General features: G+C 53.1%; 9 protein-coding genes; 5 read left to right on the top strand and 4 right to left on the bottom strand.

Moving 5' to 3' along the window:
- Nucleotides 1-28,891: 28,891 nt before the first annotated feature.
- CHC_T00005314001 (hypothetical protein) lies at nt 28,892-30,760 on the bottom strand. The gene has a single exon (XM_005716852.1). The coding sequence runs from the start codon at nt 30,758-30,760 to the stop codon at nt 28,892-28,894; it is 1,869 nt and encodes a 622-aa protein (XP_005716909.1).
- Nucleotides 30,761-33,014: 2,254 nt separating this feature from the next.
- CHC_T00005313001 (hypothetical protein) lies at nt 33,015-35,800 on the top strand. XM_005716851.1 is given in 2 exon segments: nt 33,015-35,591; nt 35,592-35,800. The coding sequence occupies 1 exon segment, from the start codon at nt 33,015-33,017 to the stop codon at nt 35,589-35,591; it is 2,577 nt and encodes an 858-aa protein (XP_005716908.1). The 3' UTR covers nt 35,592-35,800.
- Nucleotides 35,801-40,111: 4,311 nt separating this feature from the next.
- CHC_T00009137001 (GTP-binding protein of Obg family) lies at nt 40,112-41,445 on the top strand. XM_005716850.1 is given in 2 exon segments: nt 40,112-41,308; nt 41,309-41,445. 1 exon segment carries the CDS (start codon nt 40,112-40,114, stop codon nt 41,306-41,308), a length of 1,197 nt encoding a protein of 398 aa, XP_005716907.1. The 3' UTR covers nt 41,309-41,445.
- An 858-nt stretch (nt 41,446-42,303) lies between these two features.
- Nucleotides 42,304-43,373, top strand: CHC_T00010284001 (5'-3' exoribonuclease). Its single transcript, XM_005716849.1, has 4 exons — nt 42,304-42,357; nt 42,430-42,696; nt 42,757-43,108; nt 43,237-43,373. The coding sequence occupies exons 1-4, from the start codon at nt 42,304-42,306 to the stop codon at nt 43,371-43,373; spliced, it is 810 nt and encodes a 269-aa protein (XP_005716906.1).
- A 2,303-nt stretch (nt 43,374-45,676) lies between these two features.
- CHC_T00005311001 (hypothetical protein) lies at nt 45,677-46,328 on the bottom strand. XM_005716848.1 is given in 2 exon segments: nt 45,677-45,698; nt 45,699-46,328. 1 exon segment carries the CDS (start codon nt 46,326-46,328, stop codon nt 45,699-45,701), a length of 630 nt encoding a protein of 209 aa, XP_005716905.1. The 3' UTR covers nt 45,677-45,698.
- A 49-nt stretch (nt 46,329-46,377) lies between these two features.
- On the top strand, nt 46,378-47,866 carry CHC_T00005310001 (hypothetical protein). The gene is made up of 3 exons (XM_005716847.1): nt 46,378-46,492; nt 46,571-47,627; nt 47,791-47,866. Exons 1-3 carry the CDS (start codon nt 46,378-46,380, stop codon nt 47,864-47,866), a joined length of 1,248 nt encoding a protein of 415 aa, XP_005716904.1.
- A 27-nt stretch (nt 47,867-47,893) lies between these two features.
- On the bottom strand, nt 47,894-49,042 carry CHC_T00005309001 (hypothetical protein). The gene has a single exon (XM_005716846.1). It carries the CDS (start codon nt 49,040-49,042, stop codon nt 47,894-47,896), a length of 1,149 nt encoding a protein of 382 aa, XP_005716903.1.
- Nucleotides 49,043-49,067: 25 nt separating this feature from the next.
- Nucleotides 49,068-49,253, top strand: CHC_T00005308001 (hypothetical protein). Its single transcript, XM_005716845.1, has one exon. The coding sequence runs from the start codon at nt 49,068-49,070 to the stop codon at nt 49,251-49,253; it is 186 nt and encodes a 61-aa protein (XP_005716902.1).
- A 7,284-nt stretch (nt 49,254-56,537) lies between these two features.
- On the bottom strand, nt 56,538-57,470 carry CHC_T00005307001 (hypothetical protein). The gene has a single exon (XM_005716844.1). The coding sequence runs from the start codon at nt 57,468-57,470 to the stop codon at nt 56,538-56,540; it is 933 nt and encodes a 310-aa protein (XP_005716901.1).
- Between the last annotated feature and the right edge of the window lie 12,224 nt (nt 57,471-69,694).

Here is a 69,694-nt window from a genome sequence, read left to right as displayed (position 1 = left end):
GTTCGTGCGTGGGTTATCCACTGCGACCCGGGCCGCAGTGGCAGAGACGGTACAACGGTTGCCCGGACAACAGAAGACCGAACTCTCCACGATTCGCCGTATCGCCACGGCCGAGCGTACAACCTACCGCGCCCGTCGCGGGTTGCCGCTGCCGGACCCGAAGCCGGCAGCGAAGGAATTCCGAACGCCAAGGTCGCACGGAACGAGTTCGCCGGCGACCGCCCTCCACATTGGAGAAGATGAGTGGCAGGCCGACCCTGTCCTCATTACGCGAGGCTTCGACCGGGCAGGAGGCCGACCCCCTACGCCAGCTTCCACAGGTTCGACCGGAAGCTTCGCAACGGCGTTCGCGCACACCCCGAGGGCCACGGGTGGTCCGAACCACAACATGGCCGAGCTGGATATCTCCCGTCGAGAAGGAGACCGCGGGCTGTCTAACGTGCCTCGACTCACCGATGAGGAGGCACGCCACGCGGCGACTTTCGCGTCGACCGTTGGCAGCGCGTACATTTGTTGGCTGTGCCGGACGTACGGCCACGCCATGTACGCGTGCCCGTTCCTGTCGCCTGAACAACGTCAGTTCACGCCGTACAGGAACTACCGCTATCAGATGGAGACGCGCCCCGGAATGCGCAATCTCATCCACCAGTCTACGCGGGCAGACCGAGGCCCGCGTCGAGGTGACCCGAGCCGATCGGGTGGGGGCGTCCGTTTTGCCCCTCGTGAAGGCGGGTACCGATACCCGGGGACCGATCAAAGGGATCGACGTGACCCTCGTCGGATGGATACGCGATATACCCGTCGAGATGGGCGAGGCGACCGGGGCCGACCCCCGTTGCCCCAAGGGGTACAGAACGCCATCATGTACCTCCAAGATTGGGCTGGGGAAACATACCCCCAGCCCACGGAAGGAGGCGGAGGAGAGACCGTTCCCTCTGCCCCCCGAATATTGCAACGGCCGGACGTTGCAATGCAAGGCCCCAAAGTATCCGATTACTTCGTGGAAGATGCCCAGTCGGGGTGAGGAAACCGTCCCCATCCGCGCGGCCAGGGGCCCGTCGACGCGCTAGCTAACGATATCCAGGCGAATAGCACTGACAGCTCGGGTAGTTCGAAAAACCCGTAAAGACGGTTACGTTCGCGCAGTCGCGTGAACCGTCTTGTCACACCAACCTAGACCCGCCCCTATTTGTCCCCGGCGGGGGAGGGGAATGTTTACCGATATTATTCCCCTCAACCCCGCACAAGCACACCGAGACAACCGTGAGCCCGGCGCACATGGAGGACGGCACTGTGGCAACCGTGAGCCAAATGCCTAACAAGAAGCGCATCGAACGCGCCAGCGGCCCGACCCAGGAGGACCCGGGGCCGCCAGAAGAATTCAAGCCGCGTACGAACGCGACTTGTCGCGGGGACGCGGCCGACCGAAGGGCGCCCCGCGACCAAGGCCGAGGGACGCGGAAGAGAAGTCGAAACCGCCGCCGCCGGCCCAGGCGGAACGATCTCGCCGAACCGGGCACGCCAAAGGTGGTCGACGGCGTCATTTGTCTTATGACGTCGAAGATTTACAACGTCCTCGGCTCGATAGCCACGGAGGGGAATGCCTTCAAGCCCCGCACGATCGCCGTTGACACGTGCTCGGGGTACAATCTGGTGAGGAAGGCCGACCTTCCTCCCGATTGGGCGCGGTACGTCATCCGCGACGCGCCACTGCCACGATTGGCAGGCGCGAATAGCAACCCGCTTAAGCTCTCGGCTGTCGTACGTCTGGCCGTGCGGTTGAGGAACACGACGTTCCGAATTCCGTTCGTCGTGGCGGACCAGCTCGCCGTGCCGGTCCTCCTTGGTACGGCCTTCATCGATACACACGTACGAAGTATCGACATTGAAGCTCAACGGTTGGAGCTCCGCCAAGGTGGCTCCGTTGCCATCGTCGACGGGAAAGGGGAGCCGACTCCCCCAACCAGGCGGCACGGACGTCAGACAAGCCGGGCTGACGCACGCGACGAAGCCCCGCAGGCGATCCGAATCGCCCGCTGGGTTACCATCCCCGCGAGGTCGCAGGCCCGTGTGCGCGTTACCACGACGGGGAGGGGCCTCGTGTTTATAGAACCGAAGCCGTTACTCCAACACCAACATGGAGTGAGGCTGACGAAAGGCGTCGTCGAGGTCCTGCCGAACCAGACCTTCGACGTCATCGTCGCGAACTTTTCGCGACAGGAAAGGGGGCTTCCGAAGCACACCGTCGTGGAATACGCGAAGCGCAACCCCCTCGCGATCTTGACGCCCGAACGTCGCATCGCCGAGGGGATCGCGCACGCGCTACACCTCACCGACTTGGCCGATCAAGTCGGAACGGCAGGAGCTGGTCGACGAGGCTCCGCCCAGGGGGCAACCGTTGAGAAGAGAGGAGCCGGTACGGACGGCCGACCGGAGAAGTGCCCTCCGCCGGAAGGGGGCAGTGCACCCGCCTCTAAAAAGGATCCCGAAAATCCGCCGGAGGATTGGGAAAAAGAAATCGACTTGTCATACATCGATGATGACAAGTTCCGGGGCCACGTGCTCGAGATGCTCCGTAAGCACTCGAGCCTGTGGAGCGGGGCGTTCGGAACGATCCGAGCGACCGAACACCGCATTCCCCTCGAACCGGGTACGAAGCCGATACGTTCAATGCCCTACCGAAAGGGGCCGGCTATGCGTGAGATTGTCGCCAAAGGAAGTCAACAAAATGTTGAACGCAGGGGTATCGAACCCGCAAGCACCGAGTGGGCGTCTCCCGTGGTGCTCGTACCGAAGAAAGACGGCTCTCTTCGGTTCTGCGTGGACTACCGGCGTCTCAACGCGAAGACCGCAGCGGATTCGTATCCGCTGCCCCGGATGGACGACTGCATCGATTCGCTCGGAGATGCAGCCGTCTTCACGACGTTGGACTGCAATTCCGGTTATTGGCAGATCCCCGTCGCTCCGGAAGACCGGGACAAGACCACGTTCACTACGCATATGGGAACGTTTCGCCATTTGCGTATGCCGTTCGGGCTAAAAGGGGCACCGGCCACCTTCCAACGTGCCCTCGACATCATCCTATTTGGCGTCCGATGGCAGATATGCCTCGTCTACCTGGATGATGTCATCGTGTTCTCCCGTACGGACGGAGAACACGCGAAGCATCTCGACACTGTCTTGAGCTTGCTGAGGAGCGCGGGAATCTCCCTCAAGCTCAAGAAGTGTAGCTTCTTCCAACCGAAGGTGCACTCCCTGGGGCACGTCATTTCCCCAGGTAAGCTGAGCGTAGCCGAAGCGGCGGCGGACGCCTTCAAGACGTTCACGTTTCCGAGGACGTTGACGCAGGTGCGCTGGTACCTCGGAGCGTGCAACGTCTACCGCCGCTTCGTGAAGGGGTTCGCGAAGATTGCGCGCCCATTAACGGACATGACGCGCAAGGATGCGGACCCTAACTTCGACGACCCGACCGAGCTGCAACTTCAAGCGTTCGAAGCGTTGAAGAAGCGGATGATTTCCCCGCCGATCCTAGCATTGCCGCGGTACGGTCGGCCGTACATGATCGACACGGATGCTAGTGCCTATCAACTGGGCTGTACGTTGCTCCAGGAACACGAAGGCGCCAACGACTGGCGCCCCGTGGGGTATTGGTCGTACTCACTGTCCGATAGTGAGCGCAACTACAGCGCTACGGAGCGCGAATGCTTTGCCGTAGTATGGGCCGTCCGCACACTACGGCCGTACATCGAAGGTACCAAGTTCATCGTCCGGACGGACCATGATGCCCTCCGATGGCTTATGTCCCTCACGGAGAGTTCCGGAAGGCCTACCCGGTGGCGACTGCGGTTGGCGGAATACGACTTCACCATCCAGTACCGCCCCGGGCGCGTGCACCAGGTGCCCGATGCCCTGTCACGCCTTGTGTCGCCAAGGGTCACCGACGACCCTCGCCCAGTCGTCGAGGTGGATGACGACATTCCCACCTTCGATGCGGGTACGACCGTCCGTGACATGTCGGACGAGCTCGCGGACCACGTCTGTACCGCAAGCTGCGATCACAAGGCCGTCCATGTCTTCGTGACAACAAGGAACCAAGCTGGATCGCCAAGAGGTTCGCGCGTCCGTACGCGCGACGAGCCGAGGGGCGACGACGAGGCCCCCGCTCTTGAAGGACCCACCTCGTTCTGGGAGGAGAACGACGAGTTCCACGCTGTCGACATCGAGCGCGCCGAACAACCCGAAGTTGGCGCGCCCGCCTCCGCGGTCGCCCCTCCGCAGGACAACCTTCCGGCCCCTCTTACGTTAGAGGAGATAGCCGAAGAGCAACGCGTGGATGACTTCTGCCAGACCGTACTGGCACGACAGTCAGAGTCCCGGGACTCCGCGTTCTTCGAGGACCACCACGGGGTGCTCAAACGGAGGCACCCATTCGACCCTGACATCGTGCAGGTCGTGGTGCCTCGGACGCTACGGGCTCGGCTGCTTCAGCTCTGCCACACACCAACGATCGCGGGGCACCCGGGCCAGAACCGTATGTACTTCGCGCTCCGTCGCGAGTACTACTGGCCCCATCTCGCAGCAGATGTCGCAGCTACGGTGCGAGGGTGCCGAACCTGCGCGATGAACCGTGTTAAGTTGCGAAAACACCTCAACCGTTTGAAGTTGTTTCCGGCAACACGGCCGCTTGAGAGCCCCACCATCGACACCTTGGGACCGCCACCCAAGACGAAGGCAGGGAAACGGTTCCTTCTCGTAATTACGGACCGTTTCACCAAGCTGACTCAAGTTGTGGCACTGCGGACCGTAACCGCGTACACGGTCGCCGTCGCGTTCTGCGACGCGTGGGTATTTAAATACGGCGTCCCACGCTCGCTACTGTCGGATAACGGACCGCAGTTTAACGCGAAGTTCTTCCACAGCTCGTGCCGTGTCCTAGGGGTGACGAACTTGTACACGTCGGCGTACCACCCCCAGACGAACGGGCAGGTCGAGCGATACAATCGGACGATCGCTTCGATGTTACGCAATTACGTCGGCGAACATCAGGACGACTGGGACGTGTACGTGGGACCGCTCACGTACGCGCACAACTCCCACGTACATCGTACGACGAGTACCACACCCTTCGAGCTCGTCCTCAGCCGACCCCCGCCGGAGTTCTCTCTACGTAGAGCCGACGGTGACGCGCCCCCGTCCGATAGGGGCAACGCGCGCGCTGAGTTCCTCAAGACGTTGGACGACACAATCCAGAAGGCGTACGGGAGCCTGCGCCGGACGCAGGCTCGGTACAAGCACGACTTCGATAAGCGCGTCAGACGGCTCAACGCACGTATCAAGCCGGGTAATTACGTCTACCTGAACCCCACCGATGGGGCAAAGACGTCTAACAAACTCGCGTCGCCCGCCGTTGGGCCATACCGCGTACTCGCTAACGACCGGCGAACCATCACGATCGATCGTGATGGTGTCACCGAGCGCGTCTCCGCAGACCGCTGCGTGTACGCGCCACCACCGACGGGCGCGCCACGGGCGAGTACGACAGCCCCAAGCTACCTTGCCGACAAGGTCACCGAGGGCACGCAGTATGCCGTGGAACGATTACTCCGGCATCGAGCCATGGAGGACGGAACAATCGAGTTCCTCATCAAGTGGGCGGATTACGACACGCCCACATGGACTGCACGGACTCACGTTCCGGAGGAGTTGGTGTCTCGTTACGCCCAACGCCTCCGGAGACGCACCGGCAGGAACCTCACGTCTGACGTGAACGCGGAAGTTCACGCTTGAGAGGGGGGCCCTCTACCGCTTCGTTACGGTTGACGTGAGGACCGCACAGAAGTCAAGCCGTATTTGACTTCCGAAACCCAAGCACACACGACGTAAAGGCGAGGCAGTACGGACTGCCAGCAAGGATCTCGACCTCGCAGTGACCGACGATACGAAAACGCAGAGCTCGAAGGGGAGTCGAATACCCCTTCCGGAGCTGAAAGGTCGGACACCCCCCCCCCGAACAGGGTCACCGGCCGTTCCGTTAAGTCTGATCATCGCGGCGAGGGGAGGTCCAACGACTGAGGCAACCCCAACGGAATCACGGGAGCCCTTGGAATAATAGTGGAGAGGAGCTGAAAAGCGGGGCGTAGAGACCGAGAGTCACTGTGGCTCGTGAGGATGGGGGTCCCGGATGAGACAACGAGCAGCTCCGCCAACGGTTAATACGCGAAAATTGGGGCAAGGAGAAAACTACACTGTCATACCCCCGACCCGGTCTCGACAGCACTACCGGCGGATGAGGTGTGAAAAAATGAGAAGAAATGGGGACACTTGTCGTACAGTGCGGCAACCCCACGCAGCGCCCCGCTCGCTCGGTGTCAATCCGCCACCACGGGAATGGAAAAATTAACGGAAAATTAATCGAAAAAAAGGGCAACTCACGTGAGCGAACGTACGCACGTCGGCATACGAGACACGCAATGCCCCGCGGGATAATGTACGAATCACCACCGCCGCCTGTTGCGTTTAATGAAGTGACGACGTCATAGTGGTAGAACGCGGTGCGACACCCCGACTCGGCTCGTTGCGCACCGACACCGCGCACAACCCCTGGGCCGATCGCAATACGGGTCAGAAAGCCTGTTCGACACCGGCCTTCTTTCCCCGCTCCGCGCGTGTTGCGCGTCCGCGCCCTCGCCCCGGAAGGGCCAGGGGCGCGAAGAAGGAGACGCGTGTTGCGCATCCGCGCCCTCGCCCCCGAAGGGCGAGGGGCGCGAAGAAGGAGACGCGTGTTAGGCGTCCGCGCCCTCGCCCCGGAAGGGCGAGGGGCGCAAAGAAGGAGACGCGTGTTGCGCGTCCGCGCCCTCGCCCCGGAAGGGCGAGGGGCGCGAGGCATAAGACGAAAACCCCAACGCTGCGCCCTCGCCACCGAATGGCAAGGGGCTCCCGATCGTTCGTCGCCCCTTTCTCCTCCGCGTCTGGGAGAGAAAGAGCGGGGCACCAAGGAACAAGGAACAGGAGGAGGCAAACACGTTGAGCACTGTTTCGAAAAACGAGCCGCGGTGAGCCCGCTGCGCAGGCGGAAAAGAAATGGGTCGCCGGAAGCTATACGCCGGCAGAAGAAAAGGAGGGCAACACGCCTCCGGAGTCCTGAGACAGGGAGGGGGATGAGCGAGTCCGTCCCTCGCCAGGAAAAGTCAGGTAGGAACCCCTGAGGAACAGCACTGTGCGCAAACCGCTGTCGTACAGGGCGCTTGCACGCCGTGTGCAAGAGGAAGAGTTCAGCTCGCCAGTCTACGACCACAAACACGCACCGCGCTCCCCAACCCCGCGCCGCCTCGCGCTCTACGTCTCCGTGCCCCTGTCGGCCCGCCTTGACGACCACGGTGAGCAACCAGGAGAACGCCTCGCGGCACGCGCAGTGCTGTCAGGGCACGCGCGACGAGACGGCCAAGTAGGCCGTGCGCCGTGACGGCGGCCTCGGCTGCACGATCCACCTCCCCGTCATGCCCATCACGGGCAGGACCTGGAGAGCCCTCAAACAACCTGTCGACCCCAGCTTGGCCACGGAGGATACCAACGCGCGGAGGGCGTCGTCGGTGACGATATAGACGGGAAAGCGTACGACTTCTACGAGGGAAATGGTGGGCTGCCAGAGGGATGCTCGCCGCGCACCAGGAAGGAAGGTAAGCAAACGGGGGTGGTCGTAGGGAACCGAGGAGCAGGAGCAGTCCAGATCGGCCAAGGACTCAGGATTGACCCTCTCCACAAGCCGGGGAGGTCCCGCTAAGGAGGAGCGGCGAAGTTTGCCCCGGAAAAATGCGAAACGATCGCTCCCCGAAAACGAACGCCGCAGGGGGGGGGTTAATTGGAAACACCAACACCCCTACACAGTAGTAATTTGGACAGCTGGCCGAGGATGGATGATGCGTCTGCCTCGATGGACTTGTACGAAAGGGGGTACTAGCCAACGAGGGCATGAAGGGTAATGGGAAGAAGAGGACCGACGCAAAGAACACGTAACCAGGGAAGCAATTTTACTGTGACCCGGCGACGAATCATCCCCCCCCCTTTTTCCATTGTCTCGTTGACGGAGGGGTGAGGGGTCCCGCGCGGTTGACGACCAGACCGCGCGGTTAGCTGTTCGCGTCGTTTGAGGGCACGCGGGCCCCTGACCCACGGTTGTTCGGAGGACAGTACCCCGGGTGCCGGGGCAATTCGGCGTCCATGTCCGCCAAGGAGGGCATTGTGACACGAGTCATACTCTCACCGCTCGCCCAGTTTCGGGACGGGCGAGGGTCAGACCCGTACGCGGCGTACGGGTCACGGATGGTAGAGGTAGCAGGGCCGTGAGGAACGCCACCAGCTGGCAGGGGCGCCGACTGAGCCAAACGCAAGCGGTCGCGCTCGCACCGGTAGCGTTCGCGATCGTACACCGCCCGCTCGTAGGCCGCGGCTTGGCGCTCGGACGCCTCGCGCACGGACCCTGGCTCCCGGTTCACCCGCTGCAGTTCCGCAGAGCGCGTTGCCAGGTCGTCACGTAGACCGCGCGCTTCATCACTCCGAGTGAGGAACCATTCAGCCAGGGTATCGACCAACCCGCCTACGGTCCAAGCTCGCCGGCTGGCAACGCCTAACGCTAGCACTACCTTGGGGGCGACCATCAGCTCCTCGTGGGGGAGCACCAGCTCACGTATGCGGCGCCCCCGGGGCGCGCCCTGCCTCACCGCGTCGAGTGGTGGGACGGGGAGGACAGCGTCTGAAGGAACAGGACCACCTGCGGGGTCGTGATCGGCACCCCGCCTCGGTCGAGAGGGGTACAGGGCGACACCAACGGAGTCTCCGCCCACGGCGTCGAGGTCCCGGTAGCGCTTCCGACGTCCACTCAGGTGTTCGGAACCAACCCCTCCCCTCCTTTCCGAGTTACTGACGGCCGGGGGCATGGGACGGGGACGCGCGGCGAAGGCGTCCATGGTTGGTTCGTACGTTAGGAAGGAGCTACGGGCTCCTGTGGTATAGTCCATCCACGAACGATGGTTCAGAGGACTGACCTCTCCGACCCGGCCCATGAGGCTAATGGCATGGCTGAACGTCCACGGGACGTGAGCAGAGCCGACGTCGGATGGATGCAGTGCGACGTCGGGAAGGCCCGACGCGACGCGCCCCACGAACGTGACCGTGGGGACGGGCTGCACGAACGCACGCTTGTTCATACACATCTCCGACATGAAAGCGCAGCACACGGACCACGTCCACTCGCGCTCATAGTTGTACGTGAGCCGCGGGTGGGCTGGGTGCTGTGGATCGGCGCACGCGATGCCAAAATGTTTCAGAATGGGAGGCAGCAAGGGGTGTACCCCCAACGACGGAAAGCTCTCCCGCACGACCAAGGGGAGAGCGGGAAAATCACTAACCGACAACCCGGACGCGAAGGCGGCAGATGGGACGACACGACCGTCCGCCTCGTTCTCTCCCCTGTAGGCGGACCAGTCGTGGTGAGCGAAACCCACGGCGTATAGCCGCATCAAGGAACACGAGGACTTCTGTAGAGCCACGAGGGGCTTGGTGAAGGCGTAGGGGCGGGGCGAGACGTACAGTCCCGCCACCTCTGACAGCACGAAGCGTCGGGGGTCTACCTGCACCGACCCGGCCAGGAGCGCCCCCATACGATCAACGTAGATGACCTCCGCCACGCTGTACGCGAAAGTACGGTCGCCCGGCAGCTCGTCCGGGAGCTGGTAGCCGACCCCGCCGCCTTCGGCCATTAAGCGGTAAAGGGCCGAAGATGCTTTCTCCAGGCCGCCCGTCTCGTACACCTTAAACACGCGGGCGAGATCGGGTCGAAGCCACCCGCACGATATCAACTCCGCCACGGTGATCCCGGAACGGCCCCGGCGTGACCAAGGGTACTGCAGCTCGTCGACAGAGAGCAGTGGGACATCGGAAGACGGAACCCCGAACCACTGCGTGGCTGAGGCCACCTCCCCCTCCCGACCGGAGGAAGAGGGGTGAGGTACGGAGGTACGACGGCCGAAGGATGCACCGTCGGGAACACGAGCCGCCCCCACCGCCGCGGGGGCGGCAGAGCCGCGCGCGACGCCCGGATGCGCAACGGGAAGGACGACGGCCGCTGGGGTCGGCTGGGCAGCCAGACGGAACGCGATGACCGGTTTGGGTGGCCCCACGGGAGGAGCCACCAGCTCCACGGAGACGGTCGTGGAGCGGGAACGGGACTTCTGGAAAGCCGGAGGAGCCGGCGGGGTCGGACAGGTCAGAGCGATGTCGTCCCCTTGCGATCCAGGGGACGCGCTCGATGACCGGACCCCGCGCGGCAAAGGAATCGCGACGACGGAGGCACCCGCCGCCACGGGTTTGCCGCCGCCAGCGGGCGGCGGCGGAGGAGGAAGAGAGGTCGAGTCGGCCATGATAGGACGGCCGATAGCACGGAGCGGAGATGATCGGTCGGGACTGTTGGGGAAGGACTGGGACAGCGCAAAGTGGAGCGGGAGTTTGTCTACCGTCGGCGGTGCTGGTGAGGGTTCAGGGAGCGAAGGACGAGGGCTCTACAAGCCACCTCAGGAAACGGCGGACCACACGCCCGACGTGCGCCAACCATCATTCTGCAGCATACCCTACAACGTACGCACAGTGCGCTTGCCCGGTGTAAGGACCGCCACGTATGCCGCCCCGCCGACGAGGGTCGAGTGCGAAACGCCACCACGCTGGCACGTGGCCCGCATGGTACCCCGAGCTGTGCTCCATCCCAAGAGGCCCGCCGCAAACCGACCCCCTCCTACTTCGAGCACGCGCGCCGCCGTCGACGGCAGGCGCCCCCTTGTCCCACACACAACCCCTCCTGCCCCACCGAAAGGGGATGTACGATCACCCCAGGCGCCGTCTATCAGCGCGGGTAGGATGGGTCGTTGAGAGACGGTCGCTCTCGCGGCTCGGACGAGAACGAGACGCTGCTGAGGTTGCGTCCGTACGGCTCCCCAACGCAAACGAGGAAACGACGAGGATAAGCCGGAGGGGCAGCGACGAGGAACGACGAAAAATGGGTCGTGGCACGCAGGAAAGGCGGAGCCGCGCCACCAGGCCAGCTGGGCCCCTGTCGCGCTCCGGACTGCATCGTCTCGCTTGCCCTAGAGCCACACGCCGACCCCGTGACACGTAATAAGGAATCGCGTGCCGCCTCTGCAGCAATGGCGTGCCTCCACGAAGGGGGGAAGAATGAGACCTCGCACCACAAGCGGAAAATCACGGCTCCCGAGACCGACGCGCGGCGCGAACGCGGGAAAGGAGCGACGAAAAGAAGGTGTCGAAACCCGGCGTACGCGAGCAACCACGGGCAGCGACACGGAAAGCGTGCACGACGGACAAGAAGGACCTCGGGCAATCACGTCGTACCCCCTGGCCCACCCCATCGGATGGGGTGGGACGATCAGAGAATAGCCAACAATAACACGCGTGACGCCCCCATGACAGCCGGGGATGAAGGTAGTGTCAAGCCATGACATGGCCCCATCATCACAAGGCTCTACGAGAGGGCTGGGATGGCGATCGACCTCACGGAAGACGAAATGGGTGAGCTGCGCATTCAAAATCTCACGGAACCCGCTCTCTATGATGCTGGGGCCAAGAGCGTTGTCACTGACGGCGCGCAGTCGGACCTGGAGTACAAGTAACGCATGGAGGACGTCGGGTGCTTCGAGAAGTTGGACGCGTGACACGACGTTATGATGGCCAGGAAAGCCACCATCGCGGAGGGGAGCTGGCGGAGATCGGCGTACCGACGGAGCTCTCGTCGCGCGACCTGCACAACCCCTCGTGCCGCATTGCCTTGCGCCCCGTATCGGATGAGGGGACAAGGGACGCGGGGGAGGAAAAGGACGAAGATTTAATGCGACGGATTGGGAACGCTGGCAAGGGGGACCCAGGGGTAACGACGGACATGCTGGGACACCCCGCAGCACGGGATGATCGCGGGACGGTAAATCAGGAAGGCTGTGACAGCACCTAGGAGGCGCCGGGAAAGCCGTGGAGAAGAGGTTGGCGCAACGCCAGACGCACGCGCACTGCGAGGGGAAAGGCTTGCGAAGAGGAGGATGGTGGTGACAACGAACTAGAGGAGTCGACATCACGGGGAGTGCAGGAGGGCGCAGGTCAGCACGGAGGGACACGAGCGAGTGTGACCGCCGTGGGGACAGGACAGGCGGAAGAGAAGGAACACGATCTAAAAGCCCAGGAGTGAACGTCGACGTTCACTATTGAGAGGGGGGTGATGTGGTATAACCCCAAACGGAAATTCGGAAATTAGATTAGGATTAGATCAGCGACAGTAAGGCACGAGCCTTACAGCTACGCGCGCACACACGTGTCCTCCACGTGTACGGGACACGTACTACACGTGGACTCTCAGCCCCGACGGCTGACAGCGTTACAGTGTCGGTCGACCGGCACTACTGTACAGTTATGATAGACTACAATGTACAATAAATATGAGCGGACCGCCGGCGGTGGAGGACGACAAGCACGGACTTGTCAAGGATCCTCCACCTTGGTCCGCCCGCTTACTTTTAGTTACTTCTGTCCGTTTTACCTAGAAGTAGCACCGCGCGCGGGTTGAGGACGCGCGTAGCACGCCCACGAGTCGGCTCCGCCTCCGCCCGTCGGTACTGGAACGTCACCCAGTACCGCTCCGGGGCGTCGAGTCGTAGAACCGCTCGCGCGTGCGCGCGCCCTTCCCGATCCCGCTCTACCACCGCTACCTCGAGCCCGTGCTCGGTACCGTGGGTGGGCCGTGCTTCTGTCTTCCCGCCGATCGGGGTCTTCCCGAACTGTCGGTACTCACCCCCCTCGTCGTTGGGGGTGATTATACTACACTCGCCGCAGGGGGGCGGGGATGGCATGATACGGTGTTGGTGGGGGATGTGGGCAGGGATGGCGATGGCAATGCCGGAGGTTGGGGGGGAAGGGATGTGGGGCATGGGTAATGAGATAATGTGCGGAGGTGGGGGGGAGGGGGGAGGGCGCGAGGGGTGGCAACTGAGTTGTTGTTCGGATTGTCTGAGGCCCTACAGTAGTCAAGCAAATCATTTGATTATTTTGTTTTCACCCAGTATCCCAGAGATGGTTCGGCTTCCGCGTAGCAAGGGGGATTTTTCAGAGGTGACCAGCCGTTCTCGAGATGACCGCCGTATCTCGCATTCATCGGCTATGTCGGTCGTTGACCTACTGTACAAGGGGGTAGCCCCACAAGTTGAACAAATCAAAGGTTTTAAAAAAATAATATCTTTTAGACGTCCGTTTTGAACAAGATTTGAATTTTCTTGAAGCGTGGAGACAGATTGTCAAGCCTCAAAACCGGTATGGAGAAAAAATGGTCTCAATGCGAAAAGAAGCGAATGTGAATGAACAACAAGTTGCCAGTTCTGAGGCCCCCTAATCTGAACAGCCAATTTATTGGCTACTGCAAAAAACATGCAAATTTTATTTGAATTTCGATCCCCACTGCGGCAACAGTTAACCCATCAACTGATTCACAGCCTCCACACAACGGCGATTGTTTCTTTCTGCTGTCCGACGTTTCGCCACCATGCGGCGCTCCAACATCGGCCGTGGCAGCCTGCCTTCCACTCCATAAACAAGAACCCGAAAATTCATTGCTTTGCGTTCGAAACTTAGTCGCTCTCGCCTTAATCTTTCACAAGCGATGGCTTCGCGCTCTGCTCTGTCGGCCTCCTTTCTTGCTACCTCTGCCTTTCTCGCTTTGTCCACCGCATCCTTTGCCTTGGCTTTTTTTAAAGCTTCTTCGGACGTGAGACATAAGCCAAATGTAGTATCCAGGAACCCGTTCCTTAACACCACGGGCTGCAAACCGATATTCTTCCTCCGCTTCTCCCGCTTAACTTCCAATATTTTCTCAATATCTACTGCCGAGATCAATTCATTTGGGTGGGAAAAAGACCTTGGCCGCGGCACACTGAAGACGTGCGAGAGGTTGGCAGGGTATATGCATGCCTTCGCGAAACCAGAGGCAATGGTGCTTCTCGTAAAAGTCATGCTGTATGCCTGTTTTACAAGCATCAGAAAATCAAACCGGTCGTAGACATTATCTTTCGTGTGACTTGATAGGCTCTCAACAAGATCTCGAAGCTTGTTTTTAAATGCGGCGAACACAGAAACATCCAACGGTTGTGTAATACCGCTAGTGTGCGCCGGCAAAGCTTACAAGATGACTCCAGCATCGTGAAAAAACTGCATTGTCCTGTACCTCATGTGGCTCCTGTAACCGTCAAGCAATAAAAGTATCTTGCCACTGCTCAATCTTATTTTGTTGTCATCCACAAACACACGCGCCCATTCATAAAATTTTGAGAGTCCACGCCTGCAATGTCTTCACGACAAGTGATAACGCTACCGGTTGGGAGACAATCTGCAATTGTCTCCACTCGCTCTCCTGCTGCAGACTTTGTCACACGATAATTAAGCGACTTGCCTTTTACGACAAACAAAGGCCTTCCAACGCAACCACTCGCAAATACTACGGGCATAGTTGTTAACCTTTCAATGTTTCGGAACTCTGGAGAACGCTGAACAGAGCACCCCAATTTACAATATCTTGTTACGTATGCCTTCTTGTGGCTGGATTTCAAACTATCACGGTTGGGGGATATGCCAGTCTCGTCAAGATTGGCAATATGATATGAATCTATCCTGTTGTCTGCGATGAGCTTGTGCACCTCAATTAAATGGGATGTGAGGACATCTGCGTTACCTGCGCTCCCGCGCAACTCCTCCTCCTTCGAACAGCGTCTGAAGCGGATGCGATCGCTATGGCGAGCACGAAAATTGCGGAAGAATTTTTTCCAGGTCTGTTGTTTACGAAGGGTAGTTTTGCTCGGCGATCTGCGGGAAACGACGCGACGAGAATCTCAACGGCATCACCGATATCCTCATTTCTGAGAGGAAAGCCACGGGCAGAGTACCTGTTAACGAGGTCCACAATGACAAACACTGGTTTGGTGGTAACCAGAATTTGGGATACCAAACAGTACCAGGGGCACCCCTTCGGATTCCAGATATTTTTATATGGTTGTAAAGCTTAGAGCAGTAGTAGTGATATGCAGAAAACAGAAGTGGACAAACCAAAATAGTTTAGAAGTTATCGTCCAACATGTACTCTCTAAATCTGGGGGATAGGGGGTTCTGTATAGGCCAAATCAAAAAAATTATCACACAATTTTACTTGGAAATTGCAGTACAATTTATGTTATATAAAAATTTGATACCTGTTCACAATCTGCCGACAGAATTTAATCCTAAATTCTGTCTGGACTTGCTCGAAGTTGGCGATTGTGGCCCACTTCAAGCCTCCCCGACCCACTACGATGACCCGTATCGTCACGTCCACCCCCCCTCGCCGCCAACTCCAAGCTAAACACCAGCATTCCCTTCCTCGCCATCACTACCAACAACCGTCACACCCCCGCCCAGTATCTATTCCACGCCATCCCATCCCTCAGTACCCCGACTATGTCATGCAGTACCCGCCACCAGCCATCCTCTGACGGCATCTTGGTGTTGGTTGGTGGTCGGCGGTGATGGTTGAGAAGGTGGGCGTTGCGGGGGGTGTGTGTCTATTATATAGACTTCGACAAAGTGGATATGACGCTTGGCAGAGCCCGATGTGAAGAAGAGTTCAGCCTTTTGTGCTACTGCCTGCTGCTCATAAACGGCAGAATGTCTGCAATGCGACGATGCACGAATAGTGCGTGATACGACAGCGTGCCACTCTGTGGTGAGCGTAAAACAGATAAGAGTTGATACGGTGAATATGGTTTGCGAAGGCCGACGTGAAGAACAGTACAGCCTTTTACATGAGTACTATGTGTTCTGTACCGACGAGTGAGTAACAATCGCATCATTGAAGAGCGCCATACTGTGCAGGTCCCAGGCGCAGAAGACGCTACCTATATCACGCAGATTGTCCGGGACTGCCTCCTGTCCTTTGAAATTGTAAGGGTACTTCACACTCCTCGACTCAGGTAGAATTGACACACGGAACACAGCAACTAGGCACTCGCCATCTCTCTCAACATCTTTGAGCTCGTGTCCGTGCAGCCTTCTGTAGAACTTCGAAGAATCGCCCGGAGGGAGTTGAAGAGTATCGGTCCCTACCACCTTCCCGGACACCATCAATCGCACGGTACTTCCCGGTTTCACAGCTTCCAGGAACGACGCATTAGATCCCCCGGTTGTAGCTGCGTGTACAGCCATTGAGGGCTCTTCCCCACTATCAGCAATACCGCTTTCAGGTTTTCTCATATCACGTAATAACAGGACATTGTCGGACAAGTTATTAGTATCGCTCGTGATGGAGTTTCTTGTCACGAAGGATGGTACGGAAGAAGGATCTTTACATGACCTCTTCATTGGCGCATTAGTAGCTTCTGATAGACCGCAGTGGTTTTGGGCGATTAAACGAAGCCGTTCATGGGCGAAACGATATCGCTCAGCATCTGCCTCCACTACAGTACACTTTCTGTTTGTCCGAATGCAAGAAATTGCCGTAGAAAGAGTACCACCGTAAATGTCCAGAACATGACCGTTGTCTGGACAGAACGTTGACATAAGCTCAGCTAAGAGATTGGGATTTTTCTCCTCCGTCAGAATGGGTGATCTCGTTCCAGGCTTGAGTAACTTGTTAGAAGTAACTGGTACCCTAGATATTGCTGCAAACTTCCGTTTCTCTGGGGCCTGCAAAACATGGTAGGGGCTCCGTAAATCTACCTTGAACCCATCCGGTCGATGCCCTGGTGTCTTAGCGAACATGCCAAATTCACAGGCGTTCTGAGGGAAGACGTCCCCTCGATATTCTTGCAACGTCTTGGTGTCCTTCATGATGACGTAAGGGTACTGAGGTCCGCTGAAACCCGTTTCCTTAAACGCATTATACCATCTACTAAAGTACTGCATTGATGTGAATATAAACACCTATCCACCGGGTTTCAGTATACTTCGTGATAGTTCTGCGACGGCCTTCATTTCCGTGGTGTCGACGACATTATCATAACCGTTTCCTGCACCTGACCGGCATGATGGCGTACCGTACGGAGGGTCTGTACACAGTAGATCGAACAATGGGCATTTGTCCGTTCTCACGGATCCATAGTATTCCTGCCATTTCATTTGATATGCTTCTATGCCAAGTTCCTTCAGGAAGTCTCTCCTTTTCATCATGAAAACCTCCCTATCGTCCGTGTAATTGACACATGTCTTAAGTCGTTCTGAGGCCTCGCTTTGAGGAGCAGCCGACTTAGCATATGCAGCTGGCGGAGGATCGGCAGTATTCTGTTCAGCTGGATCTTTCTCGTCGGCGGATATATGTGGATCATCGGGTATAGCCGACATTATCTCATTTCCTTCATCAGCAGTACCCTCCAGTGTACCGTTGCCCTCTGTATGAGCAGCGGCCGTGGACGTATTGGGGCCGGAAGCTTGGGTAGCTGGTGTACTGTTTATAGCAGGTGATGGGGCAGGGGTTGTAACATACTTGGCCTTGTACTTCTCTTCCTTGAATGAGGCGATCTGGGGACAAGTTCGGCGATACAGTTCTAGAATAACATCCAGTATTGCTCTGTCGTTTCCCTTGTTAGTGAGCACTGCTATATCGAATTTGGTTGTGCATAGTAAATTCGCTTTCGTTGTCTCCATTTCACTTGGCCACTTATCTGTCTCCAATAGTTCTTCGAATTTTCTTGCTTCCTGCAAAGCAGCCTTGGCCTTCTGAAACTGCTCTCCAACTACTTTGTATGATACAGGTTTGAAGTTGTGCAATCTGCACATGTCACGTACACGATACAATGTATTTACCTGAGCAAGCTCGCCATCTGCACCAGAAGCATTCATGAATGGGATGCAAGACTTAAGTGAGCTGATGTGAATGAAGTTGCGAAATACTCGACAGTCCGTGTTGCTCGTGCTTGGGGATTTGGACGGTCGCACGACACCACTTAGCGTGCATGGTGATGCGATGAGATCGGGATGTTCAGATGTAACAATCTCTCCGATTGTGTTGACTACTCTCTGCGACAGTCGCAGCGCAGTAGTAGCAGTTTGTTTCAAGGTGCTCTCCTTCTGATGAGCACAACCATCGTAAGCACAGGCGATTTGCTTTTCTGTCGGTGTTCGGCCGTTTTTTCCGCTTTCAAACGAGCCGCCTCCTCTCGCAGACCACAAAGAGTATCGTAAAAGGTCGTTTCAATGTAATAACTAGGGGTATGCTTCCTGTTTTGATGGCGCGCAAGTTGCCGCAACACTTGCACGTTATGGCCACCACTCAATATGGTCACACTCCAAGAGAATCCACTCCATTGCGCAGGTAGCTCGTTGATGAGCTCGAGGATAGCAACAAGTCTGTGCATCCCGTCGACCACGCCGTACCATTGCGTCCTTGTGCGACTTTTCTCCCTTGCCTCCGTCTCCGTCAAACACTTCCCCTTGAAATGGTCGATCACATATCGCCGGTAGGTATCCGTCAACGGCATGAGCACTGGCATATCCGATCCCGCAGTGATACCTGGTTCGTGAGGTGCCTCACCCGCTTCGTGATTACCTTCGGCAACGGCATGGCCTCGGAACAGTACCTTCATTCGTTCTACAGCTGAACGAACTATGGCTCTAACATTTGTGAGCGGTATGCAGTCCCTAGGATCAACTGTCGTGTTAGTTGAGCCCTCCAGCACGTCCGCAAACAATGCTTTTGCCACCTCCATCCTGTCGCGCACCTGTGGGGATGGATCATTCCGAGACGCTTGAGCTGACTTCCCTTTCCGCGTCATACCTGATAGTGGGTTCACTTTCGTACAGAACGGGGGTCTGCAGTACGACAGAAATTTTAAATTGGGAAGGAGGGTGGCGAACAGTTTGCCGACAGAAATTACTCTAACTCGAACCAGTAACAATTAACAGGATGGCTTGTTGCTACCGGTGTTCTGGTGCTTGTGAGCACATGGTCAATTCAATGAGATAGGGAAGTCGAGACATACAGTAGCTCCGAATGTGCCATGAACAATTCCGAAAGAAGTACGAAATCCTGCACTTGCTTGTGGAAACTGCAGTAGCCGACCGTGCCGGACCGAATACTTCATTTCTGCCCTGGTGTTATAGCGAACCAAACGAGAATTGCATACTGATACCACACGTTAATATATGCAGGACTAACAATCGAATCAGAGTGATGTCCATGATCTCCGCCTGTTCGATAATTGAACTCCGTCTCCACGCCATCAGTATGTGCAGTACGCAGCAGGAATCTTCTGGACATGTCTGCACGTAGCGTACGTGTCCCCATACCCGCACTTTATCTACTCATTCATAGCCTGAATCTCCCGGATTTACTTTGCGGTTGAGGCTGCAACGGAAAGAACTGTCCGATCATGATTGTGTGCTGTCCGTCAATGGCGATCATGAATCTGTGCTGTGTGGGACAGCAGAAAACGTGTCATGATTTTGAGAACCTAAAACTAAATATCAGTACTGCATAACTGTTCTCTTGAAATGTGGAATGAAAAATCTATATTTGGACATGGTGAACATTGCGTATCAAATTTAGTGCAACATATGATTTGGGTGCAATCTCCCAAATATTTGATTCAGATATGTTTCAAACAGCGCTCTCTCAGATCTGTAAAGCTTCCATTACAGGCTTCTTCATGGTAGCGCAGAGACAGCAGCCAACCATTCATAGCTCGGCGTACCTGCTCAGTGAATATCAGTATTCACGGATAGCTAAACTGGTCATCCAGCAGGCATTATCTGTTCCACAGAACAGTATCGCTGCTGCTCGCGTGGAGCTGCACCCACCATCACCTGAATTCTCGTGCTGCAGTGCTTGTAGTTGATACACGCTCCAGTATATAAAAGGTAAAGAGGGTACCATCCTGGTCTCCGCGATAAAGTTCCTCAACCCATCTCAATCCACAACAACCCATCTGAACTGTTGGGGGCAACAACCCATCTCAGAACCATTCCAATGACTACCACTAGGCGTACGACTCGTGCAAAGCGCTCTATTGCACAAGCGAGTAGCTCGAGGCATGGTGAACCGTTACATACCCCTGAGTCCCGCACTGTGGCTCCCCCACGCGCATCACCGCGTAGTACTGCTCGGGACTCGCAAAGCACCCCACTACGAAGCGGGAAGCGTCGCGTGCAGCTCGCGACGCCAACCACTCTACATACCCCTGAGTCCCGCCCTGTGAATCTCCAACAAACGCCAAGGAGCAGTCGTAAACGAGGTTGTCCGCCAACAGATGCCTCACCCACTGCTCAGAACTCCCAAAGCTCAGGATTGCGAGACGGGAAGCGTCGCGCCCTTTCTGCGACGCCAGCAACTTCACACACACCACTCTCAACGCCGCCAGACACAACGCAACTCTTTAACGTTCCCATCCGACACACTTCACCATGTCTCCCGGATTCTACCATGCGAAATCAACCCAGCCCGACCACAGCGATACGACGATCGCCCCAAAGGCGGTCATCAAGTGTTTCGCTGGATTCCGGTACAGTGCAGCGTAAATTGTGGAGCATCCGCTCATTGGTAATTGCAGCCCGAGGAATAGCTGCGGAACTCGAAGTGGCTCCAGCTACCCCAAATGCAGCAGAATCTTCACCACCCGAACTGCAAGAAGAAGATGCTCTAGCTACGCCAAATGCCGCAGAATATCGAACACTGGAACATGAAGATGAGTTGTCTAAATCTAGTAGTGACGCTGAGTACCGTCCCCCTCCGCCCTCTAACACTCGAACGAAAAATGGACCCCCATCGCAACGAAGTCCGGCCAGTCGCAGTGTTGCGAACAGCGAGACATCACCTTTTAAAAAGAGAGTATACACGTACAAGAGTCGCCGTCGCGGCAAGGGTGTGGAGAGTGTGTTACTTAAACGACGCCGTGCCCACGCTGATGCGTTCCAAAACATGGAGGTGGATAAGTTAAAATATTGTATCCATCGCCGTTGTTTTTACAAAGTTGACGCTCGATACGTCAAGGCTCAAGTGGAACATGTATCTTTGCTGAATAGGGCGGGGAGACGAGCTTATCTGGAGGGCTTGTTAAAAGATAACTCAGGGATGTTTTTCTTCTATGGAAAGGCGGTGTGTTATAAGTTTCTACAGAAGTCCCTGCAGTTTTCTAGGGATTTCCAGGGCTCTGTTAAAGGCACACCGTTTAGCAAGAGGAGGTCTTCCTTGACTTCTACTGTGAGAAACTCAGAAGCTAATCAACGGGACGCGGTCATATGCTTCCTTGAACGTCTTTCAGAAAGCACAGCCGACCATATGCCCGACCGAAACGAACAGCACTTGCCCTATTTCCAAAAAGCCCAGGTCTTCGACATCTTCCTCTCTGAGTTCAGTCGCCTCTATTCGCGCGCCCCACCCACGCGAAGCTATTTTTACGAGACATGGCAAAAGCACGTGCCCAACATCAAGGTGCGGAGGGTGCATAGGTTCACAGTGTGTTCCGAATGCGATCTCATCCGAGACCTGCTCTCCAAAGCCGGTACCGATGAGTCAGCAACTCGGCTACTTCGTGAGCGAAAAACCACTCACAACGATATGGTTGCAGCGGAGCGGCGCGAGTACCAGAAGAAGTGTGATAAAGCAGGACTGTATCCTGCTAAGTATTGATCTATCATTCTGGACGGTGCCGACCAGTCCGCCTTCGGTTTGCCGCATTTCCTCTTCAATACTAAGCACACAAAGGGTCACAGTATCAAAGTTAAGCTAATTGGAGTGCTTGAACATGGTCCCGTGAAACATCTGTCCCTGTTCACTATGACAGATGAATATGAGACAGGCGCGAATCACGTACTAGAAGCTCTTCATCGGACGCTGATGGTAAAGGCTGAGAAGGGCCCACTCCCGGACACCCTGTTCGTGCAGGTAGACAATTGCACTCGCGAAAATAAGAACAGATACTTCTTCGGATACATGGAATCCCTGGTTGCATGGGGGGTGTTTCAAGAAGTCTTTGTGTCGTTTCTACCAATTGGTCATACCCATTCTGACATAGACCAAGCGTTCAGCTGCACTGCTCGCCGGCTCAGGCATCATGAGGCTATAACTCTGGAAGACCTGATCACTGAACTCGGGAAGGCATATAACCCTCCCCCTCACGTTGCTGATCTTCGCCAGATTATAAACTTCTCTGGGCTGTGTGACCAAGAAAGGTGTTTGGAAAAGCCTCAACGGTTTTCCCATTTTCGATATTTCAAGTTTCGCCGTGTGGAGGGGATCCCAGAGTATCGTGGCAATTCTTTTAACACTGCATGTTCCGCGCGGGTTGGGTGTAACGACGATTGGGGCTCTCTCAAGGTTGGGCAGTGCACCGGAGGCTTCCTGAAATTTGCACCTGACCTTGCCAAAACACCACCGACCGAAGCCACATGTCCTAACGATCTTGATAAAATCAACACCCGTCTTGTGTCTGAGGAGACACGAGTGAATGACAGGAGAAAGTTAGCCCAGCTACGGCTTCTACGCGACCGCGTGTATGAATCAAGACTGGAGAGATTCCACTGGAATCTGCGCGACGTATTTGAGATGAAGGGAAAGTATAGAACAGTTACTGATGCGGTTGATGGCTTGCAAGAGGAAATTGAACATGATGAAGTTGAAATCGAGATGGAAGAACAACCCCTGCAAGACCTCGAATACGAATGTAATGACTTCGTAGCGGTACGCGGTTCTTCTTGCTCTATAGAAACCGTCCCGTTCTGGGTCGGGCGTGTCATATCAATTCACAAGGACGATGAAGGCGTAACTACGGATCTCACCATCCATTGGTGGGAAGTGTACAATGGTAAATGTGCCTGGACAGGTAAGTATGCACCCTCTAGGTTACATGACATCAGGAAACCGTGGACAGAGTTTATCAGTGTCGCAACTGTTTTGTCCAGGTTTTCGGAGTTGAAGAAATCGAAAGAGATCAGCGCAGCAGCGGCGAGGCAAATTAGGCAGGCTCTTGGAGTTGCGTGATATGCTGGGTGGCCTCCGCTACTCGGTGGTCAGTTTGACGCAGTCAGATACGGTAGTGAGGGTGCAATGCCCTGGTAAACTTTGGTAAACGTGGGTGCAGCAGTACCAAAGGCCGGTTGCGACGCACCCTGGGTTTGACCAAAGATATTCATATCAGCTGAGCCTACAGCAGTAACTGACAAAAGAGCATCTGACTGCCTCCAGTCTCTCTACTGCAATATATATGCCACAAATGCGCATTACCATAGATATTTCTCCAGCGCACACCCCACCATACTGCAACGTTAGTTGTTTGAGGCCCGACATGTAGTTCGTTGATGTGAGCAAGTAGCGAAGGTTCCTTCGAGGCAGACATAACTTTTATTTCTCTTCAACCTTTCCTAGATCTACGAAATGCACATATTAAGCCGGAACCAATTACCAATATGTATTATCACGAAGCCACACTCCCTTGATGATATTGACCACCTTATCAATTGACTTGGCAGTGGCTGGATGTGCAATCAACGGTACGGCCGATGGGTTCGACGTCACCAGTGAGGGGGGGTTGTCCACCTTCAGCTCCTGATTTTCTGTCAGACGAATATCGGCTGGGAGTTTATCTCCCAATTTGACTTGGGCTTGGAGTTCGCGACGCGGAGGGGGGGGGTGGACGTGACGATACGGGTCATCGTAGTGGGTCGGGGAGGCTTGAAGTGGGCCACAATCGCCAACTTCGAGCAAGTCCAGACAGAATTTAGGATTAAATTCTGTCGGCAGATTGTGAACAGGTATCAAATTTTTATATAACATAAATTGTACTGCAATTTCCAAGTAAAATTGTGTGATAATTTTTTTGATTTGGCCTATACAGAACCCCCTATCCCCCAGATTTAGAGAGTACATGTTGGACGATAACTTCTAAACTATTTTGGTTTGTCCACTTCTGTTTTCTGCATATCACTACTACTGCTCTAAGCTTTACAACCATATAAAAATATCTGGAATCCGAAGGGGTGCCCCTGGTACTGTTTGGTATCCCAAATTCTGGTTACCACCAAACCAGTGTTGACATTTTCTTCGTCAGCGGTGAGGTACGTTCGGCTGATCGGCTTCCTGTCCTTGTGCATTAGGCGGTACTGAAACGTGGATAACGGCATACGCGCAATTAACGAAGCACGACGTCTATCCACACCCTTGTGAACTGCAGCAAGAGCCCTTTGAAAGCATCTCTCGTGCTTCGACATTCGCTTGACACGACCCATTGTGAGTTGACACCCGGTTTCTAACACAGTCTGGAGAGTCTGGGAAGGTCACCAAGGCTTCAATTTGCACTTATATCCCTAATGCCTGTTATGTGCGAAAATCGCACTTAACAACAAAATTGGGACATGACCGTTTCGCCCTTATGTGCGAAAAAGTGGCCCATAGAGCCGTTACGAGGGCTTACTTGGCATCGCTCTGACTCAAAAACGGCTCTGTCAGATCCAGTTGTGCGGCGACACTTTGCCTCGGGCGCCTTTTTCAGTCGCTCATGGCTTTCCACTTTGGCAATTGGACAAAAATTGGGCGACAAAGATGCCTCACAGTGCCGTCTCCCCAATGGCTTCTTCAGGGCATTCGAACACGACTCTTCCAGCCCTTGTCTCCACGATGACCACTCCTGGCAGCCCAGTGGGCGAAGACGGTGCTCCTTTGGCGCGAACATTGGGTGGGGAACACGTTGGAATCTCAGGAGCAAATTTAGTGGAGGAGAATGACAGTCCCAATGGGACACAAAGCTTGCCTCCGCAACGATCAAGAGAGAGGGGTAGAGGTGCGACTGGACAGGCAAGAGGTGCGACTGGACGGGCAAGAGGTGCGACTGGACGGACAAGAGGTGCGACTGGACGGACAAGAGGTGCGACTGGACGGACAAGAGGTGCGACTGGACGGGCAAGGGGTGTGACTGGACGGGCAAGGGGTACGACTGGACGGGCAAGGGGTGCGACTGGACGTGGTAGGGCTAGGGGAAGAGGAAGAGGGCGTGGGAGATCGAGGTCACGGCGTGTGGTTGATGACGCAAGTGAGGGTTGGACAATGAATGCTACAGAGTGTAACAGCGCCATGATGGAAACAGAGTTCCTCCACACAATTATACAGCATCGGGCTAGACTCTTATGCAAAGCTGCTGTGACGAACATGAAGCTCGAAACGAATGCTAAAGGCCTAACTCAAACCAGATGTGGCTTTGTCGTGTTGCTCATGAACGAACTGCTTTGTAAGTTGCTAGGATGGCTAAATGATTATGCCAGAATCCAAACGGCGGCTGGAAAATGCTCGTTAGCACCGTTCACTCTCTCCGACATGTATCGTTACGTGTCTGTTTTGCTACTTTCGCACACCGGAAACTACAGCTTTGAGAAAGCAATCTCTCTGTTGCGCCAAGCTGGCAGTATCCCTCCCTCTCTCAATCGCATTCGATACATTGCGTCGAACATACTGGCGTATCGTCCAACAGGAAGGGGTGCTGAGGGTCAAAGCACATGGTCTGCACAACGTGATCTAACGCAGAACTTGACGGAGTTCGAAGCAATCGCATTTGCGGAAACTCGAAACGTATTTTTAGTTCCTCTACACCTCACGGCAACTCTGGATGACGATCTTTTTGGCACCCGCGCCGTGGACAATCAAGTAAAGATGCTAAGCTCTCCAAAGGCAGACAGGGAAGGACATTCTGCTGACGCTGTAGCAGATGCCCTGTTTCGCGTAATTCTCGCCCTTCGTTTCAGAAGGAGGGGGGAGACGCAGTCTGATTCGGTACGAAAGCTCTTAGTGACTCTGTTGGACGGCAGAGGTGAGGAGTCGTTGACGGGGTGTATCATTACGGCTGACCGGGGTTACGGAAAGGAGGCGTTTATGAGAATAATGATGGAGTTCGGCCTTTGTTCGGTTTTCGTGATGCCCGATAACACCTTGCGATGCCACCCCTTTGTGGCAAAGTCATACCTCACTCCGTACCGAGAGGATCTCGAGCAAGAGGTAGCGATAGAGATTGATCACTCCACCATCGAAGGTGGATTAGATGGTGAAAATGGGATGATCCGGAATTCTGGTGCCGACATACAGGCCAGCACGAACAGCACCGCAGACGCTGCCGCCGCAGTTCTCATGCGTACTGCACCTGTCATTGGAAATGCACTGTCAGAAGAGGGCAGCAATGCCCCAAGTAATGGACAGGAAGAGGATTCTGGAGAGTGGCGGAACGCTGAGGTCACTGCGTATGATCGAAGGCAGGAGTTCATCGTAGATGACAATCCCGAAATGGGTCCGGAAGTTTTCTTCGCTTCAAAGTCCATAACGGGTATCGGAAGACGGAATGGGAACAGCCACGCAACTGCTGTGGCTGTGCGGGAGCATGGAACTGCGAAGTTCGCCAAGGTACTTCGCTTCATGTACACTGTGCCACTGGCTTTGCAGGATAGTCTCAACACTTGGATCGCTGTGCCAAAATCAAACGTCAGACTGTCAAATACCCTTTTTACCGGTGCTGAGCAGGCTGAAGAAGCGACTCAGAAAATGAGAACGGTGGCGGAGGATCGTATAGGTGGTGTGTGCGAGGTTCTGACATTGGGGCAGCGTTGTGCGGACTGGTTTGTGCTGCGACAATTCAGATTAACAGGCACTAACGCCGGCCAATTGCTGATGTCATGCGAGGCGGTTAGGAACAATCTCGGATTGCAGGATGTGACAGGGGGTGATGAAAGGACATTGGGGGAGTGGTTTCGTTTGTTGCACGACGGTTGGTTCAGTTCAAAGGTCTCAACTGAAGCCATGAAGCGGGGTACAATCAATGAGCCTGCGGTTATTAGCGCACTAAAGGGAAAAGAGGAAGTGAAGGCTATTTTTGATGTTGGAATGCTCGCCATGAAAGACGCCCGATACATAGCATGCTCTCCAGACGGGGTCGCTCTTATAGACATAGCTTCCTTTGAGGAGTGGGATGATGTTGCCTCTACAGAGGAGATTGAAGGTCAGAAAATCGTATTAGCTACAGTGGAAATCAAGACAAAGGTGGCTGCAACCACTTTAGGCGCAGCTGTGCAGTTGGCGTCGCCTGACATCGTCAGGTGCAAGGTTGGTGACGACACGTTTAAGAAGTACATCCCGCGTGCACACATGGGACAAATAATTCACCAATCTCTGGTTCTAGATGTGGAGTTTTGCATTTACGTCGCTGCTGGGGAAACGGGAGTGCTCTATGTTGTAATCATAAGAATACCTTGGACAGCACGTGGCCTATTTCAAAGGTCAATTATTGCTCTCGCTAAGCCTCTGGTTGAATGGGCTTTCAGCAATGACACGCAAGCACCTCCTTTCGTACAAGTACAAGTGGCAGACCAGGTGACGCTACAGACGAGACGAAAGTTTTGGCAAATCATTGACAACCACGTCCAGACAAATGGCTGTTTCATACCATTGAAGTTGTTTAAGCACGCCGCACAGAGCTTTTATTCTAAAACCAAAGCGGGAGTAGACGGAGCGACCCAGCAACGCGCCATCATGCGCAGTTCAACATCTCATTTTAAGTGGGAGCAGAAAATCGTTTCGCAAATCATAAAATCGATTGCGGTGAACGCTTTTGTTGCTTGGCGAATGTTTCAAAGGCAGGATCTACTGGAGTCTGATGCGAAGTTCAAGTCTATTGAGAAATACCGCAACTCACTGAACAAAGTTCAGGCTACTGGTGATTTCATGATTGACGTCGCCCAAGAAATGGTCAGCTATGCAGCGAGTATCCAGTTGCAAGCTGGAACTGATAATGGGACGGAAACGAGACAAGAGACAAGCACACAGGAATCTAAAAGGCTTATAAGCCTGGCACATTCTAAAAAGCGCAACAGGCTCGCGTTTTTTAATTCTACCGATGGCATTGCGGTGCGTCTTTTAGTGCGGGACACCATGTTAGACAGGGATTGCTACAGTATTGTGCTTTATGTGGTCAGCACACCACAGGATATCGGGGCCATCGTACCACTTTCAGATGTGACATCTGCTCTGTACATCTCTGTCTGAGAGTAGCGGTTCAATCCACGAAAGTTTTATTGAAGGACAGGATAGTGGCGAGGAAGAATTTGTCAACAATGAAGAAGAAATCACCCCTCAGGCAAGGATGCAGGAAACGGAAAGTGTTCCGCCATCCCGAACTACACGGTCTAATACTAGACTGGCATCAACTCGCGGAATTTCCGAACAAGCAGAGCGAACCTCGGAGCAAAGATCCAAAAGAAGGAAGCGCACATAAGAGCGTGTTAACAAATTAGGGAAGGTGTCACAAAGCCAGCCCTTTGAGTAAACAGGGCCCAGTTATGTGCGTTGTTTCGCACATAAGACCCTTTTTAGGTTGCCTAACCCACCTCCTAGACCTCGACTTTGACGTTCTGTCTCTCCGGGGCTATTTACGGTACCGCCCCCAAAAGTAGTAGAGGAAAGCAGCTACACGTCCACAATGGCTCTATGTTCTCATTTTTCTAGGTTCTTTCATGGTCACTTAGTTATGGGCCGTCAAAGTTAATGTTCGGTTTTTCGCACATTAAAATCTGGCATTAGGGATATGGAGCAGAACACATCGAATTAAGTGTTTTCGAGTACGCAGATATCGAAAAAGCGCGGCAAAATGTTTGATTTGGATTCCCCGCCCAGTTATGGGCCTTTTTTGTCTCCGTCACATCGAATTAAGTGTTTTCGAGTACGCAGATATCGAAAAAGCGCGGCAAAATGTTTGATTTGGATTCCCCGCCCAGTTATGGGCCTTTTTTGTCTCCGTCACATCTTTGACATGTAATAACAGCAATGCTTTTGTTTATTTGCTTTAAAATCTGATATTTTTCGAGTTGTTCAACTGGTGGGGGTCTTGTGCAAAAAGTGGGGGCACCCCCTTGTATATGCGTAACTCTCTCGGGAACCGGAAAGGCGGGCCCGCACAACCGCACCCGCTGCTGGGCCCAATCTTCTCTTCACCTGGCCCGGCCTACAAGCTGGACCTCCCCCCGGCCAGCCACCGAACTTGCTCCCTCCGCCTACTGGCTCAGGGTCCGGCTCGACAAAGCTGACGGCACAGTCGGCTTCCGGGAGCACATCCATATAGCTTGGGCCCAACATATCACCAGTTTGGCTACCCACCACGCCCCTCGCCAGGTCGAACAGGCTGCCTTTCCCCACTCTGACTGGCCCGATGTGCTTCCTGCCTACCTCGATGCGCTTCTTCCCGAGGCTGGTTATGCAGTAACCAGCGTCATCGCGGGATATGACACTCCGTTTCAACACCTCCACAGACACCTCACCGATAGACTCAGAGCCGCCTGAAACGCAGGGTGGTCTTGACAGTCTGAAGTAGCACCCGTCGCCCGCCGCGTAGGGCAGCAGCCTTCTAGGTTCCTGACCACACATAAGGACCGCCTCTTCCGACGCATCCAGGATCTGTGCTATGTCTCCAAGACTCTGGATACTCTCGGACTTGTTCCACATCACGTCCCACACTCTGAAGACAGTCTCAATAGATGGCATAAAAGTGCCCGATCCCTTCGTCTCCTCACGGACTCGCAGCTCCGCGTGCTCGGACAAGTCCTCATCCGCCCACTCGGCGACAAAACTAGAAACCCCGTCCCTGCCGACGATGATGTAATCTAAGCCTGCCTCTCTGCTGCGGTCAACTGACCTGCGGTCCAGCCAGATCGATTTCCTCGAACAGTCCCACAGATCACTAGCGTACACCCAAACTGGCATACCAACAATCTCACTGGCCTTGCGCAGCTCCACTACTTCCCATCTTCTTTCGTACTTGATACTCCCCCCGCGCATGAAACATGAGTTATTCTTAGTCGGGTTCGTGTCAAACACCTTCCTCTGACTTAACTCGAATCTGGTCGGCACCATGACCTTTGGGATTAACACCTGCGGCCCGTAGTCTCCGCGTCTGTGTTCCGCCGTCCACTGCCATATATCGGCCTCCGTCAGCCCGACCAGTTTCTGGCCCCCGTACACTTTCCCACCATACCACGGTAGGGGTACATCAATTAGAATAGCACTACCCCCCATGTCCGCCACGTCCGAGACTAGGCTTATTAGACCCCGACGCTCGGCGTCGTACATTGTCTGGTACATCTCACGCGACCGGTTAATCCACGAGGGCCAGCTGCGCGTCGAAGTGTCGTACCAGTTCTGCGTTGGCAGCTCGGACATGCGACTCACTACCATCTCCGCCTTCCCGACCGTCAACACCACACGGCCGTTCCTGATAAAGAGGCCCACCCTGCCGGCCGGCCTCTCCCTCGTTATCGGTTCCGAGAACCCTAGGTCCCCACACCTGTACGTCCTCGCCAGCAGCGAGGGCTCGTCAAACACCCCCCACTCTGCGCCACCGATACGGTCATTGTGCCCTATCTCGCGGAGGTCCCCCACCATGATATCGACACTAGACTTACCGAAATCATACTCCCGGGAGGGGTCTCGATATCCGATATCGACGACCCCCCCAAGACTACCCTCGGAACTCGTGTCACTCCAGCAGCAATCCGGATCGGGGGGTGTGTCACATGAGCATCCCACTCCGCGACTCCCCCGTCCAGCGCCCCCACAGAAGGCACACACACATGCCGCGTCAGCAAGATTGCTCATCTTCACGCTGTCAGTGCCCTCCTCAACCCCCCCTGAACTCCGCTCTGGGTCTGGGGGGTGACTTGGACACGTCCAGGGGTACTCACACATCTTGCAACGCTCACAAGGCCATGCCAGTGGGCACCTGCTTGTACGTCCGCTTGACGTAATATATGCATGTCTGCACCTCTCGCCCGGGGGCACTGGTCCAGACATAATCCCAATGTTACCAAGGCCGTGCAACTTCGCACACGCCCTCGCTCTCCGGCTCTTGGGGCTTCCGGATCTCCGCTACTCCAGTTGTGGGTGGCGGGCACTCTCCCTAGACTGTAACGCGGGGGCTATGTCTAGGGGTCACCTTACCTACGGGGGACCGCAGGTAAAGCTCGCGTCTCGCAACGATTTCTTCCAAGCTCTCGCTTGATCGGCGCGGTTTTCTTCTTGGTCGTTAAAGCAGACCAACGCAACCGACTTGAGTCGATCACGACCTCGTTGGGAATTGAACCCAACGGAACAGCTTTCGGCATTAACCGTACCAGGTCTTCGACGCCCCCCCTCAGCTAGCTCGTTTGCTCTCTTGTGCTACAGCTGGTCGGACGTACCAAAGACGGTGAATGATGTCTACAAACTCTGGGGATGTTGTTCTCTTCTCATTCAACTTCGTATACGCCCTCGCTCTCCGGCTCTTGGGGCTTCGGGATCTCCGCTACCCTAGTTATGGGTGGCGGGCACTCTCCCTAGACTATAACGCGGGGGTTAGGTCTAGGGGTCACCTTACCCACGGGGGACCGTAGGTAAAGGTGACCCCTAGTGTCTAGTGTCTAGACGACCGGCAATTTGCCTCATATGAGGTCAGGCTTGGCCTCATATGAGGCCGGGTTTTTTTTCGCAAAAATGTATACATTAAATCGAAATTTTATAAAATCAGTTTAGACACCATTTCTTTAACCAATATTCCCTCGGTAATAGCTTCCTGCAAAACATCGGGATAGCAGTTATGAATACACAGAAATAGTAAGAATCTAATATAGTTTCAAGAATCGGATGATATTTTAAACAGGCGTTTTGGTTTCGAAGATATCAACAAAAAACGTTTTGATGTTCTTTAAAAAAGCTTCTTCTATAGGTATTCTCAAAAAGCCTGGAAAGGACGTGCAGATCTCACCAAGCTCCACCCTTCCACAGCGCAGAAGTCAACTGCGGTGGCGAGAGTATCTTTTTCCATTTTGTTCAGCGAGCACAAGTCGAGAAAAATTAAGTTGAAAAGTGACCTCATATGAGGCCATTTGTCACCTAGACACTAGACCACAAGGGGGGGGCGGGGGGCCATCGCGGGCGCGCGCGCGGCCTGCGCGCCGGCGGCGCACGTGGCACGCGTGGCACGCGGGCGGTGTAATGCGTGCGGTGTAATGCGCCCCCGGTCGCGAGCCGCGTCTCTCTCTCCCTCTCGGGGCGAGACGCGGGCGCGCGCGCGCACGCCCGGCTGGCAGTGTCATTACGCGTACGTGTACAAGTGTATACGTGTATATGTGTACAAGTGTATACGTGTATATGTGTACAAGTGTATACGTGTATACGTGTACACCTGCACCCGTAGGGACGGCGGAGGGTACTGCCCCTTAAGGGCGATAGAAAGATAAAGGGAGATTTTGCGTTTAGGGGGGCGATCAGGTGCATTTTGGTGGCAACAGACGGGTGAAATTGACTTTTCTGTTGTGAGCAGGGTCCGAATCGTGAATTGTTGTTGCAAGAGCGGGGCGAAAGGACGAAAAACAGCAGTATGATGGAGGTGAGGGAAAACTTGACAACTTGACAGGCAGCAAGCGAAGCTGCGGGGTGCGCCGGTCGCGCGCGCTGGGCGGGGGCGGGTGACGTGCGCGCACGCGCGCGCGGAACGGGCGCCCGAAAATAAGATATTTGGAAACGCCTTCCAGTCGCTGCGCGCCGCGCGCCCAGTCGCCGCGCGCCACTTGGCGGGCGCGCGCAACCGTCGCACGCAAACGCACCCCCCGCACCCCCCGCCCGAAGAACACGCGGCTGGTGCGTGGACGGGCAGCTGCGCGCCAACTGGGCGGCAACGCGGTCCGTGTGCCGCCTGCGCCCCCGCGGCCCCGCGTTGGCGAATCGAAACGCTCGGTGCTGCGTACGTCTGTGTACTGTACCCAAGGGTACGCCGCAGCCCTTGGCCCCCTCGTGAATCGAAAACGTACATTTCAAATATCAATGATTAAATGATGTAAGAAAACCTACAGCACGCTGTACAGTACGCCCCAGGCCGTGGTCCCCTCCCCGCCCCAACCCGCAACCCCCTAAACCCCCCCCCCACGGACCGATCCTGGTGCCCCACACACACGGCCACACCGAGATGTTCAAGAAGCTGCTCGGTCGGAAGAAGACCAACGGAGACGCCGTCACTGACCACCCCGAGTCCGCGCCCACGCCCGACATGTCGGCCGTCTTGAATCCGTCCGAGCTGAATCCCGACCGCGCGGCCTTCCTCCATGGCAAGCTCACCATCTGCATCCTCGAGGCCCGCAACGTCGAGGGCCGCAGCGCAGGCTTCCTGGGCAAGATCGAGCGCGTCGTCACCAGCTCCATGGACGGCGTCGACCCCTACTGCTCCGTCAAGCTCGGCTACAACAAGATCTTGCAGACTCCCGTCATCCAAAACTCGGCCAGCCCCGTCTGGAACGTCTCCACTACCTTCGATGTCGCCCATGATATAGACGCCCTCGAGTTTCGCATCAAGGCCGCCAAGCGCGGCGGCCCGCTCTCGCTCATCTCCAAGGTTAAGCATCTCTCCATGCTTTCCATCCCGGCCGCTGAGATTGTCGAGAAGCGTACCATGTCGGGTTGGTTTCCCTTGGGTGTCTATCAACGTGAGGTCGTCGCAGAGGGGGGCGCCGGCGATGAGGATTCTAGCGATTCTGACATCGATCCAGATGACGTTCCCGAAGGTTCTTTGGGCGATTTGCGCATCGAACTCATATATACTCCGGTCGCTCACTTGCCTGACTTGGCCCAAGTCGCCGTTCCCGACACCTATTTTCCGGTTCGGAAGGGCATCGACGTCACCATGTATCAGGACGCCGATTGCATTCCTGGCCATCTCCCACAGATCCCATTCCGCCCGCAATTTCAGCATTCGAGGTGCTGGGTCCAACTCGCAAAGGCCATCATGTCCTCTACAGAGTTGATCTATATCACCGGATGGGCCGTCTGGCCTGAGCTCGTCATGGTCCGCACGGACTGTGAAGGCGATGAGTGGAAGGGTCTCACCTTGGGCGACATGCTCAAGCAGAAAGCTCAGGAGGGTGTCAAGGTTCTTGTCATGGTTTGGGATGAACTTGCTAGTGGTATGTTCTCAAAGGGCCTTATGGGCACGCACGATGAAGAAATTATTCCCTACTTCAAAAAGACAAAAGTTAAGTGCATCAAGGTTGGCCGTCAGAATGCCAAGGATGGTCCATTTTCCGACCTCAATGACTCCATTTTGTTCACACATCATCAGAAGACCGTCGTCGTCACAAGACGCGATAATGAAACAGGCAAGAATCGCGTCGAGGCATTTGTTGGAGGTCTCGATCTCACCGATGGTCGTTACGACAATGGCACTCATAGCTTGTTCAGGACTCTGGATGGTCATCATGCACTTCCTGACTTTTGGCAAGCCTGCGCCCTCGGTACTGCCCCAGAATCTGGCCCTAGAGAGCCCTGGCATGATATCCACAGTCACATCACCGGCACGGCAGCTTGGGACGTCATGACCAATTTTGAGGGTCGTTGGGGTCGTCAGGCCCCAGACAATGTAAAGGGCATGCTCCATACTCATCCTGCAGACACCTTTGTCCAGCCGAGTGAAGAGGATGAGATCCGAGATGGCGATTGGAACTTGCAAGTTTTGCGAAGCATCAACGAATCATCCACTACGCTCAGCCCGGATAGACCTGGTCTTTACGTCCGAAGGAATGCCTCGATTGACCAAAGCATTCATCAAGCCTATGTCCACAACATTCGCAGCGCCAAGCATTTCATTTTCCTCGAAAACCAATACTTTCTGGGATCAAGCCATCTTTGGGATTCTGGCCAACGAGGTGGTTTTGCGTCCAACCTTATCGCCATTGAACTGGCAGAAAAGATCTGTGCCAAGATCCGTGCCAATGAACGATTTGCCGTATACGTCAACATTCCGCTGTTTCCCGAGGGACCACCTGACTCGGGCGCCGTCCAAGAAATCTTGTCTCATCAACGGAAGACCGTCAACTTGATTACATCAAGGATTGCCAAAGCTATCGCGGAAACGAATAGTGATACATCCATTTCAGACTGGTTCAACATGTTTTGCCTTGTCAACCGGGAGTCCGAGGAAGGCGGCCAAGGGAACGGCGGAACTACTCCAATGGAAAAGACGCTATCCCAGTCGCGTCGCTTTATGATTTACCTTCATAGCAAGTTTGCAATTTTTGATGACACAGTCGCTATCATTGGATCTGCCAACATCAATTCTAGGTCTCTGGATGGTTCTCGCGACACGGAGATAGCGATCATGGCATGGCAAGAGGAGCATGTGGCGACTGGTTCTATTGGATTCAGTGATACTGGGCGACAAGAGGACTCATATCCGCAAGGCGATGTGGCGGCGTTTAGAGCGAGTGTCTTCTGCGAGCATCTGGGTGACTACTACCCCGAGTTTGAAGAGCCGTCTTCACTCGGCTGTGTTCACAGAGTGAGGAAGCTTGCAGAACGAAACTGGCATCATTTCTCGGATGATGACATGACGGAAGTGCAAGACATGCCCTACGGGCATCTTTCGTTGTACCCCTATGAATTTGATGACCGAACGGGAGAAGTCTCAGCGAAGAGAGAGTTTATGCCCGACTTCCCGGCCGCCCTCGTCAAGGGTAAGGCTACTCCAGGCATCCCCAATATGTTGACCGGATAAAGAGAGTTCATGTAGTGTGGGGCCAAAGACATATCTTGCTGCGAAAACTGGTCCTCAGCCTTGTCGTGACGGCAATGCGGTCGACGTTGAGTAATTAATGGGCATCCGAAAACGGGCTCTCCTTGGCTGTGCACTTTCTAGCCACTTTCATTTGCTTTTAGGTGACACCTGGCCCTACTTTTTATTAATAAAATGGCCCCAAACCAAAATAGCCTCTTGCACAGTACTTTCCTATTGTATGATTCCCGTTTTATTACTGTACGCGTGCCACATTCCCGAACACTGCAGACATCCGCAAAATTAACGTTTGTGGAGCATGTACAGTGTAGGCGAAAGAGCAAAAGAGGCGGACGTGCCTACCCACCAAAACCACATTATCGAAGCAATGCTTTTTAATCGAAGCCACGCATAAAGAATGCTGTATAGAAAGCATCCCGAGGCAAGGCATTGCATACCGCCTTTCGAATTAGTTCCGAATTGATTCCCGCACCCTTCCCCCAGTCACCCTTATTTTAAGCATACGCCGCTAAAGAATGCGGCTAGTTTGTTACATTCAAATTCTATCGTGCTACACGCACAATCCCAGTCTCCTATACTGTTTCTCAGCTTCTTTCCCGTCCGCCTCGTAGTAGCTTCCCCACCCCCCCCCCCCCCCCCCCCCCCCCCCCCCCACCACCGCTTGGCCGCTCATCAACATTGAAAACAACTCATCGTAGTCCCCAGGCATCCCGGAATCCCGTAGGTCAGAGAAACCCCTCAGCTTGCATCATGAAGCTTTTATTTGCAGTAGTCATTTTCGCATTCCTTTCTGTATCATGCACAGCAGTGTCATGGGGGGGCATATTCGGAAGCAGCTCCGAACCCAAGAAAGCCACAAATCCAAGCAACGAACAGAAAAGCGCTCCGCAAACAAATGATTTGGGAAAGTACGAAATAGCTGGAAGTACATCAAAGACGGACGGCTTGAGAAACCAGGACATGCAAGCAGTGCAAGAGCTCGGCTTGTTGGAGAAGCCTTTACCAGAGGACACGGCACCCGAGACATCGATTTCTCATGACGCAGCCAATCCTACCAGTCATCACCGTGCTGCGGAGCACAGTGTGGAGAGCTCACTAAGAAAGAGATCTTTTGCTGGCGTTGATCGAGACAGCGAAGGAGGCTCAGTGTTAAATTCCGAACCGAGAGCGGCAGTGGGCGGTGAAGGTTACAAGCTGAGAGGAGTAGGAACATATCCTTCCATTTCGAAGGAACTTCGAGAACCGTCCAGACCTATAGGTCCGTCGGCCGAGGGTATGCAATCAAACGACGTGGGGGGCAGGGCTGATGATGTGTCAGGCAGTCATACCTCACTGACGCAAGGTATTGAGCAAGCAATCGCTGGGCTGACGAGCGTCTACAATACACTTCGATCTTCGAGTGACAGTGAGGCTAAGGGACATGATGCAGAGATGGGACAAGGTCCAGATGCTGACACGTTGTCCACGACAGAGCATTCGTCTGTCTTGCAAGCGAGTTCGGGGGAGAAGAACTATACATCGCCGGAGGTGTCTCCATCTTCGACTAGTTCTTCGATTCTCTCAAATTCATCTGACTCCAGCGTTGCAGAAGCCAAAACTGGATCTACCGACAAGGGTATCGCTAGCGACAAAGCGGGCGGCGGTGTTTCGACTTTCACCATCCTCGGGGGGGTCGCTTTTGTTGCCGCTGTCGGCGTATTCCTCATCGGATATTCGCAGAGTCAGGATGCGGCTTCTCCGCCAACCCCTCTATATCCTCCAAAGGGCCCAGCATTTGTGTAGTTGGGGAAGAGAGCCAGCCGTCCCATTGTTTCTCATGAAACCGGGTGCCAGGTTGACGCTCCCGCATATATCAATCGCTAACAATATCTGCAATTAGTATCGCAAGCACGTATCCAGGTAGGGAAGTAGCTGTGTTCGTCGCGTGGAGATGACCTCGTGTATGTAGCAGGGACAATTTTTACACAAAACCTGCCCTTCTAAAGTGACTCTTTCATCAATCCCCCACAACCTCTACCGCCTTACAATCGTGAATATTTACACCTTGGCGATCCATCTCATCCCAAAAAAAGCTGCACAGCGTCCAGAAGGACAGAGGGCAAGGAAAATGTCACTCTTCTCTCCCAGCGTGATACCGCTACAAAAGCCTCGCCTTGATTCCCCCAGTCCTTGCATCACCGCACTGCGCGATGACTGATTCTACATGCTTAAGAACCGCGAGGAGGCGTTGGTTTTCGCGCGCGAGTCGGAGCAGACGTGAGCGGGCGCGGCGGGTGCGCGACTTGAGAGAGCGGGCAATTCCTTCGTCCGAGGGCCAAATGGGAGTTCGGTTGACGACGTCATGCAGCTGTCCTCGTCGGCGGTGCGGGCGGCGTATGGAAGAGAGACGCATCGGGGCCAGGGCGGACTCGAGCATGGATATGTCGGTGTGGGCGGTGGTGGTGGCAATTGTTTTCGACATTTCGGGGGGAGGTTGATCTCTTCGTTGGTTGAGGGAGATTTTGAGTAGATCCTTGACGTGATCGTCCAGATTCTTGTTGACTTGTTTTTTTGAGTTAGGAAGGATTAAGCTTGAGAGTTGTGGAGGCAGGCAGGCGGTGCTTGTGCTGATGTTGTTGGATGTCGGGGCTAGAACAGATGAGAGCGCTCGATTGTGGTGGCTGGGGAGAGGCGGTAAGAGGCGGTTTGTCGAGAAACTGAGTGGTTTGTGATACAGGGAGCGATAGGTAGTGGTAGCCGGAGGGACCGCGACTATGGTGTAGGATAAGGTACTGGATGGCAGCGGTCTAGTGCTGAGCGCGGGGGTGGCTTTTGTAAGACAGCGGAGAGCTGGTGGGGAATAACGGAATTGTGTGGGTTGTGCGGCACCGAAGAAGGCAGCAAAAGAGTGGACAAGTGAAGTGATCCTACAAGAAGTGAGGATGATTTAGGTGGTACGGGGGGTTGAGCAATGTAGAGGAGGGTTTACCAGGGGGTGGAGTCAGGTATGTTCTGGCTTGATGTAACGACAAGCACATAAGATGGCTTGGAGAGTGGTGTAGGTGATTGAGAGTGTGGGCGGGAGGGATGCGGGGAAGCGCCATGCAGGTGTGCCAGATGCAGGTAAGACGTAGTCGGTGCTCTCCAGGCATAATTAGAGTTACAGTGATAAAGACAGAAGAATCTGTGCTCTTCAACAGGAGGGATGGAGTTTGGACAACGCATGGGAGTTAGGATGAAGTGCGATGTGTATCCACGGTTGGCGCGGGGGAGTTGGGAATACGTTCGCCAAGTGATGGCCTCGCTTGGAATGGTGAAGGGGATAAGCCAGAGGATCTCAACGACAAGTCACTTGCACGTGGCGACATGGTGCTCCTTGTGCTGGGCCACGGTGCGTCACCGTACAGTACACTCTTTTCAGTTATTGTCATCTGATTACATCGATGGCACTCCTGTCGGGGTACTCACTTCATTTCACCAAGAATGTCCCATTATTTATCAAAAAATAAATCAAAAAAAATACTGTAAGCATTTTACATTAATTTTATATAGTTCATATACCATGAAGTTTCAATGCTCAGCACAATCACCGCACGCCGGTGGTATAGTGGTAGCATACGCCCCTGCCACGGGCGAGACCCGGGTTCAATTCCCGGCCGGCGTACTTCTTTTTTCTTCTTTTTTTTACCCGGACTTACAGATACTTGCTTATGTGCTGTTTACTCTGTCTGGGTGGGAGGTAAAGATAGCATCTGGACCCGAGTTGTTGCATCATCTTCTTCTGCTGCGTTTGGATGCCACGCACACAAGTGATTAAGTTAATTGACGAGGAGAACTAGCTTTTGCCAGTGCAGCAAATTGCATGAGTTGACCTATTGCCTTGCCTCTGTCGACCCGATGAGTCACGATTGTTTCCACGTGGGGGTTGTCATAGAGCCGGGCTTCGCGGCGGTATCTACCTTCTGGATTCGGCATGCTTGTGTTTGTAACCGAAGCTAAGGATGCATGTTGGCAAGTACTCGAAAGACGAATATCGTGACTGCGCGCCACGCAAGTAATTCTCACATCGCGCCCTTTTTCCGACAAAATGCCACGAACCGCCTGTATTTTTTTTAGTCTGCAGTGCCACAGTACTACCAAGTTCTTCAGCTCACCGCCGAAAGCGCTCTATGATCCAGGACCGAGGGCTATGCGGTGTTCCTTTAAACCTTAACTTTGCAGTTTTCTGAAGAAGGGGTTGAAAGTCCCAGCACTGCATCGCTTGCAATGAACAGTATCGCTTAGAAAAGGATATGCAATTTTGCTCGTTATAGAGAAAATTTTATATAATTTTCGGGGGATGTCTCGAAACTTGGCCCCGTTAAGCGCAGTATTTGTAAAGCACCACGCCGCACCGCCGACTGCTGCCGCCCCGGTGAGCGCCATCCTTTCCCGACACAATCGTCCATTCCTCAAATCTTTCCAACGCGATTCCGACGCACAACTAGCACGTACCACGCAGATATAAGAAATCCAGATACGCCATGCCGCCGAAGAAAAAGGGAGGCGCCTCTGATGCTCCATCGGAGCGTCTCATGCTTGGTCGATTCACCCACAATCTCAAGATGGGCATTGTCGGGATGCCTAACGTCGGTAAAAGTACCTTTTTTAACACTCTCACCAAGTGCAACGTACCAGCCGAGAACTTTCCGTTCTGCACCATCGAGCCGAATGAGGCTCGCGTCCCCGTCCCGGATGAACGATTCGACTGGCTCGTCGATCACTGGAAGCCGGGCTCCAAGGTCTCGGCCTACCTGGATGTGTGGGACATTGCCGGTCTGGTGAAAAACGCGTCGCAGGGAGAAGGTTTGGGAAATGCCTTTTTGTCAAATATCCAGGCAGTGGATGGTATTTTTCACATGTGTCGAGCCTTTTCTGATGCCGACGTGACCCATGTAGAGGGAGAAGTGGATCCCATCCGAGATTTAGAGATCATCTTTCACGAGCTCCGTCTGAAGGATATTGAGCGCTTAGATAAATTGTTGCCCGACGCTGAACTCAAAGTAACGCGCGCTGGCAACAAGTGTCCGAAGGAGTTGAAGGTTGCGCGGGACACGCTGCTCAAGGCGAAGGATTGTCTGGAAGGGCAAGAGAAGCCGCTGCGCACAATTGACTGGACCAATGCTGAGATCGAGGTGCTCAACCAGCACTTGTTCCTCACCGCGAAGCCTGCCATTTTCCTCGTCAATCTGAGCGAGAAGGACTACGTGCGGCGAAAGAACAAGTGGCTAGGGAAGATTAAGGAATGGGTTGATTCGCACTCAGGGGAACTGATCATTCCGTTCTCGGCGTCACTTGAGGGGAAGCTTGTTGACATCGAAGCCAACGAAAGCAAAGAGGCGGCGGACGCGTACTTGAAGGAGATTGGGGCTACGAGTGCGCTGGGCAAAATCATCAAACTTGGGTATCGCGGTCTGAGGTTAATCTATTTCTTCACCGCTGGGGCTGACGAGGTGAAGTGCTGGACTATTCGGGACGGGGCGCTAGCACCGCAAGCGGCGGGTACGATCCATACCGACTTTGAAAAGGGCTTTGTGTGTGCGGAAGTAATGACATATGACAATTACAAAGAGCACGGGTCGGAAACGGCTGTGAAAGGTGCCGGACAGTATAAGCAACAGGGGAAGACATACCGGGTCAAGGATGGAGACATTATATTCTTCAAGTTTGGACGGGTGTAGGGTTCTGCGGCAGCTGTTGTGCTGTGATAAGGTAGTGTGTACAGTCGGAAGCACGATTTTACGATTAGTTCTGAAGAATGCCCTTGTTGCAGTCACTGGCATTAGGTGCACTTTTTTTATACACGAACTTTTGCTTTCATGTCTAATTGTGCATACCGGCCCAATGATGTCTCGGGCACATGCCTTTCCTAGCTTATCGCTCTTATTGCAAATGTGGAAATCAGCGTTTAAGTTGTGCTTCCTATCCGCAGTCTTACGCAGAGCACTAGTCTGGGTAAAGTTACATGATAGGGGTGCGCTGTAACGCTGACCGTGGCCTTTCGCACGGTACAATACTGCCATCCTTAGTGTTGCACGCATGGCAACCATGTGTACACCTGTGCACCGATACCACTTGTGCCGGAAACATGTGTAGCACAGGTAACGGATAGGATGGGGCGGCATACATACGCCAAAGTGCAATGGCAGGATCCATGGCGGCGTTCTGGTGCGTGGCCCGAATTCAAACTGGGCTTTCAGGACAGGGCAACGATAGAACCTCGAGCGGGGGGGCATAATAGAAGTTCTCTTGACGGCGGCGGATGTGCGTAGAACTAAGCTTCAAATACGGAAAATACAGAAAAATAGAGCGAACAGCGAAGCATCATACGGTAATTTCGGATCCTGTTCTTTTGCAAAAATTGCACATCACACATCTACAGCTCGCTCACACCCTAAAGTCAGCGTCTCTTACGGCCCTCAACTATCTCTTGACAAACACCGTCAAGGTTCATTCGCCTCATCACTCTGTGTGGACACAACGTTCCTCTGCGCTTTTCCTCCTGCCCTGCACTCTATTCCTCCCGGACACGCAAATATCCCTAGCAAAAGGATATGCCCGACACAGCCTCTGATATTGTCATTGATCAGAGCGCGCCTCCTCGCGTGCCCCTTTTTGCCTTTGGCAGTCGTCCGCTGTCCAACAAACTTCTTTCTTCCCCCTCGCACTTTCTAACATGGGTATTCCGGCCTACTTCCGCTGGATTTCTCTCAAATTCCCGGAGATTATGGTTGATTGCGTTGAGTTTGTCAACTTTGATGCCTCGTCTGGACATGAGAGCCCCATCGATGCCACCGCAAAGAACCCCAACGGTATCGAGTTTGACAACCTTTATCTTGACATGAACGGCATCATCCACCCATGCACCCATCCAGAGGACCGCCCGGCTCCCACTACCGAAGAGGAAATGTTTGACGCAGTCTGCGACTACATCGACCGTATTTTTTCCATAGTTCGCCCCCGAAAGCTTCTCTACATGGCTATTGACGGCGTTGCGCCACGTGCCAAGATTAACCAACAGCGTTCGCGAAGGTTTCGTTCGGCCAAGGAAGCAGAGGAAAAGATTCGAGTCGCGCAGGAGCTTGAAGAGGAATGGAACAAAATGGGCCTCAAAGTGGGAGAAGGAGAGGAAGAAGATGGTCAAGATGACGACAGCAATCTCCCATTCGATTCTAACGTCATTACCCCAGGCACACCGTTTATGTCGCGTCTTGCAGTCGCACTACGCGTTTATGTTGCCGACCGAATCCGGAACAACCCCGCCTGGAGAGATCTTGTCGTCGTTTTCTCCGATGCCTCGGTGCCGGGGGAAGGCGAACACAAGATCGCAGAGTATATCCGCCGGGAGAGAACTCAACCAGACTACAACCCCAACTTGCGGCATGTCATGTACGGCCTTGATGCCGATTTGATTATGCTTGCGCTTGCGACGCACGAAGTTTATTTCACTATACTTAGGGAGGAGGTATTTGCCAAGAGGGGTGGTCCGGGAAACGGGCAGAGGCATAGGTCGAATCAAACCCCAAATCCCCAACCAAAAGTTGACCCTGCAATTGCCTCACTAGCTGAAGAAGCTGGGTTGAGCATGAGAGCAGACCTTGGCGGAAAGAAACCCTTCCATTTTCTTCACGTCAACATTCTACGCGAATATCTCGATTGCGAATTCAAATCGGATATCGAAAAGGAGCTGGCAGCCGCCCAGCCCGGTACAGATATTGCATACGACCTGGAGCGAGTTCTGGATGATTTCGTGTTTATGTGCTTTTTCGTCGGGAATGACTTCCTTCCTCATCTTCCGACACTTGATATTCGCGAGGGAGCAATCGATTATCTCATAGAACTCTACAAGACGGAATTGCGTCGAACAGGATACCTAACTTCATCCCAGGGGGACGTCGATTTTACCAGAGTACGAAAGCTGTTACAGTGCGTTGGTCGCAAAGAAGACGAGGTATTCAAAGAACGAGCTGTGAGAGAACAGCAAAGTGCAGAGCGAGCTGCCCAGCAGAAGAGAGAGAAAGCAGAATCAAAAAGGTCTCCGCAAGGCACAGAAAAGGCGAAATCTGCGGGAGCTAAGCGCACGGCTGCAGAAAAGGATAAGGGATACCAAGAGGCGGCATTCAGCATGGAAACAGTAAAACTCGGTCGAAAGGACAAGAAGCCAAGAATTGGTACTGGTGAAGCCAATGCTGCTGCTGCTGCTGCACTGAAAGCAAACTTAAGTAAAATCGGAGAGAAGGGAAAGAAATCACCCAAACAGACAAGAACAGAAGAAACGACATCTTTGGAAGACAGCTTGTCGCCAAGGCGTACTGGCGTTTCGGAAACCCCTACCGTTCAAGGATCCCCTGTGTTGAAGTCAAAGTCTGACTTCAAAGAAGCGCTGAACGAACGTATGAGGGAGAAGAATGAACTCGAGGTTTTTGATAACATCAAGCTTGGAGAAGAAGGATGGAAGGGCCGATATTATATGCAGAAGTTTGGATGGGGTCCAGAGCATAAACAAGAGAAGCTCCAGTTGCTGCGAAAGTATGTTGAAGGTTTGCAGTGGGTCATGAAATACTATTATGTGGGATGCTTGTCATGGGGTTGGTACTACCCATATCATTATGCACCGTTTGCATCCGATCTTGTTGAGTGCGATATCAATTCTGAAGACATTATATTTGAATTAGGCAACCCCTTCGCGCCATTCACACAACTTCAAGCTGTGATGCCTGCGTCAAGTGGGAAGCTTGTGCTACCAACCTGCTACTCCGACTTAATGGTCAAGCCAGATTCGCCTATCATTGACTATTATCCAGAGAATTTTGAGTTGGACTTGAATGGCAAGCGATTTGCGTGGCAAGGTGTTGCCCTCCTTCCATTTATTGATGAGTCTCGTCTGAACGCAGCCCTGAGTCCGCTTAAAGATTTGCTAACGGAGGAAGAGAGGGAACGCAATTCTTTTGGGGATTGCTGCGTTATTGTTCACAAGACTAGCCCACTTGGGGTAGCACGGTCTACAAGAGAAAGCACAGACGTATCTGAACGGAAAAAGATCGCTACAGAAACAGCTCAAGGTCAGCTCTTCGGCACGACCTCATATCCGTTATCCAAGTATGGCGGTATCAAAGGTGATGTGTATACGTTGACATTTGAACTGCCGTCCTACAAACCACATCAATCAACAATTCTTCCGACAGCAGCAACTGCACCGCCGTGGCTGAGTGCTCTCTCACGCGGTGATACACGGCGTTCAGGGTGGAAACAGGCCAAGTTTGGATCTCTTGGGCGTGCGGCAAGAGAGCTTGTCAACGACCGGAACCGGAGGCTAGGGGGAGGCGGGGGTGGTCGACAGAGACCCAGGAACGGGACGGGGCATCGCACCGGTTATCTACCGGATGCGCCAGTCATCAATGGTCCTGCGGTAGTTGGACCTAATACAGCAGTATCTGGTATGTTTGGTGGGTTGGGCGCGCAGCCTCAGCCAAGTTGGATGCGAAGCTCACGCGGCAGAGGTCAAAGAGGGGGCCAACAGCAGTACATGTCACCGCAGCGGGGATCATACGGGCACCAGCAGATGCAGCAGCCGCAGCAGCCGGTTTACGGTGATCAAGGGAACCGGTATGGAGAGCAGGGCGCATATGGGGGATATTACCCGCAGCAAGCTCAAGCAGGTTGGAATGGAGGTCAATCTGGTGGTGGAGCACAAACCGGGTGGCAATCTCGGCACGCGACTCAACCGGGCTGGGGCAACCCCTCTACTGACGGAGGTTATGACGCTGCATACGCGCGCGATGGGTACGCGAGGCGTGGCGGCGGTGGCGGTGGGTACTATCCCGGCGATCAAGGTGCAGGACGCGGACGGCGTGCACGAGGCGGATTGGCTGGGCCGACAGCAGGCTCATTGAGATCGCGTCAAGGACAAGGGCAAGGGCAAGGGCAAGGGCAGGGTCAGGGTCAGGGTCAGGACAGACCGTACAACGGCGGATGGACAGGTGGGTCGGGCTACTGATTATGGTTGAGAAAGGGATGTTCGAATAAAGTTATCAATGTGCACGTGTAGGAGAAGCTCGCCATGGTATGTTTTCAATTCTCGGCGAAAGTCGCAGCGCTTTGTTCAGGGTGACGCGATGCATCCGACGGCAGGCGGGCTAGCTTGCTCTTTGAGCCGGTGCCCTCTTTCTCCATGCGTTTCCTCTTCCTCTTTCCCTCCCGCAGCTTGCCCTCCTCCAAAACCCTAAGGCGGTCCTCCAACCTCAACCCCAGACGCACCCTCGACCCTTTCGCCTGACAAGCGACACAATTAACCTCCCTTCCCCCCTCCTCTCCCTCCCCTTCCTTCCCCCGCACCCCTTCCACATTCACTCTCGCCGTCACACACCCGCATTCCCACCCGACGCCAAACCCGCCGCCCTCGCTGGCCACCTTGCGCGTGACCGGGCACACGAGCCCGTCCGCGCCGCACTGCACGCGCGCCGTGTCGCGCTTGATGCTCCGGATGTGCGCGAGAGCTTCCCCCTCCGCCGTGGCGGGCCCTTTGCGCGCGCGTCGCGCCAGGACGTAGTGCAACAGCGCGTCCTTGTTGTACAGGTTGCCCGCGCGGTCGACGACCACGTGCGGCGGGCGCAGCGACGTCTTGGACAGCGCGCAGTGCGTGACCGAGGCGCGCGACGTGTCGGCAGCCCGCGTGGACTTTCCGTACAGGACGGCCCGCATGCGCACGTGGTCCGCGCGGGAATTGTTCAGCGTGCCGCCATCGCCGCCCATGATGGCTGAGGCTGTGAGGAGCGGAGAAGGGAAGCACTTGGGCGGGTGGCGACGGACGATAGTGGGGAAGGAGGTCGTGTTGTTCTTCAGGTACACAGCTATGTACGAATTTAGTGGAGAGCATTAAGACGTATACACGTGTAATTGCTTGACACACGTGCGTTGTGCTCCCCTTAACTACGGCTACGGAGATCAATCCCGTCCGGCATCTTCGCCGAGACCGGATACGAAACTCCTCACCTTCCGTCTTTTACTCATCTTGCATCCACTCCTCTCCACTATCCCTATGGTTATGGCGCTACCCCTTTGCTTCCTTTCCGCCCTCCCTCTTCACCGCCAGACCTCCAGTTGCAGTTTCTCTCCCGAGACGCGACACGTATCCCCTTCCTACCGCCCCAGCACTGCCCGCCACACCCGCAACGTCCGCCGCGCCCCTGTCATGACCAACACTGACGACCTGCTCATAATCGGCGCGGGCACCCTGGGCCGTCTCATTGCTACAGTCTGGCGCGAGGCCCACCCGGCTGCCACCATCCTCGGAGAGACGCGCAGCGCAACCTCGCACGTGGCCGTGGCTTTGGCGGGCGCCACGCCCTCGCTGGCGGGTAGCTCCACTGAAAAGTTCCCTTACGTTGTATTTTGCGCACCTCCCGGTCAATCGGAAGACTATCCCGCCGCTGCCGCTATCGCCGCAAGCCGCATCTCGTCTGGAGGGCGCCTCGTCTTCACGTCGTCGGGCTCGGTGCACGGGCGCAGCGCCACCCGCATCACGGAGGAGACCCCCGAGTTGAGGGAGGGGCGCTCGTTAGTGCTCGCCGAGGCGGAGGATAAGGTGTTGGCCGTGCCCGAAGGCAACGTCATCCGCCTAGCGGGGTTGTATACGAGGGATCGAGGGCCGCACGTGTTTTGGCTGAGAAAACGGGCCGTGCCAGGGCCCGTAGACTCCTTCGTGAACATGCTGCATTATGAGGATGCCGCGACAGCTGTGGTTGCAGTGCTAAGGATGAAGGAAGAGAAGCGAGAGGGGCGGAGCAAGTTTTTGGCGTGCGCGGAGAGATCAGTGACGCGACGAGAGATTTGTGAGGCCGCTTTGAAACATCCCAAGTACAAGGAGACGGGCGTGCCGGAATATGGAGAGGGCGAGGCAGGCGAGCCTAGGCTGTATGATGGGTCGTGGACTAGGCGGGTGACGGGGTGGAAGCCCAAGTACGAGGCTTTTGACGACTTTATGGAGATCGATGCGGAAAGGTATGCTGCTGAGCTTGTCGCAGAACGGTAGAAAATGTTAGGCACAAGGCGACCTGTTTTTCTGTTGTCGTCATGAGGTTGGTTTCCCCGTGCGCTTTGGTATAACACAGGGGCTTTACACCAAAAGGGGGCGATGATGTCTCCCCTGTTGAGCGACCGCGAGTTCTTCTCTAGGACGGTCCCATGTCAATGGGAAGACGTCTCAAAAGATACAGCAGTACCCTGTTTCTCGAGGCTAACGAAGTACCGCAATCGCACTACGGACGTTACGCATCTGTAAATATTCTCTTTCCAGTTCGTGGATCTCTTAGACATGGCTTTGGGTAGACTGCTTTTAGACTTTCCTGTAGATATGCGGGTGCATCATCTTCTTCAGGAATTGATAAGGATGTGCCTGTCGGATTGCTCACAAACCGAATACACCCCTTGCGCATTTCATTCTTGCTGAGCCGCGTTCCCACTTTGGCAACCCTTTCCTCGGATGCCATCGTGAGTTTCTTCCTCTTTGAAGTAACGCCACGTAAAACTTTGTCCACCATGGCTGCTCGCTTCTCCTTGTTCCTCTTCTCATGAATCATTTGGCGCAGGCGCGCGCGTTGCTGCTTTTTCAGTTCTGCCTCTTCGTCATTGCTCCACGCTTCCTCCGGTGGTGCAGCCTTCTTCGCTTTGGGCGACTCCAACTTTGTGTACTCGAGTTTCACGTTCTCTCCCTGCATCGCGCGTTGACGCCTTGTTAAACGCTCCGTCTTCTTTGTCCCTTTCTCCACCACGGAGTCGTCGCTGTCAAGCGGATCTGAGCCGTCATCCATGGCCTCTGCCTCTTCCAATTCTGCCAATATCTTGTCACGTCCAGCATTCACCTTTTTCATGTCCTCGCTCTCATCGTCCACTTCGTCGTCGTCTCTAGAAATGCTCCCACTACTCATATCCTTAGCCTGCTTTACCTTCTTCTCACCCCGGCTGAGTGATACAGACTCCGATTCAGAGTCGCGGTCCTTAGATTCATCGTCATCATTATCACCTTCATCGTCCCCGTCACCACCAGCATCATCCTCTTCTCCAATGACATCATCTCCGTCGGCATTATCGTCATCGTCCTCTTCTTCGTCTTCATCATCGACAATCTTTCTCGCCTGGATCGCACGGCGCGGTGCGCGCTTCGCCCGTCTCATGGGAACGTTTTCCTCCGATTCCTCATCGATGTCGTCCTCGTCTTCGTCGCTTTGCACACTGTCCGTGCCTTGCCTTTTTTTCCCACGTGTGCGCAGTGTAGACTCCCGCGACTTGCGTGAAGATTGCGGCAGAGCTTTTCCCTTCTGATTCTCACTTTTCGGAGGCGTCGCCGAGGAGTCCTGCGCCGAATTTCCCGTTTTTACGGCGCCGCGTCGCACGCGCGGGACTCTTGGAAGGTTCATCACCTCATCACTGCTAGAAGAAGCTATGGGTGCCATCTCCTGTGCAGAATGGGTGGTATTGCCAAAACGTTACTTCCACTTTGCGCTATCACTGGGAAGGCAATTGGAGCAGTGGGACAGAGACGGTAGGACAGCCTTCAACTTTGTCGCCTCGCGATTGTCCAGCGGATGTTGGCCTTTGTGGCCTCATTCGTCACCAAAATGCCTTTGATGATTGAAAAGCGCAATGCTGGTCGCATTGCGAGGGTACAAGACAGAGCCTTGTTCCCTGCGCTGCACCATATGCTGAATACGACACAGTATTTTGCCAAATTGGTGAAAATCAAATGGTTTCGGAAATCCGGGCCATGTCGTTTTTTTGGCACTGAACTGTACCGGTACACTTGGCCATTCCCAGAGCGGCAGATGAACGGACTTTCCATCAGGAGCTCGAGAAATTTTTTAATGACTCACTGGTCTATCGACCCCCCTTACCCTCTAATTATCCAGGAAACCCTTCACATCGTTCTTCCAAATGATGCATTTGTCAAGCCAACTGATTTAGTTTTAGGATACGATAAGGTTCGAGAGAGTTGAAGAGGCGATAACAATACTCCCATAAGGACATAAGTCTCCACACACTCCACGCCGAATCAACTTAGAGTCTAATGCGTGTAGTACTTGTACGCTCTCCATGCCTTTCCTGCTTGCACACATCCAAGGTGAAACCCGCACAAGGAGAGCCATGTTGCATCTGTCTGGACCCGCTAAATCAGGAATTTTCAAAGCCCGATTGATGGTTCTCATCGGAACTCGTAGATACGACACACGAACATTTAAGTTTTGACTCTTCCGACGTATCAAACACATTTATTACATCCAGTTCAACATTTCTTATTGCTTTCCGGTCCTACAATCTAGACATTTGAAGTACGGTGGTATCGAGATGTAGAAATATGAATGGTGCACCTTTTTTTGTTCTTGTAGCGAAAATATTCTGTTAAGAACATGTACACCGTATGGTTTAGTATGAGAACAGAAAACAGTTCTAAGTCTGTGAGAAAAATGCGTCCAAGGCCAACTAATGCTCACAGCTTTAGTTTTTTCAAAAATTTCCGCTCCGGGAGTGGCGGCAATGCAATTTCTTCATCATTGCTTCGTAAGTCATTTCCTTGTCATGTACTGAAGATATTCGTAGTTTATTGGTTCTAGTCGGTCACGAGACATCGGCTAAGAGGGGACACACAAAGGCTACGCAAACCATTAAACCGAACTGGAAAACATAAAGAAAACATAAAGAGAAAAAGACATGATGAGAAAGGAAACTACCAAGAGGGCGGCGCAGCCGGGGCTGGGCGGGCAAGAGAAATAGACATGGCCAGGAGAGGGGGGGCTGGCAAGAGGCTCACGATGGCGCCATAAGTACCACGGAGCAGCGAGGCTGCGAGATGAGGTACGCTCGGTTGGCTGATAGTAATTACAGCCACTCGCTATTCTCCGGGGAGTTTCACCCCTATACACGCTAGCGTGTACAGTACAGAGACGCGTACAGTTTTGATATATTTCGAAACACAAATTTTTATCGTTTTTCGGCCCTTTCCGATTTGAAAGTATATTCTTACCTCTGCGCGATATTCCTTTAAAATCAATGCTACTTGTTTCAACCTTTGCTTCACGTACACATACGCCTAAACACTCGTCCAATTCAATGCCTTGTACTGTACATAGATGCCGAAGGGAAATTTTAGCGTCCTGCCCCGAGTGTTATCGCGGACATTGCTGCACTAAAACGGTCGGGCATGACACAATTTCTGCTCCCCAAAATTACTGGACGATGGAAAATTATTCCGCTTGCGTTGAGAAATATTCACTACCCGTCAGTATAAAAAAGGACCCTATACTTTAGATCCTTATCCCAAAGTATTGCGAAAAGGTTCGCTGCTAAGCAGTTAGAAGCTCTTGTGCTTTGCCATGGCGGCTCAAGCCGCCGTTGATGTGTGCAACAATGTAGATACTTCATATTTCCAATAGTGAAATAACCGTGCGGTGTAAGAAGGCCTGGGACGTTTTCCCGCTATACAAGAACGAAAAGGCAGCCCCATCTCACAGTCTTATCTTGGGATGTATCAGTAGCAGTGGGTCAAGCCATGCAGCGAGCCAAGCCATGCAGCTCACCTCCGCTGAGCGGAAGAGCTACGCAAGAAAACCGAACGACTTCGTCTACTTTTCCCTTCACTTGCATTGTTGACCGATACTCCCCCATGCAGGTCGCAGGATAACATTCTTCATACTTTCGGATTTCGATACGCGCAACGCACGCCTTCGCCTCCGTGTCCTTTCCTCGGCATCCTTGTCTTCACATCCCCGTCATTTGCCTTCGTGGAATGTAGGTCACGCAGCAATCCTTTCATCTCAATCCATGCTTTTCGATTTCCCGTGCTCCCTCTTCACCCCCCGCTCTAATAGATATCTGCTGAGGGCTCTATTCTTGCCCCGGTTGAAGTAAGCCGTGGTCCACATAGCGTACAATGTACTCGATGTGGTCTCGTCTGGCTCTTCGGGTCGAGGAGCCTCTGCTCCCTAAAACTATCTCTACCCCAGCTCTGCTGCTCTTGCGATACTGTTCGCACAGCCCACGCCTTTATTGCTGCCACCCTTTTCGGAGTCAACTGTATACAACAGTACTGTACTGTGCACCTTTGTCGAGGACTGTGTCGCTCGGATTGCGATATCTTCACGAAAAGAATACGCAAGCACGACTCTATAAAGAAAGGGTCAAAGTGTAGATGGCCCATAAAGAAATTGTATAAATAGTATCGAAGGAGTTGGGTCGCTGAATTGCGACCTTTTATAGTTGTGCAAGGCATATACTGCAGCTACGGCTGTCTGCGATACGAACAGTATAACAATTATTCATGCGAAGCTAACCGCACCTCACCGTCTCACAAAATAAATTTTTGTATATGCTACGGCGAGGTTCCTTCCCTCTAATAAACAACCGCAGCATACGTTCTTTTGAAGTTTGTAGGCTGCGGACGTTTACTAAAACTATTTCCCACATGCTTGCGCTATGATGACAATAATTCCGGTGGGGAAAGGAGGGATGGCCTGTGCAGTGTGATAGGAACACGTGCGATCGAAGATGATTGCTGAAAAGCTGGATTAGATGTATGCTACTACAAATGAATAAAGCGTGGTGCTGCGGGGGAGATCTTGCTCGCAGGGGCTTCAGTGAGAGTAAGGTGGCATCTTTCTAGCAGTTTCTTCAGTGACAGCGGCGAACGGAGGAGGAGCAGGGTAAGTGTCCCGAATGATGAGCCCGTGGCGGTAGTGCCAGGGTGCATGCGGACCAAGTCAGAGTTGGTTCCTTCTGCGGGGCTAGCTAGGTGATGTCTAACGTGGGGACGACGGGGCGGCGCAGGGCTACAGTACGGATGTTGAATGGCGTGCGGTCGGTTTCTTGTAACGAGGGCTTGATGCATTTTAAGAGGGGCACGACGAGAGTTGCAACAGTGTTACATACTTGTGTTTACGGATCCTCGGTTAAATCTGATAGCGCTTATTAGAGAAACTTCGGTTGTTTTTGCTTTCGGTGCATTGACTGCGCCATAGTTGCGGTTAAATAGCAGTTTTTCTATTCCATATACTGAATGTCACAAGTGTCCAGGCGTCAGTTGACCTCGTGTGAGGCTTTTTAAATTTTCTCGGGGCCTACTAGCGCGCTTTGCACTCTGTTGTTAGCAATTGAAGCCAAGAACATTTCTGAAAAGAAAAAGAAAACATCATGTGACTTTGTCTTGGTAAGCCTGCATCACCCTCTCGTGAAAAAGATCTCTACCCAATGCCTATTGTTATCATACTGTACCTTTTGTTGGGCTAAGTCAATAGACATACTGTAGCCTTCCGGGCGTCTTCGATTTGTACTTTATGCGACCAATAGAGCTTCAAAAATCGTTATCGTTTATGACTAAAGAGAGAGTACAGAAAAAGCAAGCTAAAAAGAAGCTAAATTTGCACTTTTTTAGGTTTTCGTGGCTTATGACGGGATAGTCACTACGGTAGGAGTCCCTGTTCATCACGAGTTCACGTGCGACCGTACGTACCTCTTTACTTTTTTTCTCCGTCAGGTGCGAACGCACATTCATTCAACAGGCATGTCGAGCAAGCAAGGACGACCGTAGATTTTCGTGCCTTAAGCCTAGGAATCAGGCCCCGGATCTATGCATTCGTTGAGTACCGCTGCGTTGTTGCATGAGATTGGTAGTAGCTCAACCGCCCCCGTTTTCATGACAACATCACATTATCGAAACGTGATAGTGATATTTAATCGGATCGCATTCTGGGGATATAGTTCTTGACAAGTTTCCCTGACAAGCCCCTAGGGTTCGTCAAAAATACATAAATGAAAACTAGAATGTTCTGCTCTCCGTCATACATTTTTGTCGCTATTCCCCTTCAGAGCAAAAACTGTACAAAGGGCGCAGTTGGTCCTATCTCTCTCCGAGAATCTTGAACGCCCTCATTGCCCGAAGAATTCAGAACGTTTTCACGCACCGCTCTGACAGAGATTTGGACACCCCCGCTGTCAGCCACAAGTTCGAACGGCAAATGAGAAGCCAGAACAGGTTCATATTCGTCATCGGATATGGCCAAAGGATTCTAGAGATTAATGCGACTCCCGCAACCCGATTGAGGGACTTAGGCCCGGCTGTCAGAGAAGCGTTCAATATTCCGGAATCTGAACAACTCTTCTTTCGCGGCCGAGATCCGTTGATGTGGCCGACAGTTGGAGAGAATGAGATTGAACCCCGTGAGTATATTCGTATGGGTAGAACGGCCCCGCTTTAAACTCGAATTAATGACAGATCCGTGGTGGTAAGAGTGCATTTGCAATTGAGCCGTTGAGACGGAGGAGGAAAAGAAGGAAGACTAGTCGTTGGTAGGCCTGCCTAATGATGGATACTGTATTTGTTTTAGAAACACAGGCGGTTTGGAGACGAGTCTGACGTTTCGGTTCTTTCTGCACCAAGTCACGTAAGCAATGTGCGCACCAGGCACTCTAGCTAGAGTTGGACATCACAGCATGTCATCTGTCTCTGTGCGGCTCATGGCACGAAGTGGATGTGATAAAAATTTCTGACGACACCAGGCGGCGTAGTTCGACGCGGAAGAATTGATCTTAAGCCTACACTACGTCGAAGCTGCGTACTCAATGGAATGAATATAGTGCATGAACGGTGGCGTTTCACGCTGCGAGCAGGAGCCCACCTTTGCGCTGTTCTCATTAGATCGTTTTACAGCAGAGCGCTGCACGACACTGTTTGTTGGGGCGGTGCAAGTGCAGTGGTGAGGAAAGGTGAGCGGGATAATTCGGTGATTCAGAATTTTCGTAGGAAATTCCCCCCAAAATGCAGCAATTCAAATTTAAATAGCACTGCTCCCGCCGCAGCCACACTCTCCACCCTTCGACGTCTCGCACCTGTAAGACGCCCTCTGCCCCTTCACCTGTCGCCCTATCCGTCTCGTCGTTCTCTGACTCACACGGTCTGCGCCGGATTCCCGTCAACGACCTTCTTCCTTCTGCCCCCTGCTCCCCCCAGCGCCCTACCGCCGACACTGGCTCCTAGCCCACCGACACACCTTCTCTTTCGCTTCATCCTTTCGTTTCCTCTATTTCACCTCCCCCCCCCCACACACACACCATTCATGTCGCCGGCCTCTCCCCCCACGTCCTTCCCCCAACTCTTCCTCTAGATCCCACCTGCAACCCTTCCCCCCTCATCCTCATCATCTCGCCTCCCCCTCCACAACCATGCTTCCAACCACCTCCTCTCACACGCCTCTAGCCCCGCTCCTTGCTCCCCCTCCAACCCTAACCTCCGTCAATGGCATGCTACGCGTCACCCTCCCCCCACCTCTTTCCCAAAAGCAAGTCCGCGAGCTCCGCCGTCTGTGCCGCAAAACTGCAAACCGCGCCCAGTTCGATGGCCGCCTCATCCAAGTTCGTCAAATCGCATCAATCGCAGCCATGGGCACGCCCTCGGCTCCCCTCTTCGACCCCGCCACCCCGTCGTCTGGTCACCTTCTTCGCCTCTGGGTTGATACCCACCGAGCCCAAGGCGCAGACTGGCGTGACGAAAGACCCCTCCCTTGCGAACAAGTCAACGAACTCCGCAGATGGGACCGCGCTCTCAAGGCCTGGGCCCAGCTTCGCTTCGAGAGCTCCCCTGCACCACAAGCCCCTCTCGTACCACATGTCCCTCTCGCGCCACAAGGTCTTCTCGACGACCCTCACCACCCTGCAAGCCCAGCGACTCCCTTTGTGCCGAAGAGAAGGCAGAGCCTCTCCGAGTACACACACTTCTCCTCTCCCGTCTCTCCGGACACCGCATTCTCAGCTCTCTCCCCCCCAACCCCGGTCAGTTCTTCCTACGACATCCGCCCTGTCTATATATCGCCCTCTCCCCCACCGCGCGCTCTCCGGCCCGCAGACCATCCGCCTGCTGCACACGTCAGGATCACCCGCGACGGCGACACCATTAACATCACCGTCCCCGCCCTCTCGATGCTCGCAGAAGAAACGCCGGACGAGTCTGCTAGCTACGCCCACGTCGATGCAAGTGCTGAGCAGGAGAATTTACGCCCCGCCATGCATGCCGCTAACACGGCGAAGTCGTGGCGTAATTCTGGGCGCGACGGGGCGCAGGCTAGCATCGCAAGGATGGAGAGTCAAACGGTGCACAATACTATGGCGAAGACGCTGTTTGGCGCCAAGGGCGTGCAGCGCGCAGATATGGACTGGGCAAAGCTTCGACGCCCAGCATTAAGACAGCTTGATTCAAACGCTGACGATCGATAGGGGGATGCGCGCTAGTAGAAGTTCGGTGTCAGTTGTGTGGCATATGCGGGAGAAGCAGTACGTGTAGAGTAGGTACCAAAGGGCGTTGGATACGGTATGTGCATGCAGTCTTCATGTAGACACAGTACTCTGTAGCATCCAGGAGTAATCACAAGCACAAGAAATAATTCACCTTCAAGAATTCCCAAACATTTTTTTTTGATAGGTTCAGCATGACGGCAGATGCAACGACTTATCATATTTTCGCGTGAGTGTCACAAAGATAACCCTGTCGCTTGGCATAAGTCGCTTGAGTGGGAGCGCCGCCTAGAGACAGCAGAGGCAGTGACTCAACTGACTGTGCGTCGCAAGGTAAGAGCAAGCAAAGCAAAGTGTATGGAAAAAAAGCAGATGTTTTTATTGTGTATGCATATATTGTAATTGTGGAGTCGTTCAAAACGTGGGACTGACTAGTTAGTGAAGCCGCCCGGAACAAAAGTTTGTACAAGTTCCTTGCAGGGAACGGAGGAGAGGGAGAGCTTCCGACAGATATACAGCCAGCGTATTAGGTGGAGCGTAAAAAATATGTAAAGGCTCCTGAAATTGATATGGACGGAGGAGGCAGAATCCTACATCTCACTCCGGGTCTTTGTCCAGTCCTCGAGATTGTGAAGCGCTCTACATTTCCTGTTCCCTCTCCTCGACGTCCTTCCATAAGCTCCACCAGAAGCGGCATGTGAAGCCAGTTGAGCTCTCCGTGTACACGCACACCTGCTGGGGGTTGCAGCACGGTACGGAGGCGTCGCATGGCTCATCCTCCATTAAGCAATCGCCTCTAGCGTTCTTCATCTCCTCTTCCTTCTTTTCTCCAGAGTCCTCGTCGGCGGTCATGGCGATATCCTCTTCAAGCTCTTCAGCAGCCTTCTCCATGACGGCTTCAGGATCCTCCTTGACCTCCTCCTCATCGTTTGACATCGATGACCGTTCCTCGACGGGCGCGCCAACGGCCGTGACCGGTCCCGCCGGCTTTCCATCCGGAGTGATCTGAACATCAGAACAATTCCAAAACTCTTCCGGAGCGGAATCGCCTCCGCACTCGGACATGCCCTTGCGGTGAGCACCTTTCCCGCCCCCGTCTGACTCACAGGTGGTTCCGAAGGGATTGTTGAAGGTCTCGAAGTAATCAAGGAATCCACGGGGGGCACAAGAGTTTGCGGTAGCCCAATACCATTGAATGACGCAGTGCTCGCATGAAAGGCCAGCCGGAAGCTGGTATCGCATGGTGCCGGATGCTCCCCCAACAATGTGGACCCCAACGTGACCAGTGTTCCGGCAGGGGACGTACCAGCGACCAGGGTAGACCGGGTCGATGGGACCGCATTCATAGTTAGTGTCGACGCTAGGATCTTCGCAATCTTTGTGCTTGACGCGGAGAAGCTTTTGGCAATGGCCTTCAGTGAAGCACTTGCCAGAGATGTCCGAACCGCACTTATCAAGGTTGCAAACGAAGAAGTCGAAATAACCGTTGTGGTTGGTGTCAAGCTCTACACTGAAGTCGACCAAACCTCCTGTCTTGTAATGGGACACGATGGGAACGGTGTCGTAGGGCATGAAGTCTCCGCCGATCATGTGATCTCCCCTCCCGACAGGATCTCCACATAGACCTGCTCGCGCTGCAGTGCCCGGGAAATCCTTGGTCGGCTCGTACACCTTCCAACCCCCCGGTGGGAGGTTGGCCTTGACGGTGGCGACAGTACCACCGTTGAGGCAATGGGCACAGAAATCGGTGGTTGGGTTTTCAGGGATGGGGAGGTTGGAGCCGCACTTGTCATTGTGGTAGGCGGCTCGGGGACGTGGGTCGCATACGAGACCGTGGGCGTCAGCCCGATGGGAGGCAAGGACGAGGAGAAGAAGGCCGAATACCAGGTGAAGGGAAACCATGGCGGAAAAGGAGGTGTGGGAGTTGCGGTTGGTGCGGTGTTAGTAGGGAGTTGCGAAGGGCTGACGGATTATAAGGTGGAGAGATGACCGGGGTGACGAGGGCGCGAGGTCTCAACATTTATATAGCGGTAAGGGCGGGCTATTAAAAGCGGATCACAGACAGCAAAATGTGGACTGTCGATCGCACTGTATGGCATTGTGGCGCATTGTATGGTCTGGGGGGCGCTGCACGGTAGGAGGAAGGTAGTCGCATTGGTGGCCATGGCGCGAAGCGAAGAGACGATCGCTATGCTCGCGCAACGCGGCGCGCTTGCAGATGTTAAAGCGGAGCGACGCGAGACCGGCGATTCTCGCCGCTCTCCCGCCATGTGTCACTCCTTGAGCACTGCACGCTTCCCTCGGCCCTCTACGTGTGCGCGTGACACTCTTTTCTCCCTCCCGCTTTTCATACCGTGTGACACGGCCATCTCCCTCGCTCGTCCAATACCTGGCCCTCCTCCCGCCCAGTAACACTGCTAGAGAACTGCACGTGTACGTACATCCCAAGCAGACACCACGTGTCGTCGTGAATATATATACTTCTTATTTATTTCTATAATAATAAACGTCGTGGTCTCCTAACACCCTTTTCTTTTCAGTTGCTGTAAGCCAACCCTTCCGCACCAACTGTAATACCTACTGTACCTACTGTACCTTCTCCCGCCCCCTCCGTCCGCCACCTTCCGCCTCCCCCATTCTTCGCCACCTCCTTCCGCGCTCCTTCCCCCCTCTTGCACCCCTCCCTCTCCCTCACGTTCGGTGCGCGCTTGTTGTGTCCGTCCGCTCTCCGTGCAAGCCGCCGTAGAGGAGGACCACGGCCACCCATAAAACGCATCTGCATCACGGCTGCCTTTGCGTCTTGTCGAAATCGCTTAGCGCGCCCGATCCGCCCGCGCTCGTTGACTGCGACAAATCCGCACACTTCGCCAAGACACGTCACTACTGTGTTTGGCTCACCACCCCGCCATTGGGGCCGAGGCCCTCGCCCTCGACGATGCCGCCACAATCCCCTGCGCTTAGGATTCGATCATTAATTAGGTCGCGAATAGATGATGTCCTCAGCTAGCAGGCTTTTTTCGGGTCGGTGGCTTTTGGGTGGAGCACTGCCCAAGATCCGATTGTGGTTGGCGATTGGCATCGTAGATGCATTTCTGTACCCGAGTGCCGCAGGTGAGCGCCTCGCACGTAACAAATCACAATTGCTTTATCTGCTCGCGCGTGCAAAAGTTTGTATAAGCGTGGGGGGACCATGAAGAGGGCAGTGCGGTCTCATGACCTCTCCTCATGGTGCAGCTCTTCCGATGCAGTGCCCTCTGCAGTCGCGTAAACAGGCCCTGCTCATTGCTACCGTTTCGAAATGGTTCAAATGTGGTGCACAGCGCCCCCGCCGCTACACACAAGAATGGCAGCTAGGACTCGCGACCCACGATAGTTGACCAATAGGATCGCCCATAGTCAACAAGTATGCAGCAATTAGGGCGCCGCACTCATAAGGCACAATCCGTGGGCTGCTCGCGCAACGTGTCAAGCGCACGGGCGTTTAGCTTGACGGACAGCACTTCCCCTTGCTGGGTGTGACCATTATTTGGGAATTTTGCCGTATCACCATTGGCTGAATGCCCAGAGTGTGACACGACGCGCACACATGATGTCATGCGTGCTCTACAGCGACCCACTGATCTGGTCCAAAAGCTGCGAGTCTTGTTTTCATTTCAACTGAGCTGGGTGGAGTGAGTTACAGTAATTGACTCGGGGCTACAGAGGCTGCAGCGAAGCCACGTGGCCGGCTGTTCGGAGCCCAAGAGCATGGGATTGTGAGCGATGCCAATGGCTCTGGTGGACTGCCCCAATTTTCCTTTTTAAACTGCCGCGCATTCAACCCAATGCACCTTCATTGTTGCCATTTTCACTGGTTGTTTCGAAATTCTAAAACAAAACGCACACTCTTTCAGGCTTTTGTAGGATATGCAAAATATTCGAAATCGGTCGAAGAAGAGTAGCTCAGACCAAATCGTCCCCGCCAAATCGGCCCTCCACCAATGCCTTCGTCCGCCGAAATTTACATTTGAAAGCATCGCAAGCCACGTGCCTGTTCGCATAAACTTTAGTCGTGTCCAGTGTGACGGCGCTGCCCGCCATGGCGTCAATGCAATTTCTTAATGCAAAGTTGTTGGTTCACGGCTTCGAGCTTTCATCGCCGATTGGTGTTCCGATTATATGTGTATTGCTCTCATCGACATTTTCGTGGCGCGGCCCGCGCTTCTTCGGCAAGTATTAAAAGGGGCCGGATCGACGTTCCAAAATTTTTTGAGAAACCGACAATTGAACAACATGCGAGCCCGTCATACTGTACATCATGCTCTGCTGTATGTCGACGGTTGTCGTGTAGCAGCACGGGGAACACCGCCAAAAGTACTGGAGCCAAGGTCAACGTTATATTTCTTTCCGTGTCCGCCCCCTGAAGGACGTCTGCATTCGGTCCTCTTCTCTCAACGTGGTTTTCGCCACTTGAAAGGCATGTTCCCTGTCGATGATGCAGCGCTTTATTAAGCTTTGGTGTGGGACGGTCACACTTCAAGGTAAATGTGACTGGAAATAACCACTGTATACGCTCTGCTAAAATGTGTTTACGTATCTCTATGTCGATTACTGTACTATCACTTTTGCCTTGAGGCACCACATGGTGTTAAACGCACGACAACTACGTACTGCATAGTACATTGGACGCCTCCTGAAACCATTACTGTGATTTCCAAGATGTCATGGACACAGATATCTTGCCTCTGAGACGAGAGCCTCCATCAGTGACGAGTTCGTTGCCTCTAAGAGAAGCAAATAGACTACTAGCGTAGGCTCTCTTGCCTTCACCTAGCTCCGCATATCAGTAACGATTCGGTGCTGAACGACTGTGCTCAACAAATGACGCCTCTTTCCTTTTTCGATCATGAACTGTACCCCAGTTGCAGACTTGAAAGCTCTACGTCTCTCACATACATCCGTATATATTTGCCGATGTACCAGCTATGTGCCAAAAATAGGGTATGAGTTTGACCGAATGAAGAAAGACAGCCATGATTCTTTCATTATATTTCTCTACAAATTCCGATTACATGGGACGTCAAGTCTTCCTGGACAATGATAAGAATGAGCACTGTACAGTACGTGTATGTTTATCGTATCTCACATGAAGCCCCTCCTCCCTCTCCCTCTGATATTGCACGTAATGCAAATATGCCTGACACCGAGGACGGACAGATGCATGAAAGAAGCCAATCGTAAACAGCTTGACCCCCGGGGCAGCCTGTTTGTGTTGCGACACCGAATCCTCCTCGTAAGGGCAAATAACATAAACAATGTTCGAAATACTTCCAAGTCGAAATGCAGTCGCTTTCCTGCTTTTGCAACACTGTATGTTGCTTGATCGAAAGGGTTATAAGGACCAGATTTAGATCTTGCTTTTAGCAGTAGGAGAGAATGTAAATTTCACAACAGCCACGTCTTCTCACCTCTGCTTCCGCAGACACAATGGCAAAAATCCATAACTGCCAAACACGGTGGCCCTGCTATATCTGTGGAACGGGGGCATTAGAAATGTCGTGCCGGAGAAGCGGAAGAGCTTTGGATAGGCTGCGGTGGGAAAGATGGAAGAAGGTGCCATGAAATAATGCACTTTAATACTTAACATTAACACCGCGTCCCCATTCGACGGTCCTATTGACTAGTACAATTTGGAGGCGGAACTGTACAACAATCTGAGAGCATATCCATATATTGTACCAAGGGTACTGTACCTCACCGTTGTAAAGTCCAACTAACCGCACTCTTCTTGATTGTGCACCGAAAAGTACCACTGAACTCACTCACATTAGTCTTTCGCGAACAGTAGAGCATCGTTCCCAAAACCACCTTCAAGAGAAAGGCGCCCTAATGGAAGTACCCTATTCGGGCACCGTTCTGTATACAGTACTAGAATAAAGCCGCCGGCGCCGCCCCCTCCTGAGGGTGAGGAAATGCATCAGTGTTCTTGGCATCACATGGACCATATCAAGATGGGCGAGGAGACGTACTGCACTATGATTGGCAGTTTTCAATGGGATCAAAGCCAATTCACAGGGTGGCACATCTTGGGCCTTGTGTAATGTTTTGGCTGAATTGAACGCAATCTTTGATTTGCTTGCAAAACACAGGTCAGCTGTCAGTCACGGAAATCATGAAATTGATTTTTACGAAGGCGTGACGATATCTGTAGCCATGCAGATCATACAGCACAGTAAGATATAGAAGAGCATTTTGTACCACCGGGACCAACTGCTGCTCCGCGGTGGTCAACCCGCCCGGGGGCAGACGAGCCCGACCCCCACGTGGAGAAGTAACCTTTGAATCACATGTCGTCAAACTGACGTTTTGAGCTCAAATAATACAACCCCATCTGCTGCCCTTCACGTCCGGTAGTGATGCTGCTACGCAGAAAGCTCTTCCATGGGGCGGAAGAATGACGTGCCATCCTCTCCTTTGAAAGGCTTCGCAGAACAAGCAACGACTACCATTCGACGGGTACATGGAGTGGCTCGAAAGGAGAAGCATTAACATGATGTTGTCATCCCAATGGAATTTCATATTTGGGCGACAACTCAAAACAGAACCTGTCGTGCGAAGTGCATATGCAAACCATCAGTATATACATATATACAGTGTACGAAGATATACATACAATGCTGTACATTTAAGTCCGGGAAATCCTTTTGGCCGTTTGTAGCCAATGTCCCCAGAGTCACAGGAGTTGGTTTTGCATCTGCCTACTTTGTAAATCTTACGTCACAGCCCACGCCCCTATAAATCGATCTGCTTCTGGGGCCTGCCAACTATAACAAAGTCTTGAAAGCCTTACCTTCTCGCACGTAATCTTATTGTAACGCCTAGACTAGCTGGGTCCTCGTCACTGCCAATGGCACGACCCACGGCGTATCGCAGATACGTGTGTGTACTGCACTGTCTTACCGTATACACTTGTCTGCAATACCTCGCAAGCTTGACAGCGCCCTTCTGTGATTTCCTTTCAGCCCTCTCAAAGAGACTTGAAAAAAATACATATTTACGGAGAAGGTCACTGTTGAAAAGATCAAGATCCTGTTAGGCTCCAGTGTCTCCAGTGTCTCCATGTCTCTAGAGAGTGCCTAGACGGCAAGCGATTTGCCTCATATGAGGCCAGTTTATTTTTGCAAAAAAGATAAACAATAAATCGAAACTTTATAAAATCGGTTTGGACGCCGTTTCTTTACATGGCCTCGGCAATAACATCTTGCAAAACATTAGGATTGCAGTTGTGAATACACAGGAACACTAAGAATCCAATGAAGCTTCAATACGCGGTTGACATATTAAACAGGCGTTTTGGTTCGGAAGATATCAACACATAACGTTTTGAGGTTGGTCAAAAAGGCTTCTTTTTAGGTATTCTAAAAATGGCTGGAAAAAATGTGCAGATCTCACCAAGCTCCATCCTCCCACAACGCAGAAGTCAACTGCGGTGGCGAGAGTCTATTTTTCCTTCTTGTTGTTCCTTCTTGTTGAGCAAGCACAAGTCAAGAAAAAATAAGTTGAGAAGTAGCCTCATATGAGGCCACTTGTCGTCTAGACACTTGACAACGTGTTCCCTAGTACAGTACATCATACCCGCGACCTGTACCCTTTTCCGAAAGCATTACAGGGGGGGTCGCGATATAGTGCCACCCTATGTCACTGGGCCAAAAACGGCACTATATCGAACCAGGCACTGTATGATAATGAGATTTACGGCTTTTTGCAGCCATTTCCTTGCATCACTGTTCAAAAAGACCGCTCGCAGGACGCCATCACTCACACTTTGCTTCTGCACTACAGACTCAAGTCTAATCAAGCATTTATGTTATTACATCCATCATCCACACTCTCATCACTGCCAATAGGGATGGATACATGTTTAACGATTGTTTTTTGGCACATTTTGGGACCAACGGCGACAATTTCGGGTTCTGCTTAACGGGCGGTGGAACAAATGTATGTTTTAGTTAAATTTATGCTGCTCCCAGCACGGGAGAAGCCAGTTCGTTCTCGTTCCGTTTATCGGGGTGTTCCCGTTATCGCATGTTCCAGTTATCGAGAGATGACTGTAGTACAATAGCTGCCGAGTCGTCGCATTACTTCCTCTTTTTTCGTAGCCATAAATGCCAGCCTACACTTTTGCAGATGTCCAATTGCATCATCGACCTTGCCTTTTTCCGCCGTAGTCTCTATTCGAGTTAGCAACTGCATAATATCTTTCCATGGCGGCAGTGGCTCTCGGGCAGTACGTCCATCCAACTGCCTCTCTGGAGACCCTTCGTTTTTGGCTCAAAATTCGTGCCACCCGCAGAAGGGTAGCACTATATCCCTATGCTGCATAGGTGATGAAAATTGCGTCACTTTGAAGAAGTGATTTTGCGTGAACTTTGGGTACAATTAGTGACGTTTTTGAGAGATCGTTCACTGAAAATGTAGTGATTGGTCACTCTCTGTAGTGAATCATCACTGCAATGTAGTGAACAGCACAAAAATGTTGGCAAACTGAGTGACGTCACTCACCATCAATGCGGAAACATCACTAAATCACCCAAAGTCACCTTCCAACATCACTTTTCTCTCCCACGGTCACCCCTATCACAAAAACGGGCCCTATCGCCCTTGCGCTTAGGAAAGACGGTTGAGGGGATGAAATCAACCAACGCTTTCACTTTCGTGGTACTGCGACCTGCCTGTAGCTTCGGAAAAGAAGCTGCACTGAAAATCTTTGTGCCTGGATCTGTGTGCTACTATGTCTAACAATACATACAGTACAAGCCAACAGCAAAAATCAGTAGTTCATGCAGACCCTATTTTTGACTCGGAACCACACTTTGACAACTCTTTGTCTTCAGAAGAACGACCCTGTCAACTGCTCGGTCAACAAGATCGGTCGTTGCTCCCCGCGTTGTCACACGAAACCGACGCTCCGTCGAGTAATAACTGCATGACCGATGGACAAGCTTCATGCAGCTCGCCAGCAGCTGCTCCTCCAAGCGCTTACCAAATGTCTACAATGGTAATTCCTCCCACTGATACAGCTCTACTAACAGTTCGAACAACACCTGACTACCCCTCCAGCCCGTCATTGGATGATGGGGACCATCCTTTTTCCCAGGAGCTTTCTGAAATGTTGGAAATCTCTTCAAAGTCCGGATCAGAAGACGAAAGTTGCACATCGGACGCCCACGTTTTGGAAGAAGAAGTCATTGCTCTTCGTAGTTCAACCTTTAACGCTGCAACACGGGATAATGCTGAGGTTAATGCGCAAAAAAACGTCATTGAGGACCACTGGTCTGGAATATTTACGGCAGAAGATGACGTTGTCCTTGACTCCATCGTCGATGACGATTTGAACAATGATGTGGGTGAGGCGGAAGTGTTTGCAAACAGCGAAAGAGAGGATACACGTTCGATTTCACAGCGCCATGGGGGGCTCCCTGGCTGGGACTATTTGTCGGCATTCGCACAGACAGAAATCATCGTCGACAACGTTGACGAGACACTAGCACCAATTTTTGTTAAGGAGGCAAACGCCGTTCTTGAAAATGTTTGTGATGATGTGAAAGGTTCGAATACTGTAGCTCGAGGATATGTTTCCGCCGCAATTGATGGCTTCGTGCCTAGCCGATTCGAAGTTTTTAAATCGATGTTGCCGACAAGTGTACTCGAAAAGGTTCGAGAAGCAGTTAATCGGGTTCTTGTTGCAAGAAACAGGAAGACTGTGGACATTGCGGAGCTAATGGCCGTAATAGCACAGCATGTTCTTTGTTCGGCCTACGGGGAGTCAGTGTCCACCGTATCTAACCGCGACAACTCTGGGTTTTTCTATCAAATGGGAGTGGACGCAGGCCGTCATAAAGATGTTTGGTCTGCCCTCAGCTGCACAAAACAAAGGCGAGGGAGAGTGGAGCATAATTATACTGGTTGGAGCAACAAGCCGTCCAGAGGAAATGCGTTGATCACAGAGATGGAGCAAGAATGCGCGGCTGTGAACAGGAGACTCTTATACATACCGAGGGCCACTCTTTTCTCACTAGATGATGATCATCTTAGGCTGAGTTCCAGAGCCGTAACAAAATACACAAACCTGCAGCAACTGAACAATCCCTCAAAAGCCCTTGGTCCTGTGAGCAATGCACTCTGCTCCGCCCTAAACCCTTTCATACTTGCATGTCACTACTCAAGGCCACGAGAGAAATTGGTAGACGTCTGGGAAAGACTTGTTCAGCTAGTTCAAGGAGCTCCAACAAGGGGTTCACTTTCTCTTATGGCCGATGCAATATTTGCGGCTGACCGCGGATACAACACGAAAGAAACCATTTCGTTCGTTAACGAAACTTTGGGGGCTACTGGGTTGGGTACACACAAGAGATCATTAGATTTCCCTTATGTGTTTGGAAACGGACCAATCTCCAAGAGACATAAAGGTATGTCTGTCTCTGAAAAGGGCTGTCGTGCTATCTATCGTGCTCGGAAGAAGGTGACAAGCGGGAATGGAAGAACTTTGGAAGCTGCTGTTTATAGGGAAAGCTCCAGCGGCCGTATCGCTGCAATGTACCATAACAACGACCGGCTTTTCTCGACGAGAAAATTCACGTTGATACCTCGTAACACTTTTCGCGTGGGAATTAATGACGAAAAGCTAGAACAGCTACAGACTGTATATGAAAGATTGTCGCGATCTCGTAGATCCACGGAACTATCTCGTACAGGACTAGTACCATCAACTGTAAGAACGAAAGTCGAACAGGTCGTACATCGAGTGCGGCAATTAACGTTTTTGCAATCCGAGGATCCCGGGTGGTTCCTCGCCCGTGCGTTCTCTTTCACATCTAGAACTTCTCATGGCTTTTTTATTACTGTGGCAAGCAACTTTGAAAAAAATATTAACGGTCTATCACTGCTGTTGAGAGGACAGCGCCTGGATCCCCACGCGTCCAGGATGTCAGAAGATGCAGAAATCGTGAGGCGGATACTGTCGCTGAAATGGAGCACAGTATTGGAGAGTTTAAATGTCCTAAAGAGGACTGCGTTGGCAACTGTAGAGCAGGGTGCTGTAACATCTTTTTTACAGGCAAACGATGACGAACTCAGTGACATGCGCAAAGAAGACCTTCTGAATATGTTAGCACGGATAGGTCGCCGACAGCCGTCTTCTCTCCGAAAACAGCAAATCATTGACAAAATTGTTTGTATCAAACAGGCTGTTCGTGCGGGAACGGATACACTGGAAGAGCCGGAATTATTGGATGATGAGGGAAGAAGAGATCGAGACGAAAAAGCAGTAAAAAAGGAGATTATAAAAACGTCATTGTCGTCGTGGGTAATGAAACCTTTAGTGGCTACTGCGGGGATGAAAGAGGGCTGCATAAATGAAGCTGAGGTGCTGAAGGCACTCGTTGCCTTTATTGACAGTACACCGTGCACTGAAGCAGGTGCAAACAACGTAGCTCAAAGATCTTCTTTTTTTCAGGATGATGGAAGCACACATTTTCGTGTTGATTACATAAAAAGCCTAGGGCTAGTCTGTCAGAGAGGAAACGAAATGCTTGGAGACAGCCCGGATGGTCTATGCGGTATTGTAGGACCTGATAACGAGGTGCTTTGCGCCGTGGTAGAGGTCAAAACTATGACTTCTCCACGCACTATTGAAGAAGCTAGGGGTACGGCTGACAGGTTCGGTACATTTTTTCGTATTACGGGGATTGGGACCTCCAACCGAAATGACAAGCACTTTCATGAATCTGTTCTTTCCACAGCCTATAGGCTTCAATGTCTACACCACGCCATCGTTTTCGGTGTTGAGCACGTTCTGTTCGTTGTCGCCAAGGGAAGTTCAATGGGAAATGGAGAGATAATATTTGCTACACTTCTGCAGTTTTCACAGCTACTTCGTAACAATTACCTACATTGTCTCGAAGGGGTACAGGCTGCTGTATTTTCATGGGTGGGCAATGCTCCAAGTGAGATACCAAAGGACTACGACACATTACTTCGATCCTCATATGCATCTGATCTACATAGCTTTGCGTCATTTTACGGACTTAGCATGGCGTACAAGACGTTGGTTCGAAAAAGAGGAGCACCTTTGCCTCCCGCACGTATGATTCGCCCAACTCTACTGGTTTACTGGAATGCTTTAAAAGGAGGGGTGGATGAGTACAGTAGAGCCATGAAATCTTTGAGCAAGACAAACACTTCGGAAAACCCTATTGCCAGCATTATAGGACGAATAATTTGCTCCCAGGTTAACAATGCTGGTATAGTCCATCGCCTTGCGATTGCTAGAGAAAAAGGGCTCCTCCCAAGCTCTTCTGTGAACGAAATGGTTAAAACAAAAGGGTACAACAAGCTGAGACATGACGTTACACAGTGTGAGACTTTCGGGACCTTTGCAAGAGGACTGGCAATGTAAATAAACGACTTCTACATGGCATCAAGTGGAAGGCGGACGTCACAAAATGCATGCTCCCAAGTAATGCCAGTTACTGTGGCTATGTCTCTAAAGCCCAGGTACAGCTCAGAAGCTGCCAAGAAGTATAACATGGCGTCCGCCAAATCTTTACGCCTGAGCCCTTCATCAAGACACCGTTTTGTGAAAGCCCAGGCTACATACTGCTCATTATGTTCGTTTACGCATGTATTTAAATACAGAGGCAAACGACACACGAAGAAGGGAGGCTCAAGACAGCGAAACTGGTGTGAGCTATGCCTACAGCCTATTTGCACAGGATGCTGGGAATTATGGCACTCCTCAGACACGCTTGTTCGGGCTTCCATGTCCGAAGAGAACAGGCAGATCTTCGAGCAGTCAGTGAGGGAAAAGTATAGGGAGCCAACGCAGCAGCAGACAGACGCCAGAGAGTAAAATTTTGTTGACATGCGGTTGAATAACGTCAAGCTTAACAGTTTTCAATCGACCGCTTCCAGATGCCTCAATCACTCCTACGAGCTAGTTCATGGTGACGGCAATTCCCGATAGACGCTTGATTTCATTTTTCCAAGCGTTTTACTTAAGAGCAAGGACGATATCACTATCCTTCCACACAGTGATGAAAGAGGCTCACGCCCGCGTCGCATCCACGCCCCGGTGTAGCCTACGCTGAGCAGAAACAAGTCCCGTCTCACATCCAGCGAGCAAGTCACCCTCGTCGCGCCACGAACATACGCTGATTTCCGCCACGGATCCCTCCCCCTCCGAAACACCCGAGCCGTCGATGGCCCTGTCGACGAAGCTTTCGGTGAGTGGCACACTGGATGTGTCGGCCATGCTGTTAATGGAGACTGGCATGGAATGTAGCTCGGAATGGTCTCGGGAGGAGGTAAAGTCCACAGAGCCGTCAGGAGATCCGTCAGCCTGTCAGAAATCTTTTGAAAGTGTTGACGCGCGGCTCGGGAGGGCAGGGCTTCGCGACGCAAAGGAGTGATGAGCAACATCGCAGACGGCGAGGCTGTGCATTCGGTCACCGACGGAGACGAGATCGATGTATCCGCGTACCATCGGTTTATGTTCGAGATGAATATGAAACGGGCTAGGCATTGGGTGGAAGAGCGATGGGGCCAATGTTTTTGTGATAGGGGTGATTGTGAGAGAGAAAAGTGATGTTGAAAGGTGATTTTGAGTGATTTAGTGATGTTTCTGCATTGATTGTGAGTGACGTCACTCAACTTGCGTACATTTTTGTGCTGGTCACTATATTGCAGTGATGATTCACTACAGAGAGTGACCAATCACTACATTTTCAGTGAACGATCTCTCAAAAACGTCACTAATT

This window comes from Chondrus crispus, genomic scaffold (genome assembly GCF_000350225.1).
Source record: "Chondrus crispus Stackhouse genomic scaffold, scaffold_282, whole genome shotgun sequence".
Classification (NCBI taxonomy): Eukaryota; Rhodophyta; class Florideophyceae; order Gigartinales; family Gigartinaceae; genus Chondrus; species Chondrus crispus.
Note: the sequence above shows the minus strand (reverse complement) of the source record. Positions and strands in the feature narration are given on the sequence as shown.

Coding starts and splice junctions, on each gene's coding strand:
- CHC_T00005314001 (XM_005716852.1), bottom strand. CDS start 30,760: ATGTGTGAGTACCCCTGGACGTGTCCAAGTCACCCCCCAGACCCAGAG.
- CHC_T00005307001 (XM_005716844.1), bottom strand. CDS start 57,470: ATGCCCTACGACACCGTTCCCATCGTGTCCCATTACAAGACAGGAGGT.
- CHC_T00009137001 (XM_005716850.1), top strand. CDS start 40,112: ATGCCGCCGAAGAAAAAGGGAGGCGCCTCTGATGCTCCATCGGAGCGT.
- CHC_T00005311001 (XM_005716848.1), bottom strand. CDS start 46,328: ATGCGGGCCGTCCTGTACGGAAAGTCCACGCGGGCTGCCGACACGTCG.
- CHC_T00005310001 (XM_005716847.1), top strand. CDS start 46,378: ATGATGGCTGAGGCTGTGAGGAGCGGAGAAGGGAAGCACTTGGGCGGG. Junction 46,493..46,570: donor CACAGCTATGTACGAATTTA/GTGGAGAGCATT, acceptor ACGGCTACGGAG/ATCAATCCCGTCCGGCATCT. Junction 47,628..47,790: donor ATGGAGATCGATGCGGAAAG/GTATGCTGCTGA, acceptor AGCGACCGCGAG/TTCTTCTCTAGGACGGTCCC.
- CHC_T00010284001 (XM_005716849.1), top strand. CDS start 42,304: ATGGGTATTCCGGCCTACTTCCGCTGGATTTCTCTCAAATTCCCGGAG. Junction 42,358..42,429: donor TCAAATTCCCGGAGATTATG/GTTGATTGCGTT, acceptor GCCACCGCAAAG/AACCCCAACGGTATCGAGTT. Junction 43,109..43,236: donor GGAGGTATTTGCCAAGAGGG/GTGGTCCGGGAA, acceptor CTTGGCGGAAAG/AAACCCTTCCATTTTCTTCA.
- CHC_T00005313001 (XM_005716851.1), top strand. CDS start 33,015: ATGTTCAAGAAGCTGCTCGGTCGGAAGAAGACCAACGGAGACGCCGTC.
- CHC_T00005309001 (XM_005716846.1), bottom strand. CDS start 49,042: ATGAACCTTCCAAGAGTCCCGCGCGTGCGACGCGGCGCCGTAAAAACG.
- CHC_T00005308001 (XM_005716845.1), top strand. CDS start 49,068: ATGGGTGCCATCTCCTGTGCAGAATGGGTGGTATTGCCAAAACGTTAC.